The sequence below is a fragment of the Saccopteryx leptura genome, chromosome 2, assembly GCF_036850995.1.
Source record: "Saccopteryx leptura isolate mSacLep1 chromosome 2, mSacLep1_pri_phased_curated, whole genome shotgun sequence".
NCBI lineage: Eukaryota > Metazoa > Chordata > Mammalia > Chiroptera > Emballonuridae > Saccopteryx > Saccopteryx leptura.
This window is the reverse complement of record NC_089504.1, coordinates 102,730,485-102,802,573: the sequence shown is the minus strand read 5'-3', so window position 1 is coordinate 102,802,573 and position 72,089 is coordinate 102,730,485. Positions and strand designations below refer to the sequence as shown.

Genomic DNA, 72,089 nt, shown 5'->3' with positions numbered 1-72,089 from the left:
AACAGTAATTTTATTTAGTTTCTACAATCATTGATCACAATTTGTCATAAATTTTGTTCTACATTTTATAACCTTCCCTTATTATTTTTTAAGGAGAGAGTGAGAGACAGACAGAAAAGGAGAAAGAAGGTGAGAAGCATCAACTTATAGTTGCTTTCACTTTAGTTGTATATTGATTGTTTCTCATACGTGCTTTGACTGGGCAAGTCAGCATCCCCCTTGCTCAAGCTAGTGTTACCTCGGGCTTTTCATCCCAGTAACTTTTTGGGCTCAACCTGCTGAGTTTTGGGACTGGGTATACGACTCCCCAACCACCTTCCCCATTTAACCCAGTGACCCTATACTGACAAGCCCGCGCTTAGAGCCAGCAATCTTGGGACTTCAAACTAGTGACCTCAGTGTTTTGGGTCAATGCTTTATATACTGTGCCACCACTAGTTAGGCAACATTTCCTTCATAAAATATAATTTTGTTTAAATAGTCCATTTTTAAACAAAATTAAATAATTAAATATTTAACTAAATATTTTAATTGAATAAATTAAACAATTAATTTAAATAAATTATAAAATTAAAAAACAATACTTTTCATTAGTTCTGTTGTTCTTCATTTATGTACATTCAAATTTCCATAAGGATTTTACTTCATCTTAAAATATCCTTAGCTTTTTTTGAAATGTTGATCTGTTGGTAACAAATTAGCTTAGCCTTTTTTATAATGTGACAATTCTTTACTCTCTTTTTTGAAAGATTTTTTAATGAATAAAGAGTTTTTGATTCCCTGACCAGGCCGTGGCACAGTAGATAGAGCACTGGACTGGGATGCAGAGAACCCAGGTTCAAACCCCAAGGCTGGTCTGAGTGCAGGCTCATCCAGCTTGAGCGCTGGCTCACCAGCTTGAGCCCAAGGTTGCTGGCTTGAGCATGAGATCATAAACATGACCCCATGGTCACTGGTTTGAGCCCAAAGATCGCTGGCTTGAAGCCCAAGGTCACTGGCTTGAGCCCAAGGTTGCTGGCTTGAGCAAAGGGTCACTCGCTCGCTGTAGCTCTCCCATCAAGGCATGTCTGAGGAAGCAATTGATGAACAACTAAAGTACCGTAAAGAAGAATTGATGCTTCTCATCTCTCTCATTTACTGTCTGTCCCTATGTGTGTGTGTCTTTCTCTGTCACAAAAATAAAAAAAAAAAGAGTTCTTGAATAACATTTTCCTGCTCACCATATATTGATCCACTGACTTCTGGTGTACATTTCTTTTTTTTTTTTTTTTTTGTATTTTTCTGAAGCTGGAAACGGGGAGAGACAGTCAGACAGACTCCCGCATGCGCCCGACCGGGATCCACCCGGCACGCCCACCAGGGGCCACGCTCTGCCCACCAGGGGGCGATGCTCTGCCCCTCCGGGGCGTTGCTCTGCCGCGACCAGAGCCACTCTAGCGCCTGGGGCAGAGGCCAAGGAGCCATCCCCAGCGCCTGGGCCATCTTTGCTCCAATGGAGCCTCGGCTGGTGTACATTTCTAATGAGAAGCCTGCTGTAATCCTGATTTTTTTATTAATGTAATGTCTTTTGAGTTTCTTATAATATTTTCTCCTAACATTGACCAGTTTGACTATGATGTATGCTTTATTTCAACCACTTCTTCTTAGATTCTATTGGTTTCCTTTGTTGTTAAGTTTATGTTTTTATTAAAATACAGGAAAAGTCATCATTTTATGAACATTTGTTTCTTTCTCATCCCATTATTTCCATCTGAATCTTCAATTGTACAAAATGTCAAACTAATTAATAATGCTATAAATGTATGAGAGGCTCTTTTATTATTAAAATTATAACTTCTTTTGAGTTTTATCTTGGAAAAATTTTATTTAATTTTATATATGCTAACCCTTCTTTCTGCAACATTCAATTTGTTGTTTGTACCATCTAAAGCATTTTTAATTTCATATGCTTTATTTTAAATTCTATAATTCTATTAATTTTTCTTTTTAGAGTTTCAAAGCCTTTACTGAATTATCCAAGTCTTCAGTTGTTGTACCTTTTTCCCTATAAATTCTTTACAAGTTAAAAGAGCTATTTAAGAGTCAAACTCCAACATCTGAAAACTCTATAGGTCTGACTCCATTGATGATTTTTATCTCTGGATTGTGTCACCTGTTCCTACTTGTTTGCATAACTAGTAATATTTTTATTATAAACTAAATATTGTAGATAATACCCAAGGGAGACTTTCAGTTCTCTAATTCCTCTAGTGAATGTTGAGTTTAGTTCTAGCATACAGTTTAATCATTGGCAATGTTTTTTGATCCAATTCAAATAACCTTAGGTTATTAAGAAATAGAATTTAAGGATCTCAACTCATTCCTTTGTAGACACTTAGATCTATTATTAGCCATCAGAGTTTCACGGTACTGTAAAAAGTGTCTGCTTTTAGCTTATCAACATGTCCATTCTGTCTTATGTCTCAGAGTTGAAAAATTATTCAAAAGGAAGTTTTTCCCATTATATCAGATCTTCCCTACATTGTTGCCCAGAAATACCAGAAGAGGATATTTCTCCCTTTTTCTATTTTATATTTATTACTGCATTGATATATAGTAAAAGATTTATTTATTCAATAATTATTTATTTCTTTGATCATCCCTTCATTCAGCAAATAGGGTTTATATACCAGGCATTGTGTTAATTATGAAAGAGCTGTTCAAAATACAAAAATAGTTCATAATAACTTCTTATTGAACACAAACTTCTGTGTTCAAATTATGTATTATTTATTAAATACCTAAGTGCTTAAGCATATTAGAAATACACACATGTGAACATGATACTTATCACTTCATTAAACTTTACAATGTTATCTCTTAAATATAAGTAAATTGAGACTTGATGATTATACCTTCAATAATATATGGGATGCAATTGCATATAATTTTACATAGCATATGCCTTTATTTTATCATAGTAACACTAGTGAAAAAATTATATTTTCATAGATTATGATAATATAATTATGGTGCAAAATACACAGTCTGAAATAATTGCTTAATTTACAGATTACTGAATCTCTAGAACAAAACATTCTGTTTATTACACAATCTTAAATTTTGACTTTATACAACATTCTTTTCAATTAAGCAATTGGCTACTTCATGTTTACCATTTTTCCTGAAAACTCCTGATCTTCTTTACCCCCTTTCACACACCATATTTAAAGAGTATTACACCATAATTATTGAAGCTAAATTCAAACCATTAAAAATGCCTACAATGCTTATAAAAAGAGTTCCTCTCTTGCATTCCATTTGTACCCTGTGATACTTTTATTCTAAAAGTTATGGCCCAGGTCATATGTATTTTTCTGTGCCTTTTCTAGAAATTAAATATAGAGTTATGTAAACCAACCCTCTATGAAACAATTATGGATTTGTTTTCACTAAAACTGAAGCTACTAGGCTATAGTATAAATCTGAATAAAAACCCATGCTTTGTATAACAAAGCCTAAAAAAATAATCTATGTATAATTTTAGATCAGTTTTGATTAATTAGAGGCAATTATGTTGGTTATATTTGGTTTTCTAATATTCATGGAACTGTGCACCTGGAAATACCCATGGCATTAAAATTAATAATTTTCTTTTACCAAAAACTAAATAAACATATCACCCTTTGTGATTTTTTTATTATATATATATAACTCATGATTTTATTACTACGGCTTTCTGTTGGGAGCTTTATTATATATTATGTGAATGATTTGCCTCTTGAAACTGTTGACTTTCTTATCTGATTTTTATCATAGAAGAACTTCCAGTATCTAAAATCTTAGTTTTAAAGTTGTCCTTTTTGCCTGACCAGGTGGTGGCGCAGTGGATAGAGCGTCGGACTGGGATGCAGAGGACCCAGGTTCGAGACCCCGAAGTCACCAGCTTGAGCGCGGGCTCATCTGGTTTGGGCAAAAGCCCACCAGCTTGAACCCAAGGTCACTGGCTCCAGCAAGGAGTTACTTGGTCTGCTGAAGGCCTGCAGTCAAGGCACATATGAGAAAGCAATCAATGAACAACTAAGGTGTTGCAAAGCGCAATGAAAAACTAATAATTGATGCTTCTCATCTCTCTCTGTTCCTGTCTGTCCCTATTTATCCCTCTCTCTGACTCACTCTCTGTCTCTGTAAATAAATAAATAAATAGATAAAATTAAAGTTGTCCTTTTGTATAATGTATAATTATATTTTTGTGTCTTTATCTTTCATTAAAGAGTGTAAATTAATGTAAAGATCACTGATGACTTTGGTTAATATACTAAATATATGCAAATATTAAGATTCTAAACAAGAATAGAGAGGCAAATGGTAAAAGAACAATAAAAGTGAAGAAAAAGAATGAAACAGTTTAGAAGTTATTTCTAGCAAGACTGGTTTTAGTGTAATGGCTATTCAATTGTCACTGTAAATTTAAAAATACCAATAAAATTATGAATTAAGCAATTCAGACATTACATAAATTTTTAAAACAGATGGAGTTGGGCCATTTCATAGTTAGTATAATTACTAATGTCATTAATGGTCCAGGTTTTTCTTATATTGTTCTGTCATTTTCAGCATAAGAATAATATTATTGTGATAGTTATAGGGAATCTAATCATCAATTAACAGGGAATAGTGTAACAAGGGGAAGAGAAGAAGAGGACTTTAAAAAATTGTGCCCTTCTTTTACTCTTCTTTCTGTAAGAGAATATATTTTTCTTCTCAAAACACCTAGTGAACATCTTGTTGAGAATCAATGATCAGGACACAACCATTACCCTTCAAAAGATAAATTGATGACAATATAGACACAGTTTTTGGCTTATATCTGTGACTTCAAGAGTATTCCACTAGAAGGTTACTTTTATATCAAAACGATTATGCATAATTCATAACAAAACATAAATTCTATAAAATTATTTTTACCATATACTGAGGAGAAGTGCTTTGATATTTTCTCTACAATTTAAGTTAGGTTTGACCCACTAAATTAATTTTACAACTCAAAATTGGGTCATATTGCATAGTTTGATAGATACTAATTTTTACATATATCATAATTTACTTCCTGGAACTGGAAGATTGCTATATATAGATTTCTGTGATCCAGTAAGGTTGAGAAAAGACAATGGGTATATATTTAACACTATCCCACTATTAGAGTCAAAATGGGTAAAAGTGGCTTATCTTTAGCTTCTATCCTATGCCCCCTGCTATCATAAGATCTCCAATGTGGAAGTCATTTGAATTCTGCTTTATGATGAAGTTCAAAGATGCTCTGAAAATACAATTCTAGATTTTGACAGAGGAAGCCAATGCATTTGCTCAGTGTAAGTGGGAAAGAAAATATTTTATTCATTCATAATATGTGTAAAGAATTATTAGGCCATCACAATACAACATTATAAACTGATATTTACTTGCTTAAGATGATTTTTAGCCAAGCAAATATCCATTTGGTTTCTAGTAGTACAAACAATTAAAACAAAAATCCAGCATGTTACAGAAGGGACTACTACTATGCAAGTGAGCTTTATCTTGAGTCTCAGCTTAGTCAACCTTCAAACCTTTCTTTATCTTTAAAAGTGTAATTCTTCTTTGTTCTGAACACACTAAAGGTATTTTAATCAAAATTTGGAGAACATTAAAAAAAAGAACAGAATAGAAAACAATTACTTGGAATTACTTGTTAACTTTAAAAGCAATATGACTTTGCCTGACCAGGCGGGGGCACAGTGGATAGAGTGTCGGACTGGGATACGGAGGACCCAGGTTTGAAACCTCAAGGTCGCCAGCTTGAGCACAGGCTCATTTGATGTGAGCAAGGCTCACCAGCTTCAACCTAAGGTCACTGGCTTGAGCAAGGGATCATTTACTCTGCTATAGCTCCCTAGTCAAGGTACATATGAGAAAGCAATCAATGAATAACTAAGGTGCCACAACAAAGAATTGATGTTTTTCATCTCTCTCCCTTCCTCTCTGTCTGTCCCTATCTGTCCCTCTCTCTGTCTCTGTCTCTGTCACAAAACAAACAAACAAACAAACAAACAAACAAACAAACAACATGGCTTTGCCTGACCAGGTGGCGACGCAGTGGATAGAGCATCAGCCTGGGACACTGAGGACCCAGGTTCAAAACCCTGAGGTTGCCAGCTTGAGTGTGGGCTCATCCAGCTCAAATGTGGGCTCACCAGCTTCAGTGAGGGGTTGTCGGCTTTAACTTCAGCGTGGGATCATAGACATGACTCAAATGTCTCTGTGCCCAAGGTCACTGGCTTGAGCAAGGGGCCACTGGATCAGCTGGAGCCGCACTTTTCCCTGGTCAAGGCATGTATAAGAAAGCAATCAATGAACTAGAGAGTTGCAACTATGAGCTGATGCTTCTCATCTCCTTTCCTGTCTGTCTGTCTCTCTCTCTCTCCCTCCCTCTCATGCACATTTGTGCACTAAAACATAAACATGAAATAAAAGCAATATGACTTTATAAAGACCAAGCATTGCAGATAGCCCCAGATAAGGCATTGCCCCTATAAAAACTACCTATTCAACTTGATTTCTTTTTACTGATGCTAGATTTTGCAGGTACAGATGGGAAATACTGTGATTCCTAGATGGGAGTAATAGGAGAGGCAAACAAAACAACAATCAGCAAACTAAAATATAATGCCTAATCCATTTTCAATTTAAGACAGAATTACTTCTCAGAAAGGGTCTTTTTAGTTGTACAGTCATTGCATTCCAATTTCCTCAGCTATATCATGTAATACCAGATTTCACGTAAAGATAATGTTTCTGATGATTATTGAATAAATCTATAAATATCTGTTTTATATCTTTGTAAGATATTTAAAAGAAGTTATGAATAATTTTTTAAAAATATACATTATCAAGTTTCATTTTAAAATTAGTATCTATGTACTCCTAATCATTCTAGGTAACACTGTGCAGAAATGTTTATTTGTTATGTTCTTTTCATTGGACATATATTATGTATATTAAACATATACTCATTTCTTTAATATTGTTTTTGTCTTTTTTATTTAACTTTCTAGTTCTCTAAAAAGTGAAGACTGAAAACATTTATATACAAAATACGTTTTGTTTCAATTTTTGTAATAAGTAAAGCATATAGTGAAACAATGCAATTTTCAACGTTAAAACAAATAAACATGTATATATTTTAAAATTATTTTTTAATAAAAATGGAGGAATACAATTATTCTTAAACCACAGAAAAATATTTTTCTATTGCATAACCTAAAATTTCATTTATTTTTTCTAAAGGGAGGGAAAAAAAGAGCAGTTATACTTGTCCACTTTGCTTATTGGGATTACAAAAATTGGCCATCTCTAAAATTTGTAGATGACTCAGTAATACTTTTAAATATAAAAGGGGGTGCATAAATAAGGACTTGGTGTAGGATGATATAATTTATTTTCCAAACTAGAAAACTTCCTGAAAGTAGAAAGGAATATTATTGATACAATGACAAAAGGTATAAAGCATACAGGACAAAAGGAGCCACAGAGTCACTATAACTGTAAGGGATGTTGCAAAAGCAATTCTCCAGTTATTGTGCTTAGAACAAAGGTTTTTCTTCATTAATGACAAGGATTTTTATTATTATTATTATTATTCTGGCATCATTACCTGCTTATTATGTGCTGTGCTTGTTCTTTGCTAAGTATTTTATACTCATCACTTCATGTTTCTTTAATAAAAATAAAACCCATGCAGTAGAGATTATTATTTTTTCCCTCATGAAAACAATAAACTGAGATGAAGCTCAAACTCTTTGCTATGATGTTCTAGTGTCTCACACTGCTTCCAGCTATACTATATGCCTCCCTAACTAAGACACTAAAGCAGCAGCAGAAATAAAAAAGTTATAAATCTTGCTTCCATGGGTGCTTTGTAGAGCACTTGCTTCACAGTATCCATGGGAACACTGTATCAAAGAAAACTATAAGCCTGTTTCAGCAGAGATGATAAAGGAAATAAGGTACTTTATATGATGTGGGCCAAATTCACTCATCTGTATAGGAAACATTATGAGACACTGCAGTAAATAAAACAGAAGAAATCAAGTTCTTCGCTTCAAAGAACCAATATATAAATATATGTAGCATTAAGATGAGATAAGTAAAAATAGCTCTACCAGTTGCCATTAGTAAATTAGGAGGTCTTCTGCTATGTGTTTCCGTGGATGGAGAAGGATGGGGAAGCAGGGATTTCCAGGTAAAGAAATAGACTGACCGAAAGAGGAAATACCACTTTGTCTTCAGGAAAAAGCAAGCTGCTTTATTGAAGAAGAAATATTATACACTGACCCACACATACATATCATATGCACATGTATTAACTTGTACATTTAAAAGTATACATGTATACACTTATTTGGGTGCTCATATATACATACACAAGCATGTATACCCATGCATACATGTATCCTGAACAGCAATGGAAAATAAAGAAAACAGTGCAATGAAGGCTGTATTACTTTCTTTTCATTATAAAATCTATATAGTATTCCTATTTCTAAAGCTTAATTTCAATTCAAGATACAGAAACTTTTGCTTTTTGTTCCCAGTGTACTTAATCATCAAACTTCCATCACATAGGAATTATACATATGCTCTTTGTGTAAAAGGAAACAAAATTTCCTTGACACTTTCCCCAATATTTCTTAGGAAATTGTTACACTTATCACTGCAATTTCAGGGACCTGTGCAATGAAGAACAGCTGTAAATTATAAGGCTAACGTTAGTATATTTGCCCTTTCGCAGTAATGAAAGGCCCTTTCAGGAAGCCTCATCTCTGGAGAACAGTTTCCACAATTATATATTTAACAGCTGAAATTCAAAAATAGAGGTGGGACAAAGAGAGTGTAAATGTGTGTGTTACTTTATTTAAAATTACATTTAGAAGCAGGGTAAGAAAAAGGAGAGATCTGGTTTCAGATGCATTTGGTATTGGAAAATAAAACAAACAGCGTGCATCTGTTTTTCTTAAATTTGATGTTTCTTGTTAGAGGTTTAAGATCATCCTCACTGGAATGAAAAAGATTAGTAAGACTTTATTTTTGTTTCTCTACCCTTACATGTTTTATTGGCAGCCCTTATTACAATACTTAACAATTTTTTTTGTTTTTGTTTTTTTTTCCTTTATTATTAATTTTAATGGGGTGACATTGATTAATGAGGGTACATAAATTCAGAGAAAACATTTCCAGGTTATTTTGACATTTGATTATGTTATATACCCATCACTCAAAGTCAAATTGTCTTCCATCACCATCTATCTGGTTTTCTGTATGCCCTACCCCCCCACCCCCTCCCTCTTCTCCCCATCCCCTGCCCCTGTAACCACCACACTTTTGTCCATGTCCCTGAGTCTCATTTTTATGTCCCACCTATGTATGGGTTCATGTAGTTCTTAGTTTTTTCTGATTTACTTATTTCACTCATATAATTTATCAAGGTCCATCCATGTTACTGTCAGTAGCTGTCTTACATATTTTGGTGCTCCTCGGTTTGGTGCATATATATTAAGAAGTGTTATATCTTTTTGATTCAGTGTTCCCTTTATCATTATGAAATGACCATTTTTGGCTCTGATTATCTTTGCTGTCTTATAGTCAGAATTGTTAGATATGAGTATGGCTACATCGGCTTTTTTTTGGATGTTATTTGCTTGGAGTATTGATTTCCAACCTTTCACTTTGAATTTGGTTTTATTCGTGTAGCTTAGATGTGTTTCTTGTAGGCAGCATACAGTTAGATTTTCTTTTTTAATTCATTCTGCTTCTCTGTGTCTTTTTATTGGTAAGCTCAATCCATTTATATTTAGTGTAATTATTGATACGTAAGGGTTTCCTATTGCCATTTTATATATTGCTTTCTAATAGTTTTATGTCTTGTTTGGTTCTTCTCTTTTGTTTTTCTATCATTTGTTTTTGTTTGGTTGTAATCCATACTTCTTTCCTCTGTCACTTCTTTTTTCAAGCCATGTGCTCTGTGGTGATTTTTTTAGGAGTAGTTACCATTAAGTAATGAAAAGGATACATATCATTTCATTGTAGTACATTATCTCATGAGTGCTTCTGCATTCCATCCTCCTTTACTACTGTTAATCTTTGTCCTCTCCCCTTTTTTGTTTTTGTTGTCACAGGTTAATCTTGTTATAGTGATCTTGATGATGATTTTACTCATACTTTTGTTTTATTTTGTTCTTTGTATCTGGTCAAAAAACACCCTTTTGTATTTACTGAAGTGGGGATTTTCTGGTGATAAATTCCCTTTTCTGTATCTGTGAATGTTTTTATTTCTCTGTCGTATTTGAAGGATAGCTTTGATGGATATAGTATTCTTGTCTGGAAGTTCCTCTCTTTCAGTACTTTAAATATTGGGATCCACTCTCTTCTAGCTTGTAGAGTTTCTGCTGAGAAATCTGATGATAATCTAATGGGCCTTCCTTTATATGTTGTATTCTTCTTTTCTCTGGCTGCCTTGAGAACTTTTTCTTTGTCATTGGTTTGTGCCAATTTCATTATGATGTGCCTTGGAGTAGGTTTGTTAGGGTTAAGATAACTCAGTGTTCTGTTTGCTTCTTGAATTTGAGTCTAATTCTTTCCACAGGCTTGGGAAGTTCTCATCTATTATTTGTTCAAATATGTTCTCCATTTCATTTTCTCTCTCTTCTCCTTCTGATACACCCATTATTCTTATGTTGCTCTTTCTGATGGAGTCAGACATTTCCTGTAGGGCTTTCTCATTTTTTTTTAAATTCGTGAGTCTCTCTCCTCTTCTCTCTGTAGTGTCTCTAGTTGCCTGTCTTATATGTCACTAATTCTCTCCTCTATCTGGCCTGTTCTATTAACTAAGCTTGTTACCTCATTTTTCAGTTCATGAATTGAGTTTTTCATCTCTGTTTGATTTGTTTTCATAGTTTCACTTTCCTTGGTAGTGTATTCTTTCTGTTAATTGAATTGCTTTTGAGCTCCCTAAATTGCCTTCTGTGCTTTCTTGTATTTCCCTTAGTATTTTTAGGACTTCAATTTTAAATTCTCTGTCATTTAACTTCATGGTTTCCAAGCAATTGAAATTTTTTTCTATAGTATTTTCCTCATCTATCTAAGCTACATCTCTGTCTTTTGTATCCATGATATTCTATTTCTTTTTCTTTAATGGCATTTGAGAGTGGTATTGTTAATAACACTAATAAGAGTTTATAAAAATAAAAAATAAAAATAAATTTTTGAGAAAATCAGAGAAAAAATAAAAATTCTATTGTGCTAAGTGGAACAAAAACTACATAGAATGGAGAGCTTAAATTGGGGGAAGTGATGAAAAGACAAAAAAAATGAGGTAAAGACCCACAAAATGCCACAAGAAAAAATTTGAATCAAGAATAAAATAATTTGTTTGTAAATGACAGTCAAATGAGAAAAACTGAAAGAGAAAAAAAGAAAAAGAGAAAACATTAAAAAATACATTGAAAAAGGATAATTCTATTGTGTTAAGTGGAACAAAAACTACCTAGAATGGAGAGTCAGAGTTGGGGGAAAATGATAAAGAGATAAAAAGTGAAGTAAAAAGCACACAAAATGCCACAAAGAAAAAATTTGAATCCAGAATAAAATAATTGATTTGTGAATGAGGATCGAATGAAAAAAAATGAAAGAGAAAAGAAGAAACAAAAAGAGAGAAAAAAATGTTAAGGTTTTTGGAATTTAAACCTCATAGAAAAAAAACAAGAATGGAAAATGTAACACCTATGGGTAATAAAATTCTAAATGAAAAGGAAAGAATAAAATGGAAAGAGGATAAAATGACCAAGGTGGAAGAAAAAAAAGATTAAAAATACAGGAAAAAAAATGGAAAAAGTTATAAAGACTGTATTTTTCCTGGTTTTGAGAGGTTATATTCTTCCTTTTTCTTTCTTCTCTCTCTTTTTGGCTGGTGGCGCTGTACCTCAGGTTCTGCCCCTGTGGCACTCTTAGGCAGAGATTTGCAGTTGATGTGTCACTATGGCAATGACATAAATTAGGCCTCACTCTTGTTGGAAGGCAGGGATTGTTAGCGTTTGCAGTCTCCGACAATGGGAGTGTCAGTTTTCCTGGAGCCTCTCCTCATGGCTCTTCTTCCTGATTCAGCAGCTTGGGGACCCAGCTGTGAAGTTGCCCCAGCCATGGCTTGGACATCAAGAGACTCTAAGAGCTGCCAAATTCCCCCCTCTATCCCCACTTAAAGCAGTGTTCTGGGTAAGGCTTTGCCAGCCAGAACCGCCAGTGTAAGCAGGCAGGGCTAGGAGCCAATTGCTTTTCAGGTGTCTTTCTATGGGCCTCCAGGCATGTCTAGTATGCCTCAGCACTCTGTGGGTCTACTGTCCCCAGGCTTTTTGCACTTTGTAACCTGGATCAGCTGGCGGGAAGATGCCCCAGTCACTGCCTGCAGAGCAAGAGGCCCTAAGAACTGCCAAGTCCCTCCTCCAGGTCCACTCAAATCGCAGCTCTGGGTAAGAAGGCTTTGTCAGCCAGAGCCACCAGTGTAAGGCAGGGCAGTGAGCAGACTGCGGGCTAGGCTCCTTTCTAAGGGTTCTGGTGTATGTCTACTTTGCCTCAGCGTTTCACAGGTCTGCTCTCCAGAGGCTGCCTGCTCCATCAAGCAGCCGGCGCGCCCTACCCCCCACAACTTCCACATGTCTGTTCCACAAGAATGTGCTTTGTAAGCCTGTATCAGCTGGTGGAGACGCCCTGCCCAGACAGGTTCAGGCATATGAAACTCGGGCCTTGCGCACTTCCCACTCTCTGTTGGTCAGGGAGTCGGGATTACACAGAAACTCTGGCTATAGCCCATGCATAAGTCCACTGTTGACAGTCTCTGACCCAGCCTGAAAACACGGGCACCCATGCCTGAAGTGCCAGGTGGAACCACTTGCCCACTGCCTGTGATCACAGACTAGGATACTGGGAGTAAACAAAGCCCAAAGCCTCTATGGTATCAGACTCCACAGGCAACCAGCTTGGCCACCTCTGCCAGGTCTGCCACTGGCACTAGCTCCGCATCTGCAATCTCAGGCTGAGCCGCCAGTGCACTCACATCTTCCCTCTTCCCTATCCCTCCCTTCCTCTTAGTTCCCAGTGAAAGCAGCCCTTCCTCAGGTCAATGAGGAAAGCAGAATACTCTGTTCTCTGTCTTATTTCCTTCAGAGTGGATTATATATTCTGCCACCTTTTCACCCAATTGTACCTTTGTTTGATGTATGTGTATTTCAGCTGCTACTGGGATTGTTTTTCTGTCTCTAGTTGTTAAATTTGTTGAAATTTCAGAGGGAGGTATCAGGGGCACCCCTCACGGCACCATTTCTCTGACATCACTTACAAATGACTCTTAATGATTTTTAACCATCCCCAGTACAACAAAAAAATATTCTACATTGTTGATTTTTTTGGTTTAAAAATTCGAATATGCACACTTTATTCATAATGTGCAAAAGCTAAATATTATGTTTCCTTATATCTTTTCAGGTTATTTTATTTAAATGTAAAAGCATTAAATTTTTATTTATTAACCAGTTATTTTTTTGAGATTTGGCAGAATATTTTAAACAAAAAGATACTGCAATATGTAGCATAAAAATGTTAATACTCAGGAAATTAAAATCACATACAAATTATAATAAATATTGCAATAAATCTTGAAAGTCAAATGCATAATATGACCGGTATCTTGATCTCTTCATACCTCTTACTTTCCTGTATTGATAAATTTGTTAATGTAGAATTTTAATAAGGAATTAATCTAAGACAAAACAATTTTATATGACATTATTTTATGCTTCATGTCAATAACAATATCCCCTACATCTTGCATAGTTTATTTTTATATTTTAAATATTTTAAGCTAACAAAACTCAAATTTTGGTATGTCCAAAATGTGGTGAACATATTTTATATACTACATATTCACTATTTTTAAAATTATATACTTAACATAATAATCTCTAACCACAACATTTTCAGTAGAAAAAAGTTAACTAAATAATATAATGTAAAATGTTGTATTGCATATGGGTTAAATTTATAAAAATATGGCTTAGCAAAAGTTTCATTGATTCATTCTAATTTTTCAAATACTAACAATACATTAAGAAAAGAGTTTTTTATGTGGAATGCTTAAAATATTTTGAAATTTATAATCTCTATTATTTTTCTTTCATTAATTTGTGGTATAATTAATAGACATTTTAGACTATGTTTGTATATTTTAAGTGCACTGCCTAGAAATATTATTAAAATTATTTAGCTCATAACTACTTATATTGGTTAACTAAAATTTTTACATATTAATTATTATTACAGATCACAGCAGTCAACTTTATTGATGCTAGATAGCCTATTGTTGGTTTTGGATGCCTAAACATACAAAAAATTATGTAATGATTACTTATAACAGCATAAATATGTAATGAAAATAGAAAATTCCATGCGGCAAATCAATCACTTGCTAGTTTTATTTTTTTAATATAAGTTGATATTCAAATTTGAACATATATTTGCATATATTTACATGCAAATATTTAGCAATTTTAAAATAAATTGCTGATGTACATGTCACATTATCCCTCAGTATTCAGTGTGCACTTCCTAAGAACAAAATATTTCTCACAGAACACTAGTACAACAAAAATCAGATTAACCAAATTTAATCTAAGTTCAATTAATTTATAAAATTTAATCAAACACACTCTGTAATTTTTAAAATAATGTCTTTTATATGTAAGGTAATTATCTGTCCTGACTCATAGTCCAATCAGGAACATACGTTGTATTTAGTTTTCATGTCTCTATTTTCTCCTTAAATCAGGAACAGATTGTCTTTCATGAATTTGGCATTTTAGAAGAGTAAAGATCAACTCTTCAATAGCATTCTTCTCACTTTGCATTTGTGAAATATTTCATTATAACTTTTTAATTTATTTTACAGAGGAGAGAGAGAGAGAGAGAAAGGGTGGGGGGAGGAGAACAAGGAATCAACTCCAATATGTGCCTCGACCAGGCAAGCCTAGGGTTTTGAACCGGTGACCTCAGCATTTCAGATTGACACTTTATCCACTGTGTCACCACAGGGGAGGCTTATTTATTTATAATTAACACAGAAAAATGATGGTTTCTGCCATTTTGCACATCAGTCAAAACCACAGAAACAGTAGAATTTTGAATTCCACCCTACTTTTGCCTTTACTATACACACAAATACATCTGGTTAGCCAAATCTAAATTGCATCTGCAACCAAGTTTCAGAGGAGTCTAGAAAATATAAATGTTAGCTGTTCAGCCTCCACAATAGAAGGAGGCGTACCATCCCATGAATGCTGATCCACCATCTCCAATACAGGGGCTGTAGCAAAGTCCTCAAAGCTTCACCTCTTTGCATCTTCTACCATAGAGTGCTCAATACAGACTGTGGGCTTTGCTTCTTCCTGCCAGTAACTTTATGAATTCTATTATTCTGTCTTCTTCTGGGTGATCTTTTTGTTGGAATCATGTCACTCCAGAGTACCCTTTGGGAAATTGCTTTTAAACAGACAACTCTCAGCTGGTTCCCTTATCCTGGTCAGGAAAAATGTCCTAATTTTGGAGGAGGTACAACCAACTTCCAGAGTAGCTTTCACTCTTGTTGCTCTGCAACCAGGAATACATTATTAGTATACAAAAATCTATGAGACTTCCTCTTTCTAAAAGATAGTATCTATCCTATGTAGGTCCATATACAACTGCACTTTCCGAGGCCCTACCTAATAGACCCAGTATTCTGGTTAAATTCTAAATTTAGCTCACAATGTGGTTCCCAGTAGCTCACGATGTGGTTTTCCCAATATTCAAGGTGCTTAGATGAGGATATTTTCCCCATTTACACTAAAGTGATCAAGATAATAAACAATTCAAAAAAAAAGCCATACAGCTGCCCTATTTCAAATTTTGATTCTTCTTGTTAATCTACTCTACACATTCTTCAGAATACTCAGAAATAATTCTAAAGATTCAACAAATTTCCACTAAATTTCTTGATATTAATTTACAAAATCTGTGATTCAGTATTATGATTTTTATATGTTTATCTCTTGTATTACTCATTTTTTCTTCACATTAAAATCTAAGTAGACATTAGTATCTTTTTTTTTCTTCAAGTTGTGCAAATTTTCTCAAATTTAGGAACCTATTACTTTGCTAAATAATATTTAACATATGTTGGTAGACTGAATGGTAAAAACTTTTTACTAGTACTTTGAAAAATGACAAATAATGAAAAAGTGTGTTTTCTATCCTTTATATATTAGAATAATCTTTATAGATAAATTGTTTTCTGTAGAATATTTTCAAAAACATTTCATCAATGAGTTTACTATGGTTGTTATTATTGTTTTGTTTTTCATCACTAATCTGATGACTAGCCTTAGATTAGTTTTCATTTCAATGGAAGGCTTTTTTTGTTTTCACATATTCCCTGCCCATATTAACTGTTCATTACTCTGCATCATGTTTACTCTACTGCAGGTTATACAAAATGCTGAAAAGATTAGTAGTTTCACAGAAATAAAGTATATTTTTAGGATTCAGAGATTTTTCTCAGTTATCACTTTTTTTTATCTGCCAGCCATATGTACTAAAAGCTTTCACAATTTACCTCAGCAAATTTTGTCAGTGCCTGAAACCCTGAGCACTGTTTAATGGTCCCTTAGGATTTACTTTTCCATTTGTGTATGGAGAAATTTGGAACTAGATTTTTCATTCTACTTTTAGATATCTGGTGGGATTCAATGAAAAACAAGATAAATATAGTTTCCTCAGCTACTAAGAGCACTGGGTTGCAGCTTCCCTATCTCTTGGGTACAACCAATCTGTTGACTAAATTACTAATGTGTAATACCTCTGCAGTTTCCTACCAGGATTTCACTCAGCTGCAGATTCTGGCATGCCTAGTTGACAGTTGTGAACTCCTCACGTAGTCTCTGCCAGTACTTCTTAAGGTCAAACTCTGCTTCTGGTATCTTCAAATATGTGTCCTGCAGTGCAGTATCTTTCATCAATAATGTAGGTCTTTTACTACATTTCCTACATAGTGTTATTATTTATTCTAGGTTTCATGTTAAAAATTATCTCATTTTACATTGACATTTTTCCTTTTTCTTTTACTCATTCTTCTCCTTTAGCTTCTCTATCAAAAGGTGTGGACATACTGAATTATCCTATAGCTTCCTTTCTGTGTGCTTTCCACGGTTATCTGCACCTCAGTCGTATCTTTCATTCCTACTCTTCCTCTAGTGACCAAATAATTTTTATTTATTATCTTCTCAAAACATCACTGTGGAAAAAAAATTCAATAAGTTTATTTATACAACAAAACTTCAAGAGATATTCATTCAAAGACAACAAAGATCAGGCCAAAGGAAAGATGTAAATATATAATAAATATTAATCTGTAATTAATGAATTTGTCCTACAAACCACACTAAGTGCCTTTTGTATTGTTGTAGCTTCTGACCATCATTGAGGAAAGATAATGATGTTTTCAGGGAATAATCTTTTATTCCTGGAGAATAACCTGATTTTATGACTTTTTAAAAGAAGAGGAATATCAAGAACCATGACCCTAGAAAACTTCTTTGGTGAGTTTTTACCTCTATGATGAAGTGAGAAGTCTGTTTTCTTGTTTCAATATATATTCTGACTCAATAAGATCAGTTTTATACAAGATCAAAATTCTAGATTTAAATAGCTCTTTTGGGGACCAAGATATTTTATTGGTCTCAAATTACTACTTGTCCAGACCTCAGACTTAATCAGTTCTCCATTTCAGTCCATTATGATATCCACCAGTTTTCCTGAAAAGAACTTGAAGGTGATAAAAGTAATAAATCAAGGGAAAGGATAACTCTGACATTTAACAAGGACAAAATAAATGGTACAATTTAAGACTACTATTGCATTGCAGCATATGAAATGCCATATTCTTAATAATCCCAAAGGCCAAAATTTTTCAAATCTTTCTGAAATGTTAAGCAATATTTGATGAGGCTACAGTTTTTATCAAATATGTCTTTACAGTAAGTCACCAACAGTCTCCAATTTAATGCATATTTTTTGAAAGTCTAGAATTCAAGAATGCTCAAACCTTCTGTATTCAACTTACTTATATTTTAAATACACTCCTTTTTCTAAACATAATTAAATATCTATTTTCTTTCTCTCTATGATTGCATTATAATCCATGAAGTTTAAACCAATTAATCATCTCACTTCATTTGATTGCTCTAAATTTTCTTATTTTCATGAAAGCAGAAACAAAGTATGGAAGATTCTGTTAGAACTTTGTATACCTTAATATACTTACCAATAGACTTACCAACAGATAATGAAATCTAACCAGTTGGTCATTTTTAATATTTTTCTTTCTTCACATGAAAAATAATTATACTTATTATTTACCCCAATATTTTATAACCTGTAGCCTGTTTAAAGGAAACAGTCTTTTAAGAAAGAATCTTTTAAGAAATAGCAGCAAGATGGCGATGGAATGGGTGGACGTTCCGACTTCCATCTCTCAGAACCAAAGTGTATTACAATTTAATTTTAAGAACAATCATCAGGAAAAAACAACTTTGGGCTAAACCAAGAGGAATCTATAACCAAAGATCACCAAAGAAGCCACATTGAGACTGGGAGAAAAAGCAGAAACACGGAGAGGGCTGCCCAGCTCCCGGGAGCAAGCAGCAGCCCGGAGAAACTCGCCTGGTGGGAGGGGAGTTTCCCAGAAAGGGGAGGGTCCTGAGCCCCAGGACCAAAGCCCCAGCCTGTAGCTCCAGAGCCTAAAAGAGATGTACAAACAATATTTAGCTGCAAAACAAACCAGGATACTGTTTGCGAGAAAGAGACAAATTTCTCAGGCCCAGGATTCATCTTAAAGGGACCGTGCAAAAAACCTCTTTCACAACCACTCACCAGGGGACAGGGAGAGCTGAGAGAACTGGAGTAGCAGGAAGAGAGTGTAATCTAGGAGGCAAAAGGAGAAACATTTTCAGGGACAGCCACCATAACCCCTGGGCTAAGTCACTCCCCAAATCTAAAGTGAATATTTTTTCTGGAACCAGCAACACCAGCAAAGAGAAACAGGTCACCAGCCAAAAAGAAGCTCCCCTGCTACAGTCAGAGCAAAGAATTACTTAGAAACAGGGAGCAATCAGGGATACAGTATTGAGTACTGAAGTCTGAACTGCATGGCCACCCCACATTGCTGAGTGCTTGCTGGAGGGTGGGCAGCGGTGGGACTCGAGAGCGCAGTCCAGTCTGCAGGGGCAGAAGCCAGGGGCCAGTCACAGCTGCGGTCAAAGTGCAAGCACAGTGCTGCTTGGGGCTGGCTGCAGCTGCAGACAGGGTCCACAAAAGCCGTCAGACCTGTAGTTGCCAACCGGGCATGTAAGAATGGTCTTGCCTGCGATCCTACTCATGGCGGTGGGGCAGATGCAGGGCGCCGGCTAGGGCTTGCAGTCTGGACCCATGAATGCACTCCCACCCACAGGGGCAAGGCAGAGCATGGGGGCTGGCCAGGGCTTGCAGCCCAGGTACAAGAACACAGTCCCCCCAGTGGAGATGAGGCCATAGCATTTGCAGCAGTGAGTTGAAGACAGCAATACCCACACCGAACACCCAAGGCAGCAGCAGAGGGGGTGGCATGCCAGCACACAGACCACACCTAGGGAACACAGAGGCCACACTCATTGGTCTCCTGTGGACACACTCTTCTTACACACAGAAAAAATGGGAAAGCAGAGAAAGGCAACCCAAATGAATCAACAAGAGAAATCCCCAGAAAAAAAGATCAGAATGAGCTGGAAATAACCAAATTACCAGATGCAGAATTTAAAATAATGATTGTTAGGATGCTCAAAGATCTTAGAGCAACAGTGGATGGATATAACAAGCAACCTAGATAAAGAGATAGCAAGTATCAAAAACAACATTGAAATAATAAAAAAGAACCAGTCAGAAATGACAAATACAATATCAGAACTGAAGAACACACTGGAAGGAATTAAAAGCAGGATGGATGAAGCTGAGGATAGAATCAGTGAGTTAGAGGACAAGATAAACAAAAGCAAGGAAGCAGAGCAGCAAAAAGAGGCTCAAAAGTCTGAGGAAACACTGAGAGCTCTGTGACAACATGAAGAGAAATAACATCTGCATCATAGGTGTTCCTGAAGGTGAAGAGAAAGATCAAGGGAGAGAAAATCTGATTGAAGAAATTGTAGCTGCAAACTTTCCTAAATTGATGGAGAAAAAAGTCACACAAGTTCAAGAAGTAGAGAATCCCATTAAAGATGAACCCCAAGAGGCCTACTCCAAGACACATCATAATTAAAATACAAAAATTAAGAGATAAAGAAAGAATACTTCAATGAACAACTAAGGTGTCTCAATACACAATGAAAAACTAATGATCCATGCTTCTCATCTCTCCGTTCCTGTCTGTCTGTCCCTGTCTATCCTCTCTCTGACTCTCTCTGTCTCTGTAAAAAAAAAAAAAAAAGAAGAATACTAAAAGCTGTAAGAGAAAAGCAGTCAATTACCTACAGAAGAGCCCCCATAAGGATGACATCTGACTTCTCAACAGAAACATTAGAGGCCAGAAGGGAATGGCAAGAAATATTTAAAGTAATGCAAAACAAGAGCCTATAACCAAGACTTCTCTATCCAGCAAGGCTATCATTTAAAATTAAAGGAGAAATAAAAAGTTTCCTAAACAAATAAAAAACTCAAGGAATTCATTACAACCAAACCAATGCTACAAAAAGTGTTACAGGTCCTGCTGTAAACAGAACAAAGGGGGGAAAAATCAAGTAAAAGAGGAATGTGAACTTAAAGAATAAAATGGCAATAAACAAGTACATATCAATAATAACCTTAAATGTAAAAGGATTGAATGCTCCAATTAAAAGACATATGGTAGCTGCATGGAAAAGAAAACAGGACCTGTACATATGCTATCTACAAGAGACCCACTTCAAAACAAAAGATACACATAGACTGAAAGTAAAGGGGTGAAAAAATATTTCATGCAAATAGAAATGAAATAAAAGCTGGGGTAGCAATACTTATATCTGACAAAATAGACTTTAAAACAAAGGCTATAGTAAGGGATAAAGAAGGTCATTACATAATGATAAAGGGAGCAATCCAACAGAAAGATATAACCATTACAAATATCTATGCACCTAATATAGGAGCACCTAAATATTGATATATAAAGCAGATTTTGATGGACATAAAGGGTGAGATCAACAGCAATATTATAATAGTAGGGGATATTAATACCCCACTAACATCACTAGATAGATCCTCAAGAAAAAAAGCTAACAAAGAAATAACAGACTTAAAGGATATACTAGATAAACTGGATTTAATAGATATCTTTAGAACCTTTCACCCTAAAGCAGCAGAATATATCATTATTTTCAAGTGCATGGTACATTATCTAGGATAGACCATATGTTAAGACACAAAAAGAGTCTCAACAAATTTAAGAAGATTGAAATCATATCAAGCATCTTCTCGGACCACAATGGCATGAAACTAGAAATCAACTACAAGAGAAAACTGAAAAACACTTGGAAACTAAATAGCATATTAAATAACAAATGGGTTAACAATGGGATCAAAGAGGAAATCAAAAATTTCCTTGAAACAAATGAAAAGGAACATACAACTCAAAATTTATGGGACACAGCAAAGGCTGTCCTGAGAGGGATGTTCTTAGCACTACAGGCATACGTTAAGAAGCTAGAAAAAGCTCAAATAAACAATTTAACCCTACATCTAAAAGAACTATAAAAAGAATAGCAAGTCAAACCCAGAGGAAGTAGAAGGAAAAAACTATTAAAGATCAGAGTGGAAATAAATGACATAGAAGCTAAAAAAGAACAATAGAGAGGATCAATAAAACCAAGAGCTGGTTCCTTGAAAAGGTAAACAAGATAGATGAACCTTTAACCAGACTTACCAAGAAAAAAAGAGACAGAATTCAAATAAATAAAATTAGAAATGAAAGAGGAGAAGTAACAACTGACACAGTATAAATACAAAGGATTGCAAGAAAATACTATGAAGAGCTGTATGCCATAAAATTAGACAACCTAGGCAAAATGGAAAAATTCCTCTAAGCATATAATCTTTCAAAATTCAATATAGAAGAATCAGAAAACCTAAACAAGCCGATTTCATCGAATGAGATTGAAATAGTTATCAAAAAACTCCCAACAAACAAAAGTCCTTGGCCAGATGGATTCACAGGCAAATTTTACCAAATATTCAAAGAAAAACTAACTCCTATCCTTCTCAAGCTATTTCAAAAAATTCAAGAGGAGGGAAGACTTCCAAGCTCCTTTTATGAGGCAAGCATAATACTGATTCCAAACCAGGCAAAGAAACTACAAAGAAAGAAAACTATAGACCAATATACCTGATGAACTTAGATGCTAAAAATCTCAACAAAATACTAGCAAACCGGATCCAGCAATACATGAAATAAATCATACATCATGATCAGGTGGGATTTATTTGGGGGAGACAAGAATGGTACAATATTTGCAAATCAATTAATGTGATTCAACACATAACAGGAAGGATAAAAATCACATGATAATATCAATAGATGCAGAAAAAGCATTTGATAAAATCTAGCATTCATTTATGATCAAAACTCTCAGCAAAGTGGGGATACAGTGATCATGCTTCAACATGATAAAGGCCATCTATGATAAACCAAAAGCCAACATCATAATCAATGGGCAAAAATTTTTAAAAATCCCCTTTAGATCAGGAACAAGGCAGGGTGTACTCTTTCACCACTCTTATTCAACATAGTTCTGGAAGTCCTAGCCACAGCAATCAGACAAGAAGAAGAGATAAAAGGGATTCAAATTGGAAAAGAAGTAAAATTATCATTATTTGCTGATGATATGATACTGTACATAGAAAACCCTAGTCTCAGTAAAAAAACTACTGGACCTGATGAGTTCAGCAAGGTGGCAGGATATAAAATCAATATTCAGAAATCAGTGGCATTTTTATACACCAACAATGAACTGTCTGAAAGAGAAATTAAGAAAACAATCCTCTTCACTATTGCAACAGAAAAAATAAAGTACCTAGGAGTAAATTTAACCAAAGAGGTTAAAGACTTGTACTCGGAAAATTATTAAACATTCATAAAAGAAATCAAGGAAGATACAAACAAGGGCAAACATATACCGTGTTCATGGATAGGAAGAATAAACATCATTAAAATGTCTGTATTACCCAAAGCAATCTATAAACTTAATGCAATTTCTATTAAAATACCAATGACATACTTCAAAGACATAGAACAAATACTCCAAAAATTTATATGGAACCAAAAAAGAACACAAATAGCCTCAGCAATCCTGAAAAAGAAAAATAAAGTGAGGGGGTATCACACTTCCTGATATCAAGTTATAATACAAGGCCATAGTAATCAAAATAGTTTGGTACTGGCATAAGAACAGGCATTCAGATCAATGGAACTGAACAGAGAACTCAGAAATAAACCCACACCTATATGAACAATTGATATTTGACAAAGGAAGTAAGAGTATACAATGGAGTAAAGACAGCCTCTTTAATAAATGGTGTTGGGAAAATTGAAAAGGTAATTGCAAAAAAAAAAAAAAAAAAAAGCTGGATCAAAAACTTACACCACTCACAAAAATAAACTCAAAATGCATAAAAGACTTAAATATGAATCGTGAAACCATAAATATCTTGGAAGAAAACAGGCAGTAAACTCTCTGATATCTCTCGTAGTAATATTTTTGCTGATTTATCTCCATGGGCAAGTGAAATAAAGGACAGCATGATCAAATGGAACTAAATGAAACTAAAAGTGTTTTGCACAGCAAAAAACACCATTAACAAAATGAAAAGACAACTCACACAATGGGAGAATATATTCGCCAATATGTCTGATAAGGAGTTAATAACGAAAATTTATAAAGAACTTGTAAAACTCAGCACCAGGAATGTAAACAATCCAATCAATAAATGAGTAAAAGAAATGAATAGACACTTCTCCAAAGAGAACATACAGATGGCCAATAGGCATATGAAAAAATGCTCAACATTACTAATCATTAGAAAAATGCAAATTAAAACCACAAGGAGATACCACCTCACATCTGTCAGAATGGCGCTTATTAACAAAACAACACATAACAACTGCTGGAGAAGGTGTGGAGAAAAGGGAACCCTCCTGCACTGCTGGTGGGAATGCAGACTGGTGCAGCCACTGTGGAAAAGAGTATGGAGACTCCTCAATAAATTAAAAATGGAACTGCCTTTTGACCCAGCTATCCCATTTTTAGGAATATATCCTATGAATACCAAATCACTGATTCAAAAGAAGAAATGTACCCCCATGTTTATTGCAGCATTGTTTACAATAGCCAAGATCTGGAAACAGCACAAGTGTCTGTCAGTGGAAGAGTGGATTAAAAATCATGGTACATACACACAATGGAATACTACGTGGCTATGAGGAAGAAGGACATCTTACCTTTTGCAACAACATGGATGGACCTGGAAACTATCATGCTAAGTGAAATAAGCCAGGCAGAGGAAGAAAAATATTATATGACCTCACTCATTTGAGGAATCCAATGAACAATGTGAACTGAGGAACTGAACAGAGGCAGAGGTGGGATCAAAGGGATCAGAGGAAAAGTGGTCAGAGGGAAAGTGGAAGAGAAGATGGATCAGAGAAGGGAAAGAGATTAGTGAAATTATATATACATAACACAGCATTATAGAGAACAGGACAGCAAATCCTGGAGGGAAGGGGGGAAAGCATAGAGGGGAGAGAGCAAAGGAGGGGAGTGAGGGGAACACGGAGGGGGGGGGACATATTCGGTGGGACACTTAAATCTATGTAAACACAATAAATTAAAATTATAAATAAAAAAAGAATCTTTTAAGAAAAATAACTTTAAAAATAAATTTAAATTTCTTATGAGTTGATTTTGTTAATGAGAAAATGGGAAGATATTACTACTTAATATTTTTCAGAGTATAGTAGAAAACACAAGGTTTCAGAGATAGTTTCAGCTAATTTTAATTTTAATTTTACTTTTTTGAGGGAAATAGAATAACCTCTATGAATCAGTTTATTCACTTATTAATAGGTATACTCCAAACTTGTAAAATTTGTAAGAATAGATACCAGAAAGGGTTTTGGCCTGGGTCTACTGGACTGTAATAAGGGCTGGAACATGAACCCTTCACCAGTTCTTGTAACTGTCACTCAGGCTAATAGAGTTCACAGAAACCTCTGGTAGGAAGTCATGTAGCCAAAACTTAAAAGCATTGAAGACAGATTTAAAACAAAAAAGCCCCTTGCAAATGATAAACATAGCTACTTAACATTTTTTTATCCAAATCAGAGCATTTCTACTGGCATCTGGAAACCACTGTGAGAAACTACTCTGTCCACCATCCTATGTTGCTATCTTTATGATGGACATATTTTTCCATAAATCTTGATTATCCTGTGCCTGTATCTGTTGGTCTTTCTATCAGTCACCCTTGAGGCAGTTGTGTGAATTGTTACGTCATTATTAAAAATGAATGTAAAGTGTCTGACACATGATAAACACAATGTTATTGTCATTTGACATCTTTTTAATGCCTACTTTGTATCAGAGACCGACTTTGTATCTTTCAATTACATACATATCCCTTTTATATTTCTTATAAAAACTGTTACATATAACTACTATAATTTTGCTGATGGCAAAATTAAACCCAGTATAAGAAAAATTTGACACATCTAGTAATTGACTCAATTGTTTTTGATCTCCAAACTGACTTAAAACCTACACATTCTTTCCACCATCCTGTCCCCTTCGTTGTCAGCAAAGCATACAAGTGAGAAAAGAAGAGATTCATTCTCTATAGTTAAGGAAGCAGTACATAGTGAAAAAAAAACTGATTACTCTCGAACTATTGTGCAACATAAAAGACAATATACATATGTGACTTTAATGAATAAGGTAGAGAATTAGAAATGACATAAAGGAGGTGAGAGTGGAGGTGATAAAACTGTATTTAAAGTATGAGAAATTTTATAACAGATATGAGTCTATTCTCCTTTTGTGGAGCAAAATGTAAAACTATATTGGACTTGAAGTCCAAAAATATTTGGCTAAAAATCTAACACTTTTATTTACTTGATGTGTGATTTATTGTCCCCTTTAATAAATGTAGTCAACTGATTTAACAAAAATGCAAAGGCAAGCTAATGAAGAAAAGATAGTCTTTTCAACAAATGATGCGGGAATAATTGACTGTCTCTATTGTTTTGTTTTGTTTTTTTTGATTAAGTGAGAAGTGGGGAGGCAGATAGAGTCCAATATGCACCCTGAGCAGGATCCACACGGCAAGCCCCCTACTGAGTGATGCTCTGCCCATCTGAAGAAATGCTTTGTTGCTCAGCAACAGAGCTATTTTAGCACCTGAGGTGAGGCAATGGAGCCATCCTTCACTCCTGGAGCCAACTGGCTCGAACCATTTGAGCCATGGCTATGGGAAGAGAAGAGACAGAAAGAGAGAAGGGAGAGGAGGAGGGGTGGAGAAGTAAATGGTCATTACTTCTGTGTGTCCTAACTGGAAATCAAACCCAGGACTTCTACATGCTGGGCAATGCTCTACTGCTGATCCAGCATGGCAGGGCCACTATTCCTATTTTTAAAAATAAAAATAAACTGCCTCACCAGGCAGTGGCACAGAGGATATAGCATTGGCCCATGATGCTAAGGACCAGATTTGAAACTCTGAGGTCTCTGGCATGAGCACAGGCTCATCAGCTTGAGTGCAGGGTCACTGGTTTGAGCGTGAGATCATAGATATGACCCCATGGTTGCTGGCTTGAGCCCAAAGGTCACTGGCTTGAAAAAGGGGTCACTGACTCAGCTAGAGTCCCCTCATCAAAGCACATATGAGAAATCAATCACTGAATAACTAAAGTGCCACAACTACTAGTTGATGCTTCTCATCTCTCTCCCATCTGTCTGTCCCTGTCTGTCCCTCTCTCTCTCTCTAAAAAAAAAAAGAAAAAAAGAAAAAAAATTAAATGAATAAACCTAGACACAAATGTTACACCTTTCTATAAATTAACTCAAAATGTAAAACAAAATATTAAATCTGAAGAATAAAACGTGAAAGTCTAGACAACCTTGGGTTTGCAATTAGTTTTTTAATTCCTTTTTTAAATTATTTATTTATTATGTGATGAGGAGAGTTAGTGAGACAGACTCCCACATGTGCTCCAACCAGGATCCACCTAGCAACCCTTGTCTTGGGCCAATACTCAAATCAATTAAGTTATTTTTAGCACCTGAGGCTGAGGTGCTCGGACCAACCAAGCTATCCCCAGCACCAGGGGCCATGCTCTAACCAATCAAGCCACTGGCTGCAGGAGAAGAAGAGAGAGAGAAGGGGACAGGGCCTTAAATTTTTTTAATTGAAGTATAATTGACATATAATATTAAACTATTTTCAGATGAACAGTCATACCCTTTATTTTTGGTTTTCTTTCTTCAGTTTCACTTACCTGAAGTCAATCATGGCTAAAAAATATTAAATAGAAATTTCCAGAAATAAACAATTCATAAGATTTAAATTGTGTGCTATACTGAATAGCATTATGAAATCTCTTACCAATTCAATCTATCTCTACCAGGGCATGAATCATCTCTTTGTCCACTGAACACATACACACTGTCTACAGAATCCACTTATAAGTCACATACCATCTCAGTTATCAAATCAACTCCTGCAGTACCACAGTGCTGGTTTTCAAGTAACACATGTAGTTGCCTAATGGAATGTCTACGCTTTTGCCTCACTGTATGTATCTCCACACAAAAAGTGAAACTTGATCTATGCAAATTAAAAAGGAGAAGTGAGGGGATACTGGTATAGAATGCAGAAGTCGGCAAAACATTCTAACTGTATTACAAATATATGAAACAAACAATGAAGTATTTGAAGAGAATATGTACTAACCTGAGTACTTGTGAATAGAAAGAAGTCTTTAAGTCCACCGGTAAAAGAAACTAAACGTAAGCACTCTACTGCAATTGATAAAATTTGTTCCCAAAAATATACAGGTTAATAATTCTGATATCACTATGCATATATACTAGAATGAACAATTGATGATGATTGTTAGGAACCAGGTTGCTCACTGTCAAGAGTGGAATTTCATGCATTAGCAAGAGGAGGCTAGAATAATTTATTTGGTAGTGGGTTAAGGTTTTTTTATACAAGAATAAACTCACATTTACCTTAATAGCGATATAGTTAAATATTAAAATATTTATTTGCAATATATATAAACAAAGTAGTATATGCACTCATATATAAGTATATATGTATATGTATAAATACATGTATATGTACATTTTAGAATTCTGCATATATATTTTTGTATTTTTGTATTCTGACATCTGACAGAGCCTACATATATTGACACTCCAATAGCAAGTAGTACACCTAAATCTTAATTTTTAATAAAAGGGATCATAGCTAGAACTGGGGGAAAAAGTATGTAAGAGAAGCTTGGAGCATCAGGAAGTAAGGGAGATCTTAAATTTTAAAAGCTCACAAATTGTGATATGTCAAAGGGATGCAGAAGCCCACTGAGCAAGCCCCTAAAGGCCAAACCTTGAACAGCATGAGCAATAAAACAAGTAAGGTAGCATTATATTATAACCCAAAATGTATTTTTTAAAAATTATGAGTTCATACTAATATAAAGAAAAGAACTAGGTAAATTAATAAATAGAAGAAGCAAACCTCCTGTGCAGAAGAATCCCAAATAACTTAGGTAGATACGCTGTCCTCAAGTAGGTGAAGTATAACTCCCCATTTCCTAAATGTGGGCTGCACATAGCAACTTCCTTCTAAAATGTACAACTATTTCAAGCCAGGTTATCAATCAATATCAATAGTGATAAATCATGTTGATAGTACAGTTGTTCCTTGGTATACACTAGATTTGTTCCAGAAACCCAGCAGATATCAAATTCTACGGATGCTCAAGTCATATCAAATGGCATAGTATTTGCAAATAACCTCTGCAATCTTTTCATATACTATAATCATAAGATAACTTGTAATTATTAATACAATGTTAATGTTATGTAAATAGTTGTTATAATGTACTATTTAGAAAGCATTCACAAGAGGGAAAAAAATCTATATATAATCAGTACAGAGGCAGCCATTCTAGACCTAAATACATAATACACGTCCGCAACAAGGTAATCTTTTATCTCTAATACTTTCTATTTGTGATTGGTTGAATCTGCTGATATGTAGGGTGGACTCTGTGTCTTTTAATGTGATATGATGAAAATACATTTTATTTCTGTAGTCTTTCTACTAGAACTCATAACCCTAGTCTTAATTACAAAAAAAAAAATCAGGCATATCCAAGTTAAGGGACGCTCTAAAAATAACTGATCATTATTCCTTGAAACACAAAACAGGTTAAAAAGGAAAGACTGAGAAACTATCAAAGTCAAGAGAGCCTTCACCTTTGTTGTTGTTGTTGTTCTATTTATGTAGTATATTATCACAAGGGCTCAACCAAAGACTTAATTTAAAAACAGAAACAGTACAAATATAACACTACCTAAGCAGAAATCAAGGCAACAATAGATCACAGAAGGAAAAAATAAAAATACACCAAAAGAATAATAAATAAATAAATAAATAATTTTTTAAAAAGACAGTAAAAGGAGAAAAGTTGGATAGCTTGGGTCAGGGGTCTTGGCTGAAGACCTGCTGTGCATAGGTTTCTTACAGATACTTATTAAAGGCTGTGGGGTTTTCCAGAGCTCCATAGCACGTGTGCTTAATAGGCCGTGGATGTTGAGTTCTCTTAGTAGATTCTGAAAGGAGAGCAGGATGGTCCTGACATAATACAGGACAGACTACCTGCCCTTCAGGATGTCCAGATAGATGTTACCCTGAGTGTCCATGAAGAGGTAGTAGCAGAGCATGAGGAACTTTCCCATGGACTGTTGTAAAGGTAGCCACTGGGGAACACTAGGACAACTTATACTCCAGGTCTTCATACACTTTGTTCACTGCTCCATAGATGTTCACCATCCATATGAGAAGATCGTCTAATTCAGGGAAGACAGAACTTCCTTTGTTGCCAGACATCAGGAGGGTCATCAGCTTCTGCAGTAACCTCTACCACTCACTTATTGCCCACGAACCCCCGGCAGCACTCAGCTGGATTCAGCATCTTTAAAGATGGTGGCAATGCTGCCCAAGATTGGGTCAAGATTTCTGGGTGGCTGTCAGGGTGGTGCCTGCAGAGATACAGTCCAGAGGAGCCTAATGACTAAATGTATTATGGTAATCTTGATAGGCTCCTCAAATAGAAAAAGACTAAGGTCATCTGTGTAAAATATGGATTTTATAAATAATGTATCAATATTGGTACATTTATTTGTAATAAATATACAATAACAATATAAGATATAACAGAAAACAGTGCAGAGTATATGGCAACTCTGGGTATCATCTTCATAACTTTTCTGTAAATATGAAACTATTTAAAAAAAAAAAACGGGCCCTGGCCAGTTGGCTCAGTGGTAGAAGCATCGGCCCTGCATGTGGAAGTCCTGGGTTCGATTCCTGGTCAGGGGACATAGGAGAAGCACCCATTTGCTTCTCCAGTCTTCCCCCTCTCCTTTCTATCTCTCTCTTCCCCTCCCGCAGCCAAGGCTCCATTGGAGCAAAGTTGGCCCGGGCACTCAGAATGGCTCTCTGGCCTCCACCTCAGTCACTAGAATGGCTCCGGTTGCAATTAAGCAACACCTCAGAGAGGCCGAGCATCGCCCCCTGGTGGGCATGTCGGATGGATCCCAGTCGGGTGCTTGTAGGAGTCTGTCTCCCTGCTTCTTACTTCAGAAAAATATAAATAAATAACAACATTATTTAAAATCAATACTATATAACTGGTCTTAGAGGATGCATCTAGAATTCAGCAGTCAGAATCTGAACCCAGGCATCTGACCACATGATCCACTTTACTATCAGGTTAATATATAGTGATATATAGAAAAGAATATAGGTGATATATAAAAAGATTATAAAGAAAAACTCTTTATTGATATATAGAAAATAACAAAGTGAAATAGGATTAAGAAACAATGAGTTAACAAAGCTGAATAAACTTCTTTATCCAATCAAAGCATTTCCAGGCATCTTTAGTGGCCTAATGTAACTATGACCATACAAGAAAAGAATTGCATCCAACAATAGAATCATTTTTCCACCTGGACCTTTTGGTCTCCGAGTGCAAAATGAGACTTACATTCCATAAAAAATACACTTTAGGGAACAAGTGTCAGTTTCATACATCTTGCAGGAAAATAAAAGATTATTCAGAATTAAACCCTGATCATGTAGATATGTTTGTTTTAGTTTGTATATTTGTTTGTATTGTTCTTTTTTAAATAGAAAAGAAGAATATACTAAGACTAGAGTATCATGTATATGTTATCAGTCTCCATTTTATTAAAAAAAACTGAAAAGAAAAACAAAATGAAATATTACCTATTGTTCATAGTTGCTATATTTCTCTGTCCATTTAATTGGACTAATTTTAGAATGATGATGTGTGTTTTTCTATAATTAATCAGTTTGTCATTCTATTTTCCTTGGCACAAGTTTGTTCTTTCTCTTCCGATTGTATTGCAGTGATCACAGTCCAAATATGCTGTAAATTATGAAAGAGGGAAAGAAAGTCCTACATCTCTTCCACTTTTATATTTTAAAAGAACAAAATGATTGAGCCACTTCTGTGGCTAATGAAGCATTTGACGGAGCATTTATTCTCATTATTTTTTAGAACCATTCTCACCACTGATTCCTACTGCACCTCTCAACTGGGACAAGATAGAAAACAATGCATCTTGACTTCTCCTCTGAAAATATGAGATAAAATGGTCCATAAAGTACTATGAATGGACCATATAGATACTATGAATAAATACTAGGGTATAAGATTAACACGAGACATGGAGCTAAACTGGTTTCTAAATGATTAACAACCCAAAGCCTAAAATGACCTATTTTCATATAATTTAAAATTTTTATGCTTAACCTAATGAATAGTATGCAGGACTTAATTAAATGTGGACATTCTAATAACTGTCAAAATAATACATATTTTATTCTATAAAAGACAATAAACATAAAGCTCATTCAGTATGCAATCTTGAAGTCAAAAACTGAAATAGTTATTGCTATCCTCTCTAAATCTGAATGCGTACAATTATAAGTATGTAATTTTCACTTTATGAACTTTAAAAAGAAATCATATTGCTAAATAATAAATATGTATTTTTGAAACATATTTTATGGGATTCAACAATATTCTAGATTTCTTTTACGTCTTTATCCAATAATCTGAGTGCTATACTTTTAAAGCTATATTATTTAGCTCAACTTGTATTGACAATGATATTAAAGTGAGTGCTACGTATAATAATTGTTTTTAAAATTTAATATTTAAATAAATACAATATAGTATATCTATGATCATATTACATACATACTAAAACATGCTATTGGTCACCAGGTTAATTAGTACCAAAAATATACCAATTAAAACACATATACCATATGGAAAAAAAATAAGGCCTAATTTGTAATTAAAGAAAGAAATTAAAGAAAAAATTATGTAAGCACAATTTAAGTTAGATCATTAGTTTATTAACCTTAATTTTTATATTTATTTTTTTATTTTATTTATTTATTTTTTTTTTCATTTTTCTGAAGCTGGAAACAGGGAGAGACAGTCAGACAGACTCCCGCATGTGCCCGACCGGGATCCACCCGGCACGCCCACTAGGGGCGACGCTCTGCCCACCAGGGGGCGATGCTCTGCCCATCCTGGGTGTCGCCATGTTGCGACCAGAGCCACTCTAGCGCCTGAGGCAGAGGCCACAGAGCCATCCCCAGCGCCCGGGCCATCTTTGCTCCAATGGAGCCTTGGCTGCGGGAGGGGAAGAGTGAGACAGAGAGGAAAGCGCGGCGGAGGGGTGGAGAAGCAAATGCGCGCTTCTCCTGTGTGCCCTGGCCGGGAATCGAACCCGGGTCCTCCGCACGCTAGGCCAACGCTCTACCCCTGAGCCAACCGGCCAGGGCAATTTTTATATTTATTTTATATTTATTAATTTTAATAGTATTCTAAAATAATTCTTCTATTATGACTTTATTAAATAATAAAGCTAAAAACTGGTAATAAGAGTAATAATAGTACTAATGATGGTTCCTTAGTGAGTGTATTATGCCATAAAGATCATCATGTATACTTGGCATATATATAATGCTCAACTAATAATTATAAGTCATACGAGCTATACATGATTATCTCGATTGTACACATCAGAAGATATAGTACAAGAAATTTTCAATAAACTTCTCAAAATCTCATTATTACTAAACTGTGGTGCTAGTATTCAGGCACAAGTGCTTGAATCAAAGACTGTGCACTTTCATTTCCTATGTTGCTAATTTTTATTTAATTTTAAACAAAGTTAATTCTTATTTTGTAATTCTTTCTTAAAATTTAATTTGTAACTTGTAATATACTTTATGTATATTTTACCTTTTTATTCTACAAAAACTCTATTAAATAGTATTATTTTTATATCATCTTATAAGTAAAGATACTAAATATGTGCAAGTTCACAAAACTGAAGCCCATAGCTGCATCCCTCTCCTATCTAACATCAATACCGGGCCTTTTCACTGATACCTCCCCTTCTTAAGATTAAAATAAAAGATACATATTTTCTGCATTAATATATTCAAAACACTTTAGCATGGTTGTATTTATTGTATGCTACTTGGAAAAAGTGATATGGTTTTAAAATATTTTTAGCATTCTATCAATTTAGTAGTTAGGTGTTTTACATCTCCAGGTAGCATGGATGAGTATGTAGTTATCTAAACACTGTTGATTACTTTTAATGTTTAAAATATAAAAAGTGTTTAATTCCTTTAATTATATCATGGATGAAGTATCTATTTTGAAGCTTTCATTAATATTTTGCAATCACTTTACAAGGAAAAGATGTACATTTCCAAAGTGATTGTTTCAATGAATATTTATTTATTCTAAAGTGTTGAAATACGGTAAGAATGGTAAAAACAAAACAAAACACTACAGCTATGGTTTTATTAATAAAACATTTAATATTTATTTGTCATGTGTTATTTGTCAGTGCCTACACTGATCAATTCATTTATTTATCTTATCCTCATAATGAGACTATGAGATATTTGCCAACAAATATAAAAACTGAGATCTAAAGATTTGAAATGGGAGGAATAACAAGAAAAATATAGAAGTAAATAAAAATATAAGTAGAAAAATATTATATGCCTGCTTATTGCCTCTTAGCATCATAGAAATAGATACTAAAACTCAGAAAAATAAACTGTCAGATTAGTGAGTTTAAGCATCATTCATTGGTAAACAAGAAACAGGAGACTCCTTCACATGGTGGTGGATGAAAAGGTCACAAGAGCCACAAGAGCTAGAAAATTCTGATGAGCAAGCACTTAAAAAGCTTCTCCTTAAATCATGCCTCTTTGTGCCATTGGACAAACCAAGTCACAATCATGATAGTTATTGTCCCATGGATAAGTACATAGTATGGGAAAAGACTGTTGAGTGTATGGAAATAAAAAAGTAAATCATTATGACAATTTTGCAAACAATATGAAGCTAGAATTGATTTTTTTTATCTCAAACTTGCATTCTATTTACCACAAGGCCTCTATCTGCAAAACAGAAAAGTAACAACTGCTACTTCTCAGAATTTAAATGAAATCTAATGATCCATCTAGATTATTGACATTTCATACTGTCTGGTAAACACCCCTCTTTTCTCTCACTATATCATTTTCTAAAATACCTCCAAAACTCCTGCTGGGGTAAGTATTATTTGTCTTTCCATTGCTCCTTCTTCTACTTCTTTGACACTTGTGCAATTTACTTTTAACATAAAGTATATGTGGTAACAGTATGTATTTTAACTCAAAATACATGAGTTCAAATCCTGACTATGGAAATTTTGGCAAGTAACTGCATCACCTCACTCTGCACTTTGATTCCCTTATCTACAAAATCAAAAGTATCAAATGCCAACCTGATATGGATAAAGTGAATCAATTAACATAATGCATATAAGTAAAATACTTCAGCATTTGCTTGATAGTTTGTGTTCAATAAGTGACTCTCAAGATTTTTATTTGCCTTCTGCTATGTTCATGTACGAATATTCCTAGTTCTTTGAAGACTTTACATCAGTTGACATTGTGAATGACTCATCTAACACCACTGAGACCTGAACTTTATATTTCCAAGAAACTTTTTTTCCAGTCTACTTTGGTAACTAATCTTCTTAGCTGTGTGTTGAACTCTGTGATTTCCACAATTTTTTCTTATCTGGAATCATAATTTCATACATTCCACTTTTATTAGTCCTCAGTGACTTCAGCCCCTGTTCTACAACTTCATTGGGGCCTTTAGCCTTTGATTCCTTCTTTTCCTTCTCTAGGCACCAGCAGCCTCCTGACTTTCCTTACCTCCCTTTCCTTACCGCTTTAGTCTGCTGGGTTAAGTTGTTCTTTGCAAACACCTTTCACTTGATTTTCTGACATTATATCTCAGATACACTGGGATTTTAAATTCTCTAAAGTTGGTCTTTACTTTCTGGCTCCAAGTCTTCCACATCTTTATTGGGCTCAAGCTTCAACTTTTATGACCTCTTTCCATCCACATTCACCTTAATTTACTCCTCAAATCCTCTGGTGGCAGCTTGAACACCATGCTTCAGGTAAGCTTCCATATGTTATCATTGTATATTTTAACCCTCCTAGAACTCATCAAAAGTATGCTTAACTAAATCATCAAAACTCTGCTTACTTACTTATCAAACTTACTTATTGGTTTTGGGGGGGAGGTTGCTCCAATAAACTGCTTGAGTGCAGGGACCACATCTGACTTGCATGTCTTATTAAACAGTAATCTGCTTTATAAATATTACTATTGTTGATGTTCAGATGACAGTACAGACATGAATACTCTTTCAGCTCTTTTTCATCTCACCGTCTCCAAACTATTTTCCATTTTCTATGAAAAACAAAACTCCTTTTCTTAGAAATTATGAGTTTTAAGGCTAATAATATAAACCGGGTTTTGCTAGGTCACTGTATCCAAGTCATCTGTTTTGTATTGGTTAATATTATTTCATGCAGATGACAGGAAATGCAATTCAAACTGGCTTAAACAACAACACAAAAGATTTTATTGCCTCATGTAACTGAAATGTTCAGCTGTTAAGTTTTCAGGTGCTGTTTCATCCAGGGCTCAATTGCTGTAACAGGACTTATTTTCTCTACATGTCTTGGCTCTAAATACACTACATTTTCTTTGTTCTCAGCGCCCCCAGCCTTTTAGGTTTAAGTCCAACTGGGATGAGTCTCTGCCTCTTATACAGTGGCCACAGACAGTACCGCATTGTATCTCAATGGGTTTTGTTTAAGTACTTACCACTTAGTCAACACTATGTGCAAGAAAATGTTCTATTTCATTTGGTCAGACTGATGTCTAGCACCTGACTGTCCTAACATTAGGGGTGAAATCCTATGTGAAGCATCTGTGTAGACACTTTCTCAAAACAAAGAATATGTGCAAACACACACACAGTTGTACACAAAGGTTCAGGGTAAATCAAATAGCTAGAAAGGCATTGCTGAAATCATATATAATCATACTCACACCCACTCACTACTCTTATCATTTTGGTCACATAAACAAGAAAAAAATATTCAACGAAAATCCATAAGATTTTTCTCTCTAATTGAAGGACATTTTATCATCTTTATTAGACATGTTCTTTTTTCTCCAAAGATTTTAAAATAAAACCCAAACCATGAAGCTGTTAATACTGTGCTTATCTTACATTCACATGTGTATGTCAAAGTTCATTCTATGTTTCAGATTATCCCTTAATTGAAATGTGTTTCATATTCAAATTTTCTCACATCCAAAATTGTCAGAGCTAAATATTAATCTTATGTTCCATGAAAAATTAAGTATTCATTTTTATAATAAAACAGTATTCTATAAGGAACCTGCTGTTGAGACTATACGAGGAAAGTCTATCTCCTTGAAATAAAATAGTTGTTGAGTCTACAAGATAAAAAGAGGGCATGGCAGGAAATTGGGGGAACATTGTACACACTCAGAATAATGTGACAGGAATTCAGCCTGAAAGGTCAATTCTTACTGTAATTGAAAACATAAGGCAACTGGAAGCAGTGAAAACCTGTGGTTGAAGGATTCACAGAGACGTAGTGCGGGCAGGATTTGAGTTGTCCTAATTCTGCCACTTACCCTCTGACTTTGATAAGTTATTGACATTCTCCAGGCTTTTGTTTTCTTACCTATAAAATGGGCAGAATAAGAACTACCTCTCCAGTAGTTATAACAAATGTATACAGCACAATAATATTAAAGTCATTTATTATTCCACTTTAACAATAGAGTATTAATTTCTAAAATAGAGGGGGAAGAAAGGATGATCATAAAAAGCTAAAACAAAGGCATTTCAACATTAAGAGTACACTGTAGAACTGAAATTTATTCTTTTATGCATTCTTTCTCTAAATCTTAGATTTTAAAACTCAAATCCTGACTCATTTTTATGAATGCCATTCTCCCTACTTAATTTTATGGATGCCATTCTCCCTATTTAATTCTGCCAATATGTTCCTTTTTATTTTTCTAAATTGAAATCTTTTTTCTAAATTAAAATGCCAACAGGATTTACTCTAGGAACATCGATAACTTTCCCTGGAGTTGTGGAAGAATACCAGGGTTACTCAAATATTTATCTAATATTTTCAGTGTTCCAGTTTTCAAATCATGTCTAAATGTGTTGACTGGCAAAAGATGAAATAAATGCAACAATAAACTGTATCTGATCACCCCAGCAGCATAAAAGAGAATGTCAGCTTTCATTTCTCAATATTTATTATAAACTATTTTATGAATTATTAATATCTTTCTCTCACTTTCTTTAAGAGAATTTTGAGCACATTCACCTTGTCAATTATTTCTGGGTTAAAATATCAGTAAAGATTTATTTATTGAGGGTATAATTCTCTAAGCTTTTTGAAAAATCAGTTGGATACAAAATTCATGTTGTACATTTTCTGGTAAATATACAGATTAATTGCGAGGTCAAAAGGTTTTATCAGTGATAAGTGAGCATTATGATTATTAAAGTACTGAAAAAACTGATTAAACAACTTATGCCCTTTATATAAGGACATCTCATTTTCTCTTTTGGAATAGAGTTTCTTTGCCTAATAGACACAAAAATTGAGAGGGCATCCTGTTTTTATATTTCCAACTTTCTCACACTAAGGATGTATTTTTACGTATGTGGTTATTAAAACTGCACATATATTTAACTTGGTTTTTGACTTTACAATTCAATAGTTTAGGTAATAACTGAAAATACATAATATAATATCATCTTAGGGTTTACATATAGAAAAATATAAGAAATTTTTGACGTTCAGAGAAACAATGCATTCCCACATTTACATAATTCCTGCATGTATTCTTATACAATGTTCTATGTTTCATTTATCCCAAAGCTTTTCATCTTCATAAGGAAATGAGGCTGAAAGTCCTCTGCATATTTTTCTCTCTACTTCCATTAATCCAAATATCCTGCCCTGTCCCATCAGACAATATTTTCTTATTTCAGTTTTAAATTATTCTTACTGGTTTTATGTATGAGATTTCTAAATCCTTTTAACATTGATTTTGATAAATGGTACCATTATAAATACACTGGTTTTACACATTTGGTAATTGATTCTTACAAATTTAGTTTGATAAGATAAATTAATTAATATTTGAAATAAAAACATAACTAACGATGTTATAGAAAGTTCTAAAAGCATGACCACAGTGAATCATGACATAGATAATACTGAAGTTGTTTCATAAGTTTCCAGTGAGAAAATATAATTAATACCATACAATTTTGAATCTCTTTTATAAAACTCCTTACTCCTTCAACTTATACTATTTAGCTTTTTGGTTGTTTGTTTTTGTCTCTACTATGGGACTAGAATCATACATAGCTTTTTTTCACTGTGGCACAGAAGTGTCTGACATATACTAGGTATTACTAAATATTAGTTGATTATTAAATAAATTTTTAAAATTTGAAAACAAAGAGAACTTGTAATTTATCACTCCATTCTCTATAAAACTTGTCATTTGGTGAAAAAAGTTCTTCCAAATACAGAGATTGGGTCATTTCACACTATTTATATATAAACGATTACTTAGTCCTTTAATCTATTTTTTAGAACAATTAACAGATCTTTTAAAATCTCCCTTTTTACTAGTCTTCATCCTCGGCAATATTCTTCCCTACATTTCTTTCCCTCTCTGTTTCTGCCATTCTGTTTCCTTGTATGATATTATCCTCCTGCATCTATGACTTAGAGAACTTCAGTTCATGATATAGCTTACATCATCACCAGCTCAAAACTGAATCCTTGGGCTAAAGAGAAAATGAGCTTGAAATGTTGGAATTTTAAAGAAGCCATTTACAGTGACTTTTTTCAAGCATATATGGCTAGGAAATACTATGTTTCATCCATATAAAATAAAGTGCTGTGCAAATATGGGGAACCAATGATCATGGTTGACATTGAAGTTTTAATATGTAGTTATGGCTACTGCATAGATTATGTGTATGAAGATCTGGTTCCTGATACATACATGCAACTAGGTAAGCAACAGATGAAGTAATTCAAAATTGATCATCTTTCATATCTTGGTTCATGGATTTTTATATGCGATAACTTAGCTACTCAGTTATCCCCTTATATAATTGTTTCGTTTCTGTTTTTTATTGCTCTACTTTTCATATTTTTACTTCACTTACTGTACTCTATCTTCTTTATTCTTTCCAGTTTCTTTAAATTTTATACTTTCTCCTTGAAAGTTTTTTCTATTTCATTAACTTATATTGAACCCTCCTTTGTTGGAATCTTATTACATTAATATTTAGTACATAAAAAACAATAAGTTGGCCCTGGCCGGTTGGCTCAGCGGTAGAGCGTCGGCCTGTCGTGCGGGGGACCAGGGTTCGATTCCCGGCCAGGGCACATAGGAGAAGCACCCATTTGCTTCTCCACCACCACCCCTCCTTCCTCTCTGTCTCTCTCTTCCCCTCCCGCAGCCAAGGCTCCATTGGAGCAAAGATGGCCCGGGCACTGGGGATGGCTCCTTGGCCTCTGCCCCAGGCACTAGAGTGGCTCTGGTCGCGACAGAGCGACGCCCGGAGGGGCAGAGCATCGCCCCTGGTGGGCAGAGCATCGCCCCTGGTGGGTGTGCCGGGTGGATCCCGGTCGGGCGCATGCGGGAGTCTGTCTGACTGTCTCTCCCCGTTTCTAGCTTCAGAAAAGAAAAAGAAAAAAAAAAAAAAACACACAATAACTTGACAAAGTAGCTTGAGTCACAAAATTAGGTGGTTAAGGGAATGTGTTTTCTAGTCATACAGAGCTTGCCATACAGCATTTCCATTTTCCTGTTGTGTGTTCCCAAGAGGATGTTACTTAACCTCTCTGAGCCCCAGTATTTTTAACAGAAAACTGATTATAGTAACTGTTTGTATCTTCTACCTTTGTTGGCAAAGGTTAAGATAATTTTGGTACATTGCCTGTTCACCACCACGTTATTAGTCAGGTATCTTGGGGCCAGGACATGGTTATGACCTAGCAACATGACTATGAAAAATCCACTTATCTTCTTTGATAATTAACACCATTAATTCTAAATTAGAGATTAAATTGTATATTTTCAGTCTGAATATTTTTAATTATTAAATTGTTTTTAAGATCAGTAAATTTCAAAAGAAAATAATTTAATTCCAACATTGTAATATTGGCACATTTATATAGTTTTTAATTACAATAATTTGTTGCTCGGGGTGTTGTTATGAACTGAATGTTTGTGTCCCCCAAAAAGTCCTATGTTGTAACCCTACCTCCCAATATGATGGTATCTGGCAATGAAGACTTTAGGAGGTAATTAGATCATGAGGAGGGAGCTCAAATGATGGGACAGTGCTCTTGTCAGAAGAGACAAGAGAGAGCTTGCCTCTTTTATCTCTGCTATATGAGGACATAGCCTTTTGTGAATCAGAAAGAAAGCCTTCTTCAGAATTTGACCACACGGGCACCCTGATCTTTAACTTCCTAGCCTCGTGAATCATGAGGAATAAATGTTTGTTGTTGATACCCAGTCTATGTAATATATTATAGCAGCCTGAATGGACTAAGACAAATGTTTTAGAGAGTAGAGCACAAGAAGGAAAAAAAAATGAGGTCTTTATATAAAGAGTTTTCACTTGCCATTGTCTCAAGCACAGTTGTGGAATAATTTATAGGTGCTTAGCAGAGTTATTAATCAGAAAACAATAAAGCAAACTCCAGGAATGTGCTTACCTCTGAGGATAACAGATTCATGAGATAACAAAGAAGCAAAATGATAGAGACAGCCCTGTCTTAGAACAAATAGCTCATGTTAGGTAGTCTGTCCTCAGGAATTCATTTTATTATCTCATTTCATAATTTACGTATATGTTATATATCTTTGCTTTTAAGTTTTAAATATTACATAAAATTCTAAAAAACCATAAATAGTTCTTAATAAAATATTTTCTAATTACTATGTGTATACAAAATCTATGAGGTATTTTTGTTTGAAAAAAAATACAAACCTTGATCTTAAGGAATATTTTGCTTTGAAAGACCCTATTTGCAAACACATGTTTAAAAAATTCTTTTAATTCATGTAAATAATATCACCACTAAAATCTATGACACCATCACTCCTTTTCCACTAAGTTTACATCTGCAACTGAATTTTCCAACTGCTCTCCACAGTGTATTTATTCCTGTCACTAAGTTTTACCCAAATTTTTGTTCACTTGCTCATCCCCAGGGACATAATTTTACTTTTTTTCTTTTTCATTTTAACACTCAGTAACACAGTCAAGAATTACCTGAGAGGCAAGGTAACCATGAACATCAGAAATATATATCTACATGTTATACATTGATTTTGTTTTAAATGTAAAACTTGGCACACACAAGCAAACAAAGAACAAAAGAGCATGCTTCTGGATTCAGTTCTGCATTGGTCTCTGAGGATGAACTTCCAGGTATAAGCTTATGGAAATTCTTTCTGGCTGGAAGTCATGTGCTTTCCCTCCTGCTGTTTAATTCCCTGTACTTGCTTATACATGGGGATCATTGTGGGGTTCTATTCACAGAAATTCATTGGAGCTATTAGGCTCTAACCATGATTTTTGAATATGTGAAATGTTGCAATTTTTTGCAATAAGCTACTTATATCAAAAATCTATAAAATAGGAGTATTTTAAAGATTTTAAATGACTCAATGTAATAGGAATTCTGAACCACAATAAACTGTGACAACTTGGTCAAATTTACCTCTTCCTTTTTATCTCAGTGACTTGCTTCTGCATTGAGTGTCTCTGAAGAACAGAAAGACACCAAATAAACAGATGTGAGAAAGTGTGAGTTTGGCCAGAATGAAGACGTATTGTAAGAAATATGGGCAAGTTGCCCAGCATTCTTCAAACACACCTGAATTCTGTTTTCTTTGCAATATGTAAAGTTCCCATGTCTAGTTGATTCCCTTATGATTTAAACTTAATTAAGTAGAGTATAAGAAATATTACAGTAGGTTGGATGGCTTTCCCTTTTTGTCTGTAAACTTGATGTGGTTAGAAACCATATTAGTCAGCTTTTCCTGAGTCATTTTGTATTAATAACCCCATAATTTCACTAGCTTAAAGAAACAAAGGTTTATGTTTGTTCCTATTGTATGTCAGTTGTGTCAGCTGAAGCTTTGCTCCACATGTGTTCATTCTGGAATCCAGACCAAAGAAGCAGCCACTATCCAAGACATGTTATTCTCATGGCACAGAGAGAAGAATAATGGTAGAAAACTAAACAGGGGTCTTAAATCTCTTCTTGGCAATGGTATCACTTTTGCTTAACTTCAATAACATGGCCAACCTTGATGTTACTTATCAGGAAATGGTATCTTTCTACTTAGAAGTACAGTGCAGTCATATGACAGTGAATAATGATTGTATTCCTCTTAGAGGGAGTGCATCAGACAATTAGAAAGAACAGCACAATCTACCACAGAACTTAGTCTGACATTCACTACTACATGCACCTAGGACGGTTTTGGAAATTTAGTAGTACTTTATTCATTCAATGGTTAGATATTCATTTACTAATTTGTTAGTATGTACCTGAAATGCACTGGGTGCCTGGGATTCTGTAGCAAACAAACAACACTTTCTAGAATCACAGAGTTCATATTTTAATGATAGGGAAAAGACAATAAACAATGTAAGTTAAATGTACAGCAGTTAGGTGGTGATAATTGTTTTTAACTTTTTATTTATTGACTTTTTTAGAAAGAGAAAAAGGGAGAGGGACCGAGAGAGAAAGAGATAAGTATCTATTTTCTGTTTCACTCATTCATGCCATCATTGATTGATTCTTGTACATGCCCTGACTGAGATCAAACTGCAACCTTGGTGTGTCATGATGACTCTCTAACCAACTGAGGTACCCTGCCAAGGACTGGTGGCAATTCTATGAGAAAAGTTGGAGTAAAAAACTCTAGTTTTAAATAGAGTGATCAGAAAGGTCTCGCTGGGAACGTTATAAAAAGACCAAACAAAATGAGAGACAATAATGTAGAGATCTGGTAGCAAGAGTTATACAGGGAGAGACACAGGTGAAAAGTCCCAGAATGCCAATATGCCAAGTGATTTTGAAGAATAGCAAGGAGACTTGAGTAGATAGAGCTGATAAGATACAGGAGATATGATGAGAGATCAAAAAGATGTCAGTGCATCAACATTTGTAGAGAATGTGGGCTGTTTCACATATTCAGCTTTATTTATGAGTAGGAAATCATTGGAGAGCTTTGATGAGGGACATGATCTAACTTACATTTTAAGGGATGGCTCTGGCTGCAATGGGTGGGAGAAGGACTAGTTATGAGCCTATAGTAAACTAGATGAGGGATGACATTGATTTACACAATGAGGAACAGTGTTGGTGGTCAGAAATGGTTGGGTGCTGGACAAGGGAAATATAGGAAAATCAGCAGGCAGCCTTAAGAGCTCCATTAACATTAGATACTATATATACAGTTAGCATGTTTCTTTTCCCCCACTTGTGTGGATATAGGAGATGAGAAGTCAGAGAGTTGGACTTACTGGATATCTGTTAGATGTTGAGATGTTGAATGTTGGCAAGTCAAAGTAAATGAAAATCAGTCAGCCTGGCCTGTGGTGCTGCAGAGGATGGAGTGTCAACCTACAATACTGAAGTCACTGGTTCAGGACCCTGGGCTTGCCCAGTCAAGGCATATGCGAGAAGCAGCAAGCAACCAATGAGCAACTAGAGTGAGACAACTATCAACTACGCGTTAGTGCTCTGTATTCCCCTCTCCCCTTTGTAAAATCAATAAATAAAGTCTTAAAGAAAAAAAGAAAAGAGAATCAATCAAAGTTGAATATTATAGTAGCTTTTTTAACTTTAAAGAGTGTCACAATGGCACAGTACACTTAGATACAGTCTCATATATACTCAAATTGTCGGCCTTCATCATTTACACATTCTTGTACAGGTATTGATTGACTTACAATCATTTGACTTTACAACCACAATCGCTAGCCACGTCTGCTCTGTGTCTGGCAGCACAAGTGTTGCCCAGCTGGGCGTATGACAGTGCAGACCAGCTTTCAGCAGCACTACCATCTCCGCGTGCACCATTTCAACTGTTATCCCAGACTCGGTACAGCAATTTGTGTTTTGTGTCTTGGATATTTTTCATCAAACCCCTAAAGACCTTTCTTTGGAGTGTGAAATGGAAGATGTCGAAGAGTTGCTAGACAAAGAATCCACAGAACTTACAAATGAAGAGCTAATCGAACTGGAAGAAGAAAGAGTGACGGAAGAAGAAAGAAGAGAAGCAGAGAAAGAAGAGGAGAAGCCAGAAAGAAAGTTCACCAGTAAGGGATTATCAGACGGTTTATCTTTACTGAATAAACTTCTTATACATTTCGAAGCAATGGACCCAAACATTGAACGATTTGCAAGGATTGAACGGATGGTGCACTATGTGTTTCGTCCGTATCGTGAAATTTATAAATAAAAAAGAAACATACAATTCAGACAAAGCTCATAATGTTTATGAAAAAACCAACTCTGGTAACCCCAACTGCTGCCTCAGATGACAACATCAACGATCCGCAGCCAAGCATCAGTGGCCAATAAAATGTTTTGTACATGTTTATATATTTTGATATGTTTTGCAATTGAGAAAATGTTTCCTATAGTATTTTTTACACCTGTATTTTGTATTTTTGTATGCACCTGTATTTTGTAATTTTGTATGTTTTACAAATATTAAACTAGTTGTACTGGTAATGCAGTGTTTTACTTAAACTTGACGAATGTAAAAATAAGAAACAAAATGGTATACAGATGATAAAATGGCATAAAATGAACAAAGAAAATTATGATATATAACAATAATGAAAAAAATTATGATAAAATATGACTTAAAGATTTTTATAACATCATTTCATAGCACTGTACATATAGCCTACTCAACTTACAACCAAATTGTGTTACAATTGGTCTGCCAAGCGCTAGCTGTAGTCTACTTACTGTACTCAAGCATACTTTGGCACAGAGTTTTTTACTTACTTTTGCCTGTTCCTGCATAAGAATGATTGACTGAACCCTTGACCGTTAGTTGACTCAACCTCCAGCCCCTCTTACTCCCTGGATGTCAGGGAGCAGACTCAAAAATTCCAATCCTCTAATCATATTTTTGGTTTCCTAGAAACCAGTCTTTCATCTCTAGGGAATTTCCAAAAGTCAGTTAATTAATATAAACTCAGGTATGGCTGAAAGGGTCTTCTTAGAAATTGTAAAATACACTTGTTTCAACTTAATTGCTCTAGAGCTGTTTCAAACTCTAGGGGAAAGAAAAAAAAATATATATATATATATACACACACACATATATGACTAATGACTAAAGTTTAATTTATATTTAAATTTTTATTTTTTAAAAATGAATGAATCAGTTTATTTTTAAATTACCTTGGAAATTATATCCATTGGAAATACAGCCATTTTACTAGGTTAATATAATCCATCAAGAGAATACCTAGTATTAGATTCCCCCAAATTAAAAGGCATTTCTCAACCTTCAAAGGGTTTCAGGGTCTTGGTCAAGATACCAAAGACAGCCTAACCAGGCATTGGTGCAGTGGATAGAGTGTTGAACTGAGATGAGGAGGACCCAGGTTCGAGACCCTGAGGTCACGAGCTTGAGCACGGGCTCATCTGGTTTGAGCAAAGCTCACCAGCTTGGACCCAAGGTCGCTGGCTTGAGCAAGGGGTTACTCAGTCTGCTGTAGCCCCATGGTCAAGGCACATATGAGAAAGCAATCAATGAACAACTAAGGTGTCGCAACAAAAAATTAATGATTGATGCTTCTCATCTCTCTTTGTTTCTGTCTGTCTGTCCCTATCTATCCCTCTCTGACTCTCTCTCTGTCTCTGTAAAAAATATATATATTTATCAAAGACATGTCTCCCGAATATTATTTTGTCCCTATAAAATAAAAAATTAAGGTAATAGACACAATAACTAAAAAGAAGTCTTAAATTACAAATACATTTCTCGTCATGTGTTTTTTTAAAACTTGTTTCTTTTTATTAAACTTTATCTACTTTCTGGCTTCTATTTTGCAAGCAGAACTGTGTACTTTAGAAAATAAACTTGGCCCCTAATATGTTTTTTTTTTTTATATATATAATTTTATTTTTTTAATGGGGTGACATCAATAAATCAGGATACATATATTCAAAGATAACAAGTCCAGGTTATCTTGTCGTTCAATTATGTTGCATACCCACCACCCAAAGTCAGATTGTCCTCTGTCACCTTCTATCTTGTTTTCTTTGTGCCCCTCCCCACCCCCTTTCCCTCTCCCATTCCCCCCTCCCCCCCGTAACCACCACACTCTTATAAATGTCTCTTAGTTTCACTATTATGTCCCACCTACGTATGGAATAATACAGTTCCTGTTTTTTTCTGATTTACTTATTTCGCTTCGTATCATGTTATCAAGATCCCACCATTTTGCTGTAAATGTTCCGATGTCATCATTTCTTATGGCTGAGTAGTATTCCATAGTGTATATGTGCCTCATCTTCTTTATCCAGTCATCTATTGATGGGCTTTTTGGTTGTTTCCATGTCCTGGCCACTGTAAACAATGCTGCAATAAACATGGGGCTGCATGTGTCTTTACGTATCAATGTTTCTGAGTTTTTGGGATATATACCCAGTAGAGGGATTGCTGGGTCATAAGGTAGTTCTATTTTCAGTTTTTTGAGGAACCACCATACTTTCTTCCATAATGGTTGTACTACTTTACATTCCCACCAACAGTGTATGAGGGTTCCTTTTTCTCCACAGCCTCTCCAACATTTGCTGTTACCTGACTTGCTAATAACAGCTAATCGAACAGGTGTGAGGTGGTATCTCATTGCCGTTTTGATTTGCATTTCTCTAATAGCTAAAGAAGATGAGCATCTTTTCATATATCTGTTGGCCATTTGTATTTCTTCCTGGGAGAAGTGTCTATTCATATCCTCTTCCCATTTTTTTATTGGATTGTTTGTTTGTTTGTTGTTGAGTTTTATGAGTTCTTTGTATATTTTGGATATTAGGCCCTTATCTGAGCTGTTGTTTGAAAAAATCATTTCCCATTTAGTTGGCTTTCTGTTTATTTTGTTATCAGTTTCTCTTGCTGAGCAAAAACTTCTTAGTCTGATGTAGTCCCATTCATTTATTTTTGCCTTCACTTCTCTTGCCATTGGAGTCAAATTCATAAAATGCTCTTTAAAACCCAGGTCCCTGAGTTGAGTACCTATGTCTTCTTCTATGTACTTAATTGTTTCAGGTCTTATGTTTAGATCTTTGATCCATTTTGAGTTAATTTTTGTACAGGGGGAGAGACTGTAGTCCAGTTTCATTCTTTTGCATGTGGCTTTCCAGTTTTCCCAGCACCATTTATTGAAGAGGCTTTCTTTTCTCCATTGTGTGTTGTTGGCCCCTTTATCAAAAATTATTTGACTATATATATGTGGTTTTATTTCTGGACTTTCTATTCTGTTCCATTGGTCTGAGTGTCTATTTTTCTGCCAATACCATGCTGTTTTGATTGTCGTGGCCCTATAATAGAGTTTGAAGTCAGGTATTGAAATGCCCCCAGCTTCATTCTTTTTCTTTAGGATTGCTTTGGCTATTCAGGGTTTTTTATAGTTCCATATAAATCTGATGATTTTTTGCTCTATTTCTTTAAAAAATGTCATTGGAAGTTTGATGGGAATTGCATTAAATTTGTATATTGCTTTGGGTAATATAGCCATCTTGATTATATTTATTCTTCCTAGCCAAGAACAAGGTATATTCTTCCATCTCATTATATCTTTTTCGATTTCCCTTAACAATGGTTTATAGTTTTCATTATATAAGTCCTTTACATTCTTTGTTATGTTTATTCCTAAGTATTTTATTTTTTTTGTTGCAATCTTGAAGGGGATTATTCTTTTGAGTTCCTTCTCAGTTGTTTCATTGTTGGCATATAGAAAGGCTATTGACTTCTGTATGTTAATTTTGTATCCTGTGACCTTACTGTATTGGCTTATTGTTTCTAGTAGTTTTTTTGTGGATTCTTTGGGGTTTTCGATGTATAGTATCATATCATCTGCAAAAAGTGATACCTTTACTTCTTCTTTTCCGATATGGATGCCTTTTATTTCTTTGTCTTGTCTGATTGCTCTGGCTAGAACCTCTAGTACCACATTAAATAAGAGTGGAGAGAGTGGACAACCCTGTCTTGTTCCTGATTTAAGGGGGAAAGCCTTCAGTTTAGTGCCATTTAATATGATGTTAGCTGATGGTTTATCATATATGGCCTTTATCATGTTGAGATATTTTCCTTCTATACCCATTTTGTTGAGAGTCTTAAACATAAAATTGTATTGTATTTTATCGAAAGCCTTTTCTGCGTCTATTGATAAGATCATGTGGTTTTTGTTCTTTGTTTTGTTGATATGGTGTATTACATTAACCGTTTTACGTATGTTGAACCATCCTTGAGATTCTGGGATGAATCCCACTTGATCATGATGTATTATTTTTTTAATATGTTGTTGTATTCGATTTGCTAGTATTTTGTTTAGTATTTTAGCATCTGTATTCATTAGAGATATTGGTCTGTAGTTTTCTTTTTTTGTGCCATCCTTGCCTGGTTTTGGTATGAGGGTTATGTTGGCCTCATAAAATGTGTTTGGAAGTATTGCTTCTTCTTCAATTTTTTGGAAGACTTTGAGTAGAATAGGAACCAAGTCTTCTTTGAATGTTTGATAAAATTCACTGGTATAGCCGTCAGGGCCTGGACTTTTATTTTTGGGGAGGTTTTTAATGGTTTTTTCTATTTCTTCTCTACTCATAGGTCTGTTTAGGCTTTCTGCTTCTTCTTGACTCAGTCTAGGAAGGTTTTATTTTTCTAGGTATTTATCCATTTCTTCTAGGTTGTTGAATTTAGTGGCATAAAGTTTTTCATAGTATTCTACAATAATTCTTTGTATATCTACAGTGTCCGTGGTGATTTCTCCTCTTTCATTTTGGATTTTGTTTATATGAGTTCTTTCTCTTTTTTCCTTGGTAAGTCTTGCCAAGGGTTTGTCAATTTTGTTGATGTTTTCAAAGAACCAGCTCCTTGTTCTATTAATTTTTTCTATAGTTTTTCTGTTCTCTAATTCATTTATTTCTGCTCTAATTTTTATTATCTCCTTTCTTCGGCTGGTTTTGGGTTGTCTTTATTCTTCTTTTTCTAGTTCCTTAAGGTGGGAAGTTAAGTGGTTCACTTGGGCTCTCTCTTGTTTGTTCATATAGGCCTGAAGTGATATGAACTTCCCTCTTATCACTGCTTTTGCTGCATCCCATAGATTCTGATATGTCGTATTGTCATTTTCATTAGTCTATATATATCTTTTGATCTCTGCACTTATTTCTTCTTTGACCCATTCATTTTTTAAAAGTATGTTGTTTAGTTTCCACATTTTTGTGGGATTTTTTCCCTCTTTTTTGCAGTTGAATTCTAGTTTCAAGGCTTTATGATCAGAAAATATGCTTGGTACAACTTCAATTTTTCTGAATTTGCTGATGTTGTTTTTGTGGCCCAACATATGGTCAATTCTTGAGAATGATCCATGTACACTGGAGAAAAATGTATACTCAGTCACTTTGGGATGAAATGTCCTGTAGATGTCTATCATATCCAGGTGCTCTAGTGTTTTGTTTAAGGCCACTATGTCTTTGTTGATTCTCTGTTTGGATGACCGATCTAGAGCCGTCATAGGTGTATTGAGGTCTCCAAGTATGATTGTATTTTTGTCAGTTTTTGTTTTAAGACCAATAAGTAGCTGTTTTATATATTTTGGTGCTCCTTGGTTTGGTGCATATATATTAAGAATTGTTATGTCTTCTTGATTCAGTGTCCCCTTAGCCATTATGAAATGGCCATTTTTGTCTCTGAGTACTTTTCCTGTCTTGTAGTCAGCATTATCCGATATGAGTATTGCTACACCTGCTTTTTTTTGGATGTTATTTGCTTGGAGTATTGTTTTCCAGCCTTTCACTTTGAATTTGTTTTTATCCTTGTTACTTAGATGAGTTTCCTGTAGGCAGCATACAGTTGGATTTTCTTTTTTAATCCATTCTGCTACTCTGTGCCTTTTTATTGGTGAGTTTAATCTGTTTACATTTAGTGTAATTATTGATACTTGTGAGTTCCCTATTGCCATTTTATATCTTGCTTTCTGTTAGTTTTGTGTCTTGTTTGATCCTTCTCTTTTGTTTTTCTATCTTTTGTTTTTATTTGGTTGTATTCCATACATCTTTCCACTGTTGCTATCTTTTTTATCTCATGTGCTTCTGTGGTGGTTTTTTCAATGGTGGTTACCTTTGAATAATGAAAGGGTCCCTACCCTGTTCATTGTAGCGAACTATTTTGTGAGTACTTTTGCACTCCATCGTCCTTTGCTACTGTTAATCTCCATCTTCTCCCCCTCTTTCTTTTTGTTGTTGTCACAGTTTAAATTTGGTTTTATTGTGTTCTTCTTGGAGTTTTTACTTGTGGCTCTGTTTTTTTTGTTCTTTGTATCTGATTGGAGAACCCCCTTTAGTAATTCCTGAAGTGGGGGTTTTCTGATGATAAATTCCCTCATCTTTTCTGTATCTGTGAATGTTTTTATTTCTCCTTCATATTTGAAGGATAGCTTTGATGGGTATAGTATTCGTGGCTGAAAGTTCCTCTCTTTCAGGACTTTAAATATTGGGGTCCACTCTCTTCTAGCTTGTAGAGTTTCTGCTGAGAAATCTGATGATAATCTAATGGGCCTTCCTTTATATGTTGTATTCTTCTTTTCCCTGGCTGCCTTGAGAATTTTTTCTTTGCTGTTGGTTTGTGTCAATTTCATTATGATATGCCTTGGAGTAGGTTTGTTGGGGTTAAGAAAACTTGGAGTTCTGTTTGCTTCTTGAACTTGAGGCTTTAGTTCTTTCCACAGGCTTGGGAAGTTCTCATCTATTATTTGTTTGAGTATGTTCTCCATTCCATTTTCTCTCTCTTCTCCCTCTGATATACCTATTATTCTTATGTTATTCTTTTTGATGGAGTCAGATAATTCTTGTAGGGCTATCTCATTTTTTTAAATTTTTGAGTCTCTTTCTTCTTCTCTCTGTTGTGCCTCAAGTTGCTTGTCTTCTATTTCACTAATCCTCTCTTCTATCTGACCTGTTCTATTAGCTAAGCTTGTTACTTTGTTTTTCAGCTCGTGAATTGAGTTTTTCATCTCTGTTTGATTTGTTTTTATAGTTTCAATTTCCTTGAACATATATTCTTTGTGTTCATTGAGTTGTTTTCTGAGCTCCCTAAATTGCCTTTCTGTGTTTTCTTGTATATCTCGGAGGATTTTTAGGATTTCTATCTTGAATTCTCTGTCATTTAGCTCCAAGGTTTCCAATATATTAAATTTTTTCTCCATAGATTTTTCCTCATCTAGCTGTGTTACCTCTCTTTCTTTTGTATCCATGATATTCGATTTTCTCTTCCTTAATGGCATCTGAGGGTGGTTTTGTTGATAGTATTAATGAGATTTAATAAAGAATAAAAAGTTTAAAAAAATAATAAAAAAAAATCGAAAAGAGTTGTTTTTTTAAAAAAAAATTAATAATGAAATAAAGAAAAATAAAATAAAATAAAAATTTAAAAAAAAAAAAAAAAGGAAATTATTCCCCCCCCTCCTTTTTTCCTCTCCTCTCCTCTCCCCTCTTTCTTGAGAAAATCTTGTGGTGGACTGTGAATTATAAGAAACAATGCCTGTGATGGAGGGCCTGAATTGGGGAAAAGTAATAAAGGGGCAAAGAAAAGAAAGAAAAAAAAAAAAGAAAGAAAAAAGAAAAAAAAAAGAGCATATGGACCCACAAAAAGCAAATAAGGAAAAAATTTGGGTCAAGAATAAAATGATTTACTTTTAGGTGTTGGTTATCTAAGAGTTATGATGAGAGGATTAAGAGGAAAATGGAAAAATGGGGGGACAAATTAAAAAATTACTATTGTATTTAGTGGAACAAGAACTAGATAATATGGAGAGCCAGGGATGGGAGCACTGCTAGTGAGTTAAAAAGGTGAAGTAAAAACCCCCCAAAATGCCACAAACATAAGTTTGAGTCCCAGATAAGATAATTTGTTTGTTATTGAGGTTTGAATGAGAGGAGATGTAAAGGAGAAAGGAAGAAACTAATATAGAGGGAGAAAAGAAAGAGAGAAAGAGAGAAAAAAAGAGAGGGAACCACTAAAAGAAGAAAAAAGAAAGGAGAGAGAGAGAGAGAGAGTTAAGGGTTTTGGAGTGCAACCCTCATAGAGAGAAAGGAAGAGAAGAGAAAAGATAATGGGAGATGTAACACTTATGGGTAGTGTAGTTCAAGGAGAGGAGAGAGTAAGACCGGTAGAGAGTTAATCGGCCAAATTGAAGGAGGAAAAAAAAAGTATCAAGAATGAAGATAAGAGAAACAAATGAACAAATATAATAAAATGGGATAGGTTATAAAGTCTGCAGATTATTCTTGATTTTGAGAGGTTATCTTCTTGCTTTTTCTTTTCTCTCCCTCTTCCTGGTCGGTGACTCTGTACCCCGGGTTTTGCCCCTTTGCCACGCTCAGGTGGAGGTTTGCAGTTGATAAGTCTCTATGGCAATGTCATGTATTGTGCTTTAGTCTCGTTGGCAGTCGAGGCTATTAGCATTTATAGGCTCCGACAGTGAGAGAGTCCGTGTTCCTGGAGCCTTTCTCCTAGTCTTTCCTTCCTCAATTAGTAGCCTGATAATCCAGCTATGGGGTTGCTGCTGCCTCTGCCTGGATAGTAAGAGGCTCAAAGAGCTGGCAACTCCCCACTCTGTTTCCACTCAGCACAGGGCTCTGGGTAAGGCTCAGTCAGTCAGAGCTGAGAGCATAATCAGGCGGGCTTTCCGGCCATTCAAAGACCTCTGGCTCTGCCACTCTGTCCGGTAACACAAGCGGGCGCCCACTTCCGGGGTGCTTGGAGGAAACTCTCACTCACTGGCTGCGCGTGCAGACCAGGATATCCGGCCAGCAGTCTCACGCTCTGAGTGAAACCCCCAACCGCAGGGAAAAGTTGCAGCATTGGAATTGAGTCTCGCTCCGTCCCCGTGCGCGGCTTTTGCAAGGCGCTGGGGCGGCCTGAGATTCCGCTTTGGCCCACACAAAGGCCCCTGACTCTGCCCCTCTGTGCGATAACACGGGCGCACACTGCAGAGGCACTCGGAGGAATCGCTCACTCCTTATCTGTGCGCGCAAACCAGGATATGAGGCCGGCCGCGTTTCCCTCTGAGTGAAACACCCTCCAGTACGGAAAATCTCCACCGTTGGAATTAGTTCTCACTCCCTCCCGTGCGTGGCTTTCCCAGGGCTCTGGGCTGCCCAGAGACTCTGCCCTCAGCCCACAGAAAGGCCTCTGACCCTGCCTCTCCGTGGGGCAACACGGGCACCCACTTCCGGGGCTTAGGAAGAAATCTCTCGCCCACTAACTGCGCACCAACCAGGAGACCGGGTAAAATGTCCTCGCCGCTTGTCTTTCTTTGTTTGGGTTTGGCGCGAGTGTTAGCTTGTATTGCCCGGGTTGCCACAGGATCAGATTTTCCTTGGCTTGGATCTCCGTGCCACAGCCTGGTTCGGCCGTTTGTGTCGCGGCCTGGATGTATTCACCCCCTTTGCCCGCCTCAGATTCTATATTCACAGTTACCAGAGAAAGCCGCCCTGTTTAGGTTAGTGAGGAAGGCGGAGCATTTCTTACTCCCTATTTCCTTCGGGGTTTGGTTATATATTTAGCCAATTTTTCACTCAATCATACCTTTGGGTGTATTGCGAAGCATCTGGAAGCTCCAAGTATAGGTTTTTCTGTTTCTGGTTGAAGATCTTGTTGAGTTTTGGGGGAGAATTATCGGTATCGCTTCCTACCCCGCCATTACTCTGACGTCATCCCCCGGCCCCTAATATGTTAATATAAAAATTAGGAATATAGAATATTCTTTTGAGAAAATATAAAACAACTAATTATCTATAAAATATCAATTATACTATTCTAATTGTCACCACATATTAATATGAATTATTCTTTTCTCTAGGTGTTTAAGCCATATTACCAAACAGAATACGAAAAAATAGGATTGACATGAAAAGAAATTGAGAAATACTAATTGATAAGTTTCTCATGTGTAAACAATTTTATAGCAATGATTAAGGGAAAAATACCAAGTAAAATCATAAGCATTCCTCAAAATTCATATTAAGTCCAAATGAAAAACTTCTGGGAGCTTAATGACATCTTCAGCATTTTTATAAAAGCCAACTTAATATATTTCCTGTGTCTTTTTATGAGTTCTTTTTCATTTCTTCCTTGAAATTAATGAATTTCTCAAACAGAGAGGAAAATAGAGTATTCATATGCCAACACTAGACCCAAACTAACTCAATCGAATCAGTGACAGAGAAGTTAGCTGTATGATTCTGTCTTGAGCATCTCAATTAACAGCTGTTATCAGAGGAGCTGTTCTATTTTATTTTGGCAGTATTGATGACAAACTATTCTCTTGAAGACATATCTCCAAAAAATGTTACATTGAGAACTACAATGAGGCCTTGGCTCGCTACTCCCATTGATTTCTGACCATCTCCCTCTTCTTTTTCTTTTTTTCTTTTTTTTTTTTTTTTGTGACAGAGACAGAGGAACAGATAGGGACAGACACAGGACAGGAGAGACATGAGAAGTGTCAATTCTTTGTTGCAACGCCTTAGTTTTTCATTGATTGCTTTCTCATATGTGCCTTGACTTGGGGGCTTCAGCAGAACGAATGACCCCTTGCTCAAGCCAGCAAACTTAGGCTCAAGCCAGAAATCATGAGGTCATATCTATAATACTATGCTCAAGTCAGCGACCCCATGCTCAAGCTGATGAGTACACACTCAAGTCAGTGACCTGGGGTTTTGAACAGGGTCCTCTTACGTCCCAGTCTGGCGCTCTATCCACTGTGCCACCACCTGGTCTGACCATCTCTTTTTTGGAGAAAAGTTCAGAAGTCAGAAAAGGAGCTTGCATTCATACAATATTTGGTATCTTTGATAGCTATTATAGAACATTAAAGTTTCAAGGTCACTATTTTTAAATCTTTAATGAGATATTTGATATAAATGGTCCCTCAAGCCTCTTTCATTATATGATTTCATGAGGCTATAACCCACCTATCTGAGGTGATTTGTTTAACTGACATGTTATCTGTTCTTTGCTTAAGACCAGTCTTTATGTACAGAAGACAATATATAAAATTTTATTTGAGATTAATTAATTCTCAAATATTCCTGCTATCTTTACTACCATGACTTATATTTTCTACCCACAAATAAGCCCTTCAAAACTGAATGGGATAACCACTAGCCACTGGTGAATATTTAAATTTAACTTAATAAGATTAAATAAAATTTAAAAATCACATTATCAGTTGTACAAGGCACATTTCCAGTGCTCAATAGCCACATCTCAGGGTATAGGTTTCCAGCATAGCAGAAAGTTTTACTTGAAGGTGCTGCTCTAAAATTATTTATGAGATAAAAGACCCTTTTATCATAGCACCTGAGGTTAGAAGTCTGACCTAGATAGACGGGGAATGGGAATTTAACCAAGATCACAGCCTTTAATCATTTATTTCTGATTACCTCAATATCTATATTCTTAGGTTACAATGTGAGAACATTTCATCTTGCTTCCTCTATTGTCTCTAGCCTTATATATCAATAAAATATGTATCATCATTTAAAAGAACTTGTAACATAAATAACTTGAAGTATTTCATGCATTTATCATTTGCAGAAGAGGAAAGTATGAGTCACACCTGTCAAACACTTTTCAGTGGGATAGCTAGGAATAAAAAGGAAACCAACTGTATGGGAAATTCCTTATTTGTGTCTTGTGTGCCTCACCACTTCACATTCCTAAATATACCTAATGTTCTGGTAGTAACTTTGATCACATCACTTTCTTCTTCTATAACTACAATGGATAGCTTGCAAATTAAGATCACAAAAGTGCTCCTGAGTTATGCTTGTAATATATCATGAATATTAACCTGGTGAGTGAAATGTTAATGAATGTTAATGAAATATAAATCATTTGCCATTTTAATAAAATCAGAGATTTTTCTTTTGTTTTTCCTATCTTAAACCAATATTTGAATATCTATTATGTAATAGAATAGATTAAAGATGTAATCATATTGATCTTACTAAGGGATTTTTATTTTTGGTATATGATCCTTTTATTGATAATAAAAAAACAATTCATAGATATTTTCTTGAAAAAATATTATCCCCCAAATTTCTGCCTGCATAATGAATTAAAGTCACTCATTAAGAAAATTGCATGAAAATATCCTCTAATTTCGAACAAAATATACTAGATTCAGAGGTAGATATCTACCTCATTTGGTGGATTTTCGTCTGCAACAGAACAATGTAGGTAGAAAGAAAAAACAAAAAGTATTTTTGTTGCATGAAAAATTATATAAAATTAAATTTTTAAATGGCTACTTGTTACAAAAGATTAATAATATTGCATTGTTGTGTTTGTTCTTGCTTAACTTAGAGTACTCTTCTCCACAATGATGAATGTTTGGCTTATACTCCTCCTGATGTCCAGGCATAGACTCCTTTGCATAGTATCCCTTAAATGAGGATCAGCATATTGGAATGAGAGCATCCATTAATGGAAATCAGCCTGCCTAAATTTGGCTACCAGCTCCAGCAATCTATGTGATTTGGGGTAAGTAATGTAACCTCCCTGTGTTATCATTTTCTTATTTGTAGCATGGGAATAATAATAATTCTACCCCAGAAGAGTAACTAAATTATAAATTAATTTATAATTAAAGGGTTTACAACTGTGTGTAGTGTGTCCTCCATGTGAACAATTAACCATTTAGAGTTGCTTGTAAAAAGAAAGTATAAAGCAAATATCAAAATTAATGAAGCCACTCAGTTTATGAAATGAGTGAATTCATCTTATAAAAACTTTTACATTTATTACTTGCTAACTTATTTTATGAAAACTTTAAACTGCCTAAATGAATAGAATCAATTATTTTCTATACTTTAAACATAAGAATGTCTTTATTTATGTATTTCTTAAACCTTGCACATAGTAGACGATCAATTTAGGTCACTGATTGACTAGAATAGATTGCATTGAAGGATGACGTCAGAGTACTGGTGGGGTAGGAAGTGATACCGATAAATCTCCCCCAAAACTCAACAAGATCTTCAACCAGAAACAGAAAAACCTATACTTGGAGCCTCCAGATGCTTCGCAATACACCCGAAGGTATGGTCGAGTGAAAAATTGGCTAAATATATAACCAAACCCCGAAGGAAATAGGGAGTAAGAAATGCTCCGCCTTCCTCACTAACCTAAACAGGGCGGCTTTCTCTGGTAACTGTGAATATAGAAACTGAGGCGGGCAAAGGGGGTGAATAGATCCAGGCTGCGGCACAAACGGCCGAACCAGGCTGTGGCACGGAGATCCAAGCCGAGGAAAAACTGATCCTGTGGCAACCCGGGCAATACAAGCTAACACTCGCGCCAAACCCAAACAAAGAAAGACAAGCCGGGCAGCCATTTTACCCAATCTCCTGGTCGGTGCGCAGTTAGTGGGCGAGAAACAAAGCCTAAGCCCTGGGAGTGGGTGCCCGTGTTACCCCACAGAGAGGCAGAGTCAGAGGCCTTTCTGTGGGCCGAAAGCAGAATCTCTGGGCAGCCCCAGCGCCCTGGGAAAGCCGCGCACGGGAGGGAGCGAGAACTAATTCCAACAGTGGAAATTTTCCATGCTGGTGGGGGTTTCACTCAGAGGAAAACGCGGCCAGCCTCATATCCTGGTCTGCGCGTGCAGCTAGTGAATGAGAGATTCCTCCGAGTGCCTCGGCAGTGCGCGCCCATGTTATCGCACAGAGGGGCAGAGTCAGGGGCCTTTGTGTGGGCCAAAGCGGAATCTCGGGCCGCCCCAGTGCCTTGCAAAAGCCGCGCACGGGGACAGAGCGAGAGCCAATTCCAACGCTGCAACTTTTCCCTGCGGTTGGGGGTTTCACTCAGAGCGTGAGACTGCTGGCCGGATATCCTGGTCTGCACACGCAGATAGTGAGGAGAGTTTCCTCCAAGTGCCCCGGAAGTGGGCGCCCACCTATGTTACTGGACAGAGTGGCAGAGCCAGTGGTCTTTGAGTGGGCAGAAAGCCCGCCTGATTATGCTAGTGGCTCTGACTGACTGAGCCTTACCCAGAGCCCTGTGCTGAGTGGAAATAGAGTGGGGAGTTGCCAGCTCTTTGAGCCTCTTACTATCCAGGCAGAGGCAGCAGCAACCCCATAGCTGGATTATCAGGCTACTAATTGAGGAAGGAAAGACTAGGAGAAAGGCTCCAGGAACACGGACTCTCTCACTGTCGGAGCCTATAAATGCTAATGAGCCTCGACTGCCAACGAGACTAAAGCACAATACATGACATTGCCATAGAGACTTATCAACTGCAAACCTCTACCTGAGCGTGCCAAAGGGGCAGAACCCGGGGTACAGAGTCACCGACCAGGAAGAGGGAGAGAAAAGAAAAAGCAAGAAGATAACCTCTCAAAATCAAGAATAATCTGCAGACTTTATAACCTATCCCATTTTATTATATTTGTTCGTCTGTTTCTCTTATCTTCATTCCTGATACTTTTTTTCCTCCTCCAATTTGGCCGATTAACTCTCTGCCGGTCTTACTCTCTCCTCTCCTTGAACTACACTACCCATAAGTATTACATTTCCCATTATCTTTTCTCTTCTCTTCCTTTCTCTCTATGAAGGTTGCACTCCAAAACCCTTAACTCTCTCTCTCTCTCCTTTCTTTTTTCTTCTTTTAGTGGTTCCCTCTTTTTTTTCACTCTCTCTCTTTCTTTTCTTTCTCTATGTTAGTTTCTTCCTTTCTCCTTTACATCTCCTCTCATTCAAACCTCAATAACAAACAAATTATCTTATCTGGGACTCAAACTTATGTTTGTGGCATTTTGGGGGGTTTTTACTTCACCTTTTTAACTCAATAGCAGTGCTCCCATCCCTAGCTCTCCATTTTATCTAGTTCTTGTTCCACTAAATACAATAGTAATTTTTTAATTTGTCCCCCCATTTTTCTGTTTTCCTCTTATTCCTCTCATCATAACTCTTAGACAACCAACACCTAAAAGCAAATCATTTTATTCTTGACCCAAATTTTTTCCTTATTTGCTTTTTGTGGGTCCATACCCTCTTTTTTTTTTTTCTTTTCTTTGCCCCTTTATTACTTTTCCCCAATTCAGGCCCTCCATCACAGTCATTGTTTGTTATAATTCAGAGTTCACCACAAGATTTTCTCAAGAAAGAGAGGAGAGGAGAGGAGAGAAAAAAAGGAGGGGGGCAATAATTTCCTTTTTTTAAAATTTTTATTTTATTTTATTTTTCTTTATTTTATTATTAATTTTTTTTAAAAAAAACAACTCTTTTCGATTTTTTATTTTTTTATTTTTTTTTAAACTTTTTATTCTTTATTAAATCTCATTAATACTATCAACAAAACCACCCTCAGATGCCATTAAGGAAGAGAAAATCAAATATCATGGATACAAAAGAAAGAGAGGCAACACAGCTAGATGAGGAAAAATCTATGGAGAAAACATTTAATATATTGGAAACCTTGGAGCTAAATGACAGAGAATTCAAGATAGAAATCCTAAAAATCCTCCGAGATATACAAGAAAACACAGAAAGGCAATTTAGGGAGCTCAGAAAACAACTCAATGAACACAAAGAATATATGTCCAAGGAAATTGAAACTATAAAAACAAATCAAACAGAGATGAAAAACTCAATTCACGAGCTGAAAAACAAAGTAACAAGCTTAGCTAATAGAACAGGTCAGATAGAAGAGAGGATTAGTGAAATAGAAGACAAGCAACTTGAGGCACAACAGAGAGAAGAAGAAAGAGACTCAAAAATTTAAAAAAATGAGATAGCCCTACAAGAATTATCTGACTCCATCAAAAAGAATAACATAAGAATAATAGGTATATCAGAGGGAGAAGAGAGAGAAAATGGAATGGAGAACATACTCAAACAAATAATAGATGAGAACTTCCCAAGCCTGTGGAAAGAACTAAAGCCTAAAGTTCAAGAAGCAAACAGAACTCCAAGTTTTCTTAACCCCAACAAACCTACTCCAAGGCATATCATAATGAAATTGACACAAACCAACAGCAAAGAAAAAATTCTCAAGGCAGCCAAGGAAAAGAAGAATACAACATATAAAGGAAGGCCCATTAGATTATCATCAGATTTCTCAGCAGAAACTCTACAAGCTAGAAGAGAGTGGACCCCAATATTTAAAGTCCTGAAAGAGAGGAACTTTCAGCCACGAATACTATACCCATCAAAGCTATCCTTCAAATATGAAGGAGAAATAAAAACATTCACAGATACAGAAAAGATGAGGGAATTTATCATCAGAAAACCCCCACTTCAGGAATTACTAAAGGGGGTTCTCCAATTAGATACAAAGAACAAAAAAAAACAGAGCCACAAGTAAAAACTCCAAGAAGAACACAATAAAACCAAATTTAAACTGTGACAACAACAAAAAGAAAGAGGGGGAGAAGATGGAGATTAACAGTAGCAAAGGACGATGGAGTGCAAAAGTACTCACAAAATAGTTCGCTACAATGAACAGGGTAGGGACCCTTTTCATTACTCAATGGTAACCACCATTGAAAAAAACCACCACAGAAGCACATGAGATAAAAAAGATAGCAACAGAGGAAAGATGTATGGAATACAACCAAACAAAAACAAAAGATAGAAAAACGAAAGAGAAGGATCAAACAAGACACAAAACTAACAGAAAGCAATCTATAAAATGGCAATAGGGAACTCACAAGTATCAATAATTACACTAAATGTAAATGGATTAAACTCACCAATAAAAAGGCACAGAGTAGCAGAATGGATTAAAAAAGAAAATCCAGCTGTATGCTGCCTACAGGAAACTCACCTAAGTAACAAGGATAAAAACAAATTCAAAGTGAAAGGCTAGAAAACAATACTCCAAGAAAATAATATCCAAGAAAAGCAGGTGTAGCAATACTCATATTGGATAATGCTGACTACAAGACAGCAAAAGTACTCAGAGACAAAAATGGCCATTTCATAATGGCTAAGGGGACACTGAATCAAGAAGACATAACAATTCTTAATATATATGCACCAAACCAAGGAGCACCAAAATATATAAGACAGCTACTTATTGATCTTAAAACAAAAACTGACAAAAATACAATCATACTTGGAGACCTCAATACACCTATGACAGCTCTAGATCGGTCATCCAAATAGAGAATCAACAAAGATATAGTGGCCTTAAACAAAATACTAGAGCACCTGGATATGATAGACATCTACAGGACATTTCATCCCAAAGTGACTGAGTATACATTTTTCTCCAGTGTACATGGATCATTCTCAAGAATTGACCATATGTTGGGCCACAAAAACAACATCAGCAAATTCAGAAAAATGGAAGTTGTACCAAGCATATTTTCTGATCATACAGCCTTGAAACTAGAATTCAACTGCAAAAAAGAGGGAAAAAATCCCACAAAAATGTGGAAACTAAACAACATACTTTCAAAAAATGAATGGGTCAAAGAAATAACTGCAGAGATCAAAAGATATATACAGACTAATGAAAATGACAATACGACATATCAGAATCTATGGGATGCAGCAAAAGCAGTGATAAGAGGGAAGTTCATATCACTTCAGGCATATATGAACAAACAAGAGAGAGCCCAAGTGAACCACTTAACTTCCCACCTTAAGGAACTAGAAAAAGAAGAAGAAAGGCAACCCAAAACCAGCCGAAGAAAGGAGATAATAAAAATCAGAGCAGAAATAAATGAATTAGAGAACAGAAAAACTATAGAAAAAATTAATAGAACAAGGAGCTGGTTCTTTGAAAACATCAACAAAATTGACAAACCCTTGGCAAGACTTACCAAGGAAAAAAGAGAAAGAACTCATATAAACAAAATCCAAAATGAAAGAGGAGAAATCACCACGGACACCATAGATATATAAAGAATTATTGTAGAATACTATGAAAAACTTTATGCCACTAAATTCAAAAACCTAGAAGAAATGGATAAATTCCTAGAACAATACAACCTTCCTAGACTGAGTCAAGAAGAAGCAGAAAGCCTAAACAGACCTATCAGTAGAGAAGAAATAGAAAAAACCATTAAAAACCTCCCCAAAAATAAAAGTCCAGGCCCTGACGGCTATACCAGCGAATTTTATCAAACATTCAAAGAAGACTTGGTTCCTATTCTACTCAAAGTCTTCCAAAAAATTGAAGAAGAAGCAATACTTCCAAACACATTTTATGAGGCCAACATAACCCTCATACCAAAACCAGGCAAGGATGGCACAAAAAAAGAAAACTACAGACCAATATCTCTAATGAATACAGATGCTAAAATACTAGCAAATCGAATACAACAACATATTAAAAAAATAATACATCATGATCAAGTGGGATTCATCCCAGAATCTCAAGGATGGTTCAACATATGTAAAACGATTAACGTAATACACCATATCAACAAACAAAAAACAAAAACCACATGATCTTATCAATAGACGCAGAAAAGGCTTTCGATAAAATACAACACAATTTTATGTTTAAGACTCTCAACAAAATGGGTATAGAAGGAAAATATCTCAACATGATAAAGGCCATATATGATAAACCATCAGCTAACATCATATTAAATGGCACTAAACTGAAGGCTTTCCCCCTTAAATCAGGAACAAGACAGGGTTGTCCACTCTCTCCACTCTTATTTAATGTGGTACTAGAGGTTCTAGCCAGAGCAATCAGACAAGACAAAGAAATAAAAGGCATCCATATCGGAAAAGAAGAAGTAAAGGTATCGCTTTTTGCAGATGATACGATCCTATACATTGAAAACCCCAAAGAATCTACAAAAAGACTACTAGAAACAATAAGCCAATACAGTAAGGTCGCAGGATACAAAATTAACATACAGAAGTCAATAGCCTTTCTATATGCCAAAAATGAAACAATTGAGAACTAACTCAAAAGAATAAGCCCCTTCATGATTGCAACAAAAAAATTAAAATACTTAGGAATAAACATAACAAAGAATGTAAAGGACTTATATAATGAAAACTATAAACCATTGTTAAGGGAAATCGAAAAAGATATAATGAGATGGAAGAATATACCTTGTTCTTGGCTAGGAAGAATAAATATAATCAAGATGGCTATATTACCCAAAGCAATATACAACTTTAATGCAATTCCCATCAAACTTCCAATGACGTTTTTTAAAGAAATAGAGCAAAAAATCATCAGATTTATATGGAACTATAAAAAACCCCGAATAGCCAAAGGAATCCTAAAGAAAAAGAATGAAGCTGGGGGCATTATAATACCTGACTTCAAACTCTATTATAGGGCCACGACAATCAAAACAGCATGGTATTGGCAGAAAAATAGACACTCAGACCAATGGAACAGAATAGAAAGTCCAGAAATAAAACCACATATATATAGTCAAATAATTTTTGATAAAGGGGCCAACAACACACAATGGAGAAAAGAAAGCCTCTTCAATAAATGGTGCTGGGAAAACTGGAAAGCCACATGCAAAAGAATGAAACTGGACTACAGTCTCTCCCCCTGTATAAAAATTAACTCAAAATGGATCAAAGATCTAAACATAAGACCTGAAACAATTAAGTACATAGAAGAAGACATAGGTACTCAACTCATGGACCTGGGTTTTAAAGAGCATTTTATGAATTTGACTCCACAGGCAAGAGAAGTGAAGGCAAAAATAAATGAATGGGACTACATCAGACTAAGAAGTTTTTGCTCAGCAAGAGAAACTGATAACAAAATAAACAGAAAGCCAACTAAATGGGAAATGATATTTTCAAACAACAGCTCAGATAAGGGCCTAATATCCAAAATATACAAAGAACTCATAAAACTCAACAACAAACAAACAAACAATCCAATAAAAAAATGGGAAGAGGATATGAATAGACACTTCTCCCAGGAAGAAATACAAATGGCCAACAGATATATGAAAAGATGCTCATCTTCTTTAGCTATTAGAGAAATGCAAATCAAAACGGCAATGAGATACCACCTCACACCTGTTCGATTAGCTGTTATTAGCAAGTCAGGTAACAGCAAATGTTGGAGAGGCTGTGGAGAAAAAGGAACCCTCATACACTGTTGGTGGGAATGTAAAGTAGTACAACCATTATGGAAGAAAGTATGGTGGTTCCTCAAAAAACTGAAAATAGAACTACCTCATGACCCAGCAATCCCTCTACTGGGTATATACCCCAAAAACTCAGAAACATTGATACGTAAAGACACATGCAGCCCCATGTTTATTGCAGCATTGTTCACAGTGGCTAGGACATGGAAACAACCAAAAATCCCGTCAATAGATGACTGGATAAAGAAGATGTGGCACATATACACTATGGAATACTACTCAGCCATAAGAAATGATGACATTGGAACATTTACAGCAAAATGGTGGGATCTTGATAACATGATATGAAGCGAAATAAGTAAATCAGAAAAAACCAGGAACTGCATTATTCCATATGTAGGTGGGACATAAAAGTGAAACTAAGAGACATTGATAAGAGTGTGGTGGTTACGGGGGGGAGGGGGGAATGGGAGAGGGAAAGGGGGTGGGGAGGGGCACAAAGAAAACAAGATAGAAGGTGACAGAGGACAATCTGACTTTGGGTGATGGGTATGCAACATAATTGAACGACAAGATAACCTGGACTTGTTATCTTTGAATATATGTATCCTGATTTATTGGTGTCACCCCATTAAAAAAATAAAATTATTAATTAAAAAAAAAAGAATAGATTGCCTTATTGTGTCAGCTAATTAGGTACAGAGATTATAACAACCTCCATTTTATAGATGAAAATCTTGAAACTCTAACAAAATCTATTGACTTCCAAAATCTTGTTCATGATGAAACTAGGATTAGAGAAACCGTTTCGATTTTTGGCTCGATTTTATTATAGTAAACTCAGTAATGCTGTGGGTCTGTTCTGGCATGGAAATCATTAATTTAAAAATTAAACACTAGCTATTTGAATGATGTGTTTATTGTGTGTGTGTTTTTGTCAACAAATGCATCTTTGTGACTCTTGATAATGTTCATTACCTAATTCTTTCCTTAATTTAGAATCATTTTACAATGTGTATTTCATAACTGTCTAGTGACTAGTGTTATCCTCAAATATCATTCTAGTTGTGAATAATCTTAATTTTAGATTGTTGCTATACTATCTAGCATTTAATTAGTAAAATAAATTCATTAGAAAAACAAATATAAATACAAATGCTGGGAGTGGGGAGAAGGGTTATGGAGATGATGTTAAAATTTATCAGAAAACATGTCTTGGAAACTCAATATTGATTGACTACAAGTAAATTCTAGAATCAGATACACTTTGGTGACATCTTGGCTCTACTACTTAGTAGTTCCACAGTTTTTTGAAAGTCATTCTTTCTTTGTAAGCTTCACTGCTTCATTCCTAAAATAAGTTTATTGAAATAATTAATTTAACATACTTCTAGGAATGGATTTAGCAAGTAAAAGAGAGCTTTTATTATTGAGTAGCATTATAGATCTAAGGACCTTACGAGACATGACTGTAACTAATAGAAGATAGTAAAATAGCTTTGTTTAAGTTAGCAAATAATTTCACAATGATCAATAAAAATTATTGATCCTTTAAACTCCAGACATTAACATTCATTTTAAGTTTTCTATTTTTTGCTAACATACAAAGAAAAATGACATAGTTTTTGAATTAACCGACATTACTCTTAGGTCAATAGAGCAAATCATAAGCATTCAGCACACTCCAGTGGGAAAACAAATAATAATCAGAGGGGGTAACCACAAGAAATGCAGAGATTGGCAAATGCCTTAAAAGTGCTGAAAAACGAATATACATGACATGGCTATTTTTAAAAGGAAAAACATAAAAACATTTTTGTAGACAAAAGTTAATGAATAAGATAAATTAAAAAGAAGAGAAATAAGATTTCACTTTTTTGTCTCTCAAAGTTAAGCAGTTTTTATCATCTACTACTTTCATTACCAAACTAGAATCAACCCTTAAGAACCAGCCATGTTACCAAAATAATGGCCGGGAGGAGATTTTTAGAGAAAGGACGTTTATCCAGTGAGCTCTGAAACTTCCTACTTTTTTGTTGTTGTTGTAGTAATGCCATTTCTGCATTAAATTGAGATAAATAAAAAGTTTGCATCTATTTGCACCACCATATAATTATAGGAGTTCACACTGATTGTCATCAATTTGTAGTTTACAGTTTAAAGGAAAGATCTTCAATAGATTAACTGAATATTTTATTAAAATATTATAAGAACCTAGTTTATAATTATAAATTTTATAGGACATCGAGAAGGTTGAATCCAAAGTTAGAGAGAAATGCAGATATGAAACCCTCAAAATTATTGGTTCATAAAACTGAAATTGCATTTTATGCCATTTTATTTTATTGTTTAAATGTCTCTGTGATTATAATTTTATCTTTTTATATATGGACAAAATAAAGTGATTTTAATTTATTTTCATGTTAGTTATACTTGTGGTTTTTGAAGAAAATCTAAAATAATAGATATAACAGACCCAGGTTTTCCCCAACTAAGATAATTCTTATTAAAACATACTTAAATCTATTAAATTTTGTCTAAAATGAGAAATATATTCTAATAAAAGCTAATGTAAATTGATAATTGTTCTGAGTTTTAATGAAACAATTTATTTTTTCAAATAAAGGGAATTGTGGTCATAGAAAATATTTTGTAAGTTTTTATATTTATTTATCTATAAATAAATCATAACAAAAATTAATTCTACTCTTTTCTAAAAAGTCATTGTTAAGTTGTTCAAGTGCAAATCTTTAAGACATTATGAAAAGGAAACTAACAATATGACTTAACCCTTAGTATTCAGAGCCTAAAGGATCTATTATATAAAGACTCTGTAATTAATTTGTTCACATTTTAACCAGCAAATAATTTAAGGTAGATATTAAAAATATTTTAAATAGTTTTTTAAATCAATTATCTAAGCCTATAATAATCACTCATAACAAATGACTACAAAGCTTCTGTAGAATACTACAATAAGGGTATATTGTTCACTCTTCAGAGACCATAGATTAAGCAGTGCTATTAACCTCAGATGGCAGTGCCCTCTTATGCTTTTGCATGTTAGGTAGCTGTAGAAATTTTCTGAGGTGACTGGAATGAGTCAGCTCTGTTTTGCATGTTTCTCATTCTGCATCAAGCTAGTCTGGCCATGTTCTCACAGTGGAAATGTTAGACACACCAATGAGTCAACAACAACAAAAGCACACACAGCCTTTGAGGTATGGAGTGGAAATTCACTCCACAGCATCCAGGTCCACAGCATTCTGCTAGAAAAACAAATTTCAAGGTCAGGTTAATTTCACACTAAGGGTAAATCTCTGCCTGTATTGTTACAAGGACAGCAAAGTCACACAACAAAAGGAAGAGGTATAGGATTTTAACCATTTTTAGAATCTATGATTTTCTAAAATATTTTATACTAAATTTCTCTTATACTCATTATCTAACCAAATAATCTATATGCATGATTTATTCTATAACAATTAACAAGTGCATTTATCTGCTTTGAATTTGTGACCTGGGATACATGCTATTTCCCAACAGAAAAAAAAAATACTGTATTTTGATTGCTTTGACCACATTGTATCAGCTTTGGCACAGTGAGCTAAATCTCAACAAATTAAACTTTACCTATAGGATTCTGTATAGTTTTTATTTCAAACACTTGGTAAAATAGTAAGAATCCTTCTATTTAGACAGTCACTTTTCCAATGAGAAGTAAAGTCATTGGACTAACGGGTGATAATAGACATTTGCCTCCATTAAATTCAAAATACAGCTAGTGCTTGACTTATGACCATGATTGGTTCCAACAGACTGGTCTTAACACAATTTGTTCGTAAGTTGAGTAGGCTATATGTACAGTACTGTGAAATGATATTATAAAGATCTTTAAGTCATATTTTATCATAATTTTCTTTCATTATTGTTATATATCATAATTTTCTTTGTTTATTTTATGCAATTTGTATCATCTCTACACCATTTTGTTGCTTATTTTTACATTCATCAGGTTTAAGTAAAACACTGCATTACCAGTACAATTGGTTTAATATTTGCAAAGACAATTTCCTCTTGGTAGACATCTTGGGAGGAGTTTGATGAAAAATATCCAAGACACAAAACACAAATTGCTGTACTGAGTCTGGGATAATAGTTGAAATGGTGCATGCGGAGATGGTAGTGCTGCCGGAAGCTGGCCCACACTGTTATGCCCAGCTGGGCAACACTTGTGCTGCCAGATGCGGAGCAGTCAGGGCTAGCAATTGTGGTTGTAAAGTCGAATGGTCATAAGTTGCATGGGTCGTAAGTCGATCAATATTTGTAATTATGAAAATCAGAAAGTGGAGTACAAGTAGATATTAAAACCTGCTTCCCTTCAATGTAGTTTTACATAACATAATTATTAACCCTTTAAGGATGTGTAGAAAATAAAATTACCCTCAACATCAAACCTAGAAAAAGGTATAATTCTACCATATAGGCAAGGAAATTAACTTATGATATTTTATTTCTATTGATTAATATTAGTGTCTTAAATTGGCTTAATAAAGATCTATGGTTTCAGAATGAAGCCTGTATTAATTTGCATATCTTGAGTTGGATGTTTCTGTCCTAAACTTGACTTTCTTGATTATTCTTAGAGTGATGGCTTCTTCTCAAATGCATTACTAATTAAATAACCTAAAAATTTTGAAAGTAATTATTTTCCTTTAATGAAGATAATTTTAAACTTTTTCTATAAAATACCAATCATTCAAATAACACGTTAAAGGAAAAATTATGTTTTATATTTAAAGTTTACATTACTGTTTTTTTTAGTAGAGTTTTATTTTATTTTATTTTTTTAATCTTATTTATATTAATTTTAATGCAGTGACATTGATAAATCAGGGTACATATGTTCCGAGAAAACATTTCCAGATTATTTTGACCTTTGATTATGCTGCATACCCCTCACTCAAAGTCAAATCATCCTTCGTCACCTTCTATCTGGGTTTTCTTTGTGCCTCTACCCTCCCCTACCCCTCCCTACATTACTGTTTTAATACTGAATTTTTAAAATAATGATCAGTTGGTTTCTTGATGCCTCACAGGGCATAAAATTTGTCTTGTTCAATGGTAGACTGCCAGAACCTGGAATAGAGCCTATAACAGTGTATGGGCTCAATAAATATTTTTTAATAAAATATCTGTTGACTGAATTAATGATGTTATTATGTAATAGAATAACATTTTTTCTTGATGACTTGGGAGTAATCAACAAAATATTTTCCACAATCCACATAACTGGAAAATAATAAATCTATGCTCTAAGGACTATTAGATCCTTCATAAATTTCTTCAAAGTGACATAAATAATTCTAAAATTAAAATCAGAGCTAAAAAGACTCCATGTTACTTCCAACTTTTATACATTTTGCCAATTTATTTTCAGATTCATGGCTGTTTGAACTCCTCTCTGTCAAATCAAAATGGTTCCTCTGAGTGCCTTTAGCAGCCAAAAGAGAACATATTGTTAGATTAAAAATCTAACATTACATTTAACTTCAATTAGTTTATACACTCAAGATTTTGTAAAATTTGGGGGGAAATGTTATTTATAAACTATCAACTATATGCCTATTAAATTTGCCAAAGAAGATCCATAAGCAATATAACTTAGAAAATAAATGTTTCAATATTTTTGAGATTTCCCAAGATCAACAGGAAATATTTCTTTTTCTTATTATGTTGTTATAAAATCTAGAGTTGGATTCAATGTGTAAAAAAACATGAACTCCAGATTTCCTATTACTTAAAAAAAGGTTGTATTCTGGTAAATAACAATTATTCCTAGTGTATTTTTATCAAAAGTAAATTCACTGCATCTTTAATTTTTCTGTCTACCACACAATAGTTTGTTCTAAGAAGTGCTATAATAAGATTTATATATTTTATTATGTTCTTAGACAAAAACAATTTTGAAAATTATTTAGATCTTTGTGAGAGAGGAAGTAGAGGAAAGAATTAGGGGAGGGACTGATCAGTAGACTTATACTGTAAATTTTCTAGTTCTTAGTTTGAGCAGCTAATTCACAAGTAATAGTTATATTCTATATTTAATATTATGCTTATAACTTACTATGTTATATATTTTAGGCAAATTACAAATATTAATATGTGAAGTCATTTTTAGGAAAAAATGTAGTCAAAAGTGCTAATTATGTAGAACTATTTTTAACTCTAAAATTATCTTGGTGAAAACATATTAGAAGAAACATTTTTCAGACTCATTTCCTATTAAGAAATGAAATCCTAATTTTTATATGTGAAATTTCTACATATTCTCTAATCCAGGCATGAATAATATTGTTTCCTGACAATTTGGAAAAAATCAGTTGACTATTTTCTAAAAACTTTATAATGGTAAATGATGAACATATGCTGTTTATTTATTTTGATTGGAAGAAAATACCCATTTATTTTGTTTATGACTAAATTTAAAGGGTATTTAAAATTATACTTCAGAAATATTTAAAAACAATTTACTTATTATTGGTGAAAATCTTTGTGTCTAAGTATAGAATTAACAAGTATCTGTGTGTATATTTTTCATTGGGTAGATACAGCATACCAAAAGGAATGCAAAAAAGTAATTAGTAGCCTGACCAGGTGGTGGCGCAGTGAATAAAGCGTTGGACTGGGATGTGGAGGACCCAGGT

The 72,089-nt window shown here is 34.9% G+C and overlaps 1 non-coding gene and 1 pseudogene across 1 annotated transcript; one reads left to right on the top strand and one right to left on the bottom strand.

Annotated features, from left to right (window-relative positions):
- Positions 1-29,919: 29,919 nt before the first annotated feature.
- LOC136393075 (ubiquitin-conjugating enzyme E2 C pseudogene) lies at positions 29,920-30,339 on the bottom strand (annotated as a pseudogene).
- Positions 30,340-40,319: 9,980 nt separating this feature from the next.
- Positions 40,320-40,395, top strand: TRNAD-GUC (transfer RNA aspartic acid (anticodon GUC)). Its single transcript has one exon. It is a non-coding gene; the product is annotated as a tRNA-Asp (tRNA).
- The last annotated feature ends 31,694 nt before the right edge of the window (positions 40,396-72,089 follow it).